General features: G+C 37.1%; 12 protein-coding genes and 1 pseudogene across 17 annotated transcripts; 4 read left to right on the forward strand and 9 right to left on the reverse strand.

Moving 5' to 3' along the window:
• Positions 1–234: 234 nt before the first annotated feature.
• On the reverse strand, positions 235–1,113 carry LOC120004573 (ubiquitin-40S ribosomal protein S27a). The gene has a single exon (XM_038853938.1). It carries the CDS (start codon positions 999–1,001, stop codon positions 531–533), a length of 471 nt encoding a protein of 156 aa, XP_038709866.1. The 5' UTR covers positions 1,002–1,113; the 3' UTR covers positions 235–530.
• A 212-nt stretch (positions 1,114–1,325) lies between these two features.
• Positions 1,326–2,726, reverse strand: LOC120004571 (peroxidase 5-like). The gene is made up of 2 exons (XM_038853936.1): positions 2,419–2,726; positions 1,326–2,320 (listed from the first exon to the last, which is right to left on the reverse strand). The coding sequence occupies exons 1-2, from the start codon at positions 2,665–2,667 to the stop codon at positions 1,547–1,549; spliced, it is 1,023 nt and encodes a 340-aa protein (XP_038709864.1). The 5' UTR covers positions 2,668–2,726; the 3' UTR covers positions 1,326–1,546.
• Positions 2,727–4,282: 1,556 nt separating this feature from the next.
• LOC120004572 (peroxidase 5-like) lies at positions 4,283–5,698 on the reverse strand. Its single transcript, XM_038853937.1, has 2 exons — positions 5,395–5,698; positions 4,283–5,284 (listed from the first exon to the last, which is right to left on the reverse strand). The coding sequence occupies exons 1-2, from the start codon at positions 5,632–5,634 to the stop codon at positions 4,511–4,513; spliced, it is 1,014 nt and encodes a 337-aa protein (XP_038709865.1). The 5' UTR covers positions 5,635–5,698; the 3' UTR covers positions 4,283–4,510.
• A 2,500-nt stretch (positions 5,699–8,198) lies between these two features.
• On the reverse strand, positions 8,199–11,132 carry LOC120003528 (peroxidase 5-like). Its single transcript, XM_038852547.1, has 4 exons — positions 11,123–11,132; positions 10,971–11,049; positions 9,078–9,258; positions 8,199–8,963 (listed from the first exon to the last, which is right to left on the reverse strand). Exons 1-4 carry the CDS (start codon positions 11,130–11,132, stop codon positions 8,199–8,201), a joined length of 1,035 nt encoding a protein of 344 aa, XP_038708475.1.
• Positions 10,910–13,701, reverse strand: LOC120004062 (autophagy-related protein 8i-like). The gene is made up of 5 exons (XM_038853287.1): positions 13,548–13,701; positions 13,404–13,459; positions 12,647–12,699; positions 11,406–11,524; positions 10,910–11,297 (listed from the first exon to the last, which is right to left on the reverse strand). Exons 1-5 carry the CDS (start codon positions 13,585–13,587, stop codon positions 11,209–11,211), a joined length of 357 nt encoding a protein of 118 aa, XP_038709215.1. The 5' UTR covers positions 13,588–13,701; the 3' UTR covers positions 10,910–11,208.
• A 1,345-nt stretch (positions 13,702–15,046) lies between these two features.
• LOC120004061 (chlorophyll a-b binding protein of LHCII type 1-like) lies at positions 15,047–16,421 on the reverse strand. Its single transcript, XM_038853285.1, has one exon. It carries the CDS (start codon positions 15,998–16,000, stop codon positions 15,197–15,199), a length of 804 nt encoding a protein of 267 aa, XP_038709213.1. The 5' UTR covers positions 16,001–16,421; the 3' UTR covers positions 15,047–15,196.
• Positions 16,422–19,341: 2,920 nt separating this feature from the next.
• LOC120004060 (S-adenosylmethionine synthase 1-like) lies at positions 19,342–21,853 on the forward strand. Its single transcript, XM_038853284.1, has 2 exons — positions 19,342–19,499; positions 20,512–21,853. Exon 2 carries the CDS (start codon positions 20,518–20,520, stop codon positions 21,697–21,699), a length of 1,182 nt encoding a protein of 393 aa, XP_038709212.1. The 5' UTR covers positions 19,342–19,499; positions 20,512–20,517; the 3' UTR covers positions 21,700–21,853.
• A 9-nt stretch (positions 21,854–21,862) lies between these two features.
• On the reverse strand, positions 21,863–26,191 carry LOC120003530 (annotated as a pseudogene).
• Positions 26,192–30,565: 4,374 nt separating this feature from the next.
• LOC120004184 (pto-interacting protein 1-like) lies at positions 30,566–37,346 on the forward strand. The gene is made up of 8 exons (XM_038853454.1): positions 30,566–30,841; positions 32,630–32,744; positions 33,048–33,298; positions 33,388–33,514; positions 34,179–34,452; positions 35,516–35,648; positions 35,765–35,851; positions 36,838–37,346. Exons 2-8 carry the CDS (start codon positions 32,660–32,662, stop codon positions 36,967–36,969), a joined length of 1,089 nt encoding a protein of 362 aa, XP_038709382.1. The 5' UTR covers positions 30,566–30,841; positions 32,630–32,659; the 3' UTR covers positions 36,970–37,346.
• Positions 37,347–39,077: 1,731 nt separating this feature from the next.
• LOC120004301 lies at positions 39,078–44,049 on the forward strand. Its single transcript, XM_038853611.1, has 3 exons — positions 39,078–39,458; positions 41,020–42,811; positions 42,902–44,049. Exons 1-3 carry the CDS (start codon positions 39,179–39,181, stop codon positions 43,065–43,067), a joined length of 2,238 nt encoding a protein of 745 aa, XP_038709539.1. The 5' UTR covers positions 39,078–39,178; the 3' UTR covers positions 43,068–44,049.
• A 267-nt stretch (positions 44,050–44,316) lies between these two features.
• LOC120004302 (dnaJ homolog subfamily B member 8) lies at positions 44,317–47,754 on the reverse strand. Of its 6 annotated transcripts, XR_005469495.1 has the most exons (7): positions 47,600–47,754; positions 47,233–47,325; positions 46,910–46,940; positions 45,944–46,061; positions 45,546–45,615; positions 44,815–44,841; positions 44,659–44,700 (listed from the first exon to the last, which is right to left on the reverse strand). XR_005469495.1 is itself a non-coding variant. In XM_038853612.1 (6 exons), exons 1-6 carry the CDS (start codon positions 47,663–47,665, stop codon positions 44,426–44,428), a joined length of 405 nt encoding a protein of 134 aa, XP_038709540.1. In that variant the 5' UTR covers positions 47,666–47,754; the 3' UTR covers positions 44,317–44,425. The 6 variants fall into 6 exon arrangements, 3 of the variants coding, with proteins under 3 accessions (XP_038709540.1, XP_038709541.1, XP_038709542.1); XM_038853612.1 differs by lacking the exons at positions 45,546–45,615; positions 45,944–46,061 and adding an exon at positions 44,317–44,480 and having other exon boundaries at positions 44,568–44,700; XR_005469494.1 differs by lacking the exon at positions 45,944–46,061.
• A 2,277-nt stretch (positions 47,755–50,031) lies between these two features.
• Positions 50,032–51,341, forward strand: LOC120004402 (protein RADIALIS-like 4). The gene is made up of 2 exons (XM_038853751.1): positions 50,032–50,634; positions 50,941–51,341. The coding sequence occupies exons 1-2, from the start codon at positions 50,357–50,359 to the stop codon at positions 50,963–50,965; spliced, it is 303 nt and encodes a 100-aa protein (XP_038709679.1). The 5' UTR covers positions 50,032–50,356; the 3' UTR covers positions 50,966–51,341.
• An 847-nt stretch (positions 51,342–52,188) lies between these two features.
• Positions 52,189–55,059, reverse strand: LOC120004401. Its single transcript, XM_038853750.1, has 4 exons — positions 54,621–55,059; positions 53,816–54,396; positions 52,472–52,987; positions 52,189–52,354 (listed from the first exon to the last, which is right to left on the reverse strand). Exons 1-4 carry the CDS (start codon positions 54,865–54,867, stop codon positions 52,229–52,231), a joined length of 1,470 nt encoding a protein of 489 aa, XP_038709678.1. The 5' UTR covers positions 54,868–55,059; the 3' UTR covers positions 52,189–52,228.
• Between the last annotated feature and the right edge of the window lie 13,333 nt (positions 55,060–68,392).

Genomic DNA, 68,392 nt, shown 5'->3' on the forward strand with positions numbered 1-68,392 from the left:
AAAGTATTTTGACAGTAAACAACAGATTGCTTACCTAAAACATCATTAATCCCCCATCAAAATATAGCAGTAATTGCCATTAGCAAAATCTTATGCCATATATATAGGCAAATAAAAATGAACAGAAAAAGATTCCAACTTTTCCTCCCCATCTATTTCCCTAAAAAAACCCAATGCAACTTAGTAGATGCGATGCTGTTAATGTGTATCCACATAAACATCAAGAAAACATAATGGAAAGAGTCTAATTAGCCAGCATCCTTCATTCAATGGAGTTCTTCTTTTCTAAAACACTAAACAAAACCTCCAAGGAACAAAAAACAACAAGGCCGCAGGAACAAATTGAGATAAATCCATAGCATAATCAGCTTACTAGTTGTAAGCTCAAACAAATCAAAAGAAACAAATGAACGAAAAATTTCCAAAATTATAAATCCTCCAAAAGAACCAGAAGATATATTTAGGTCCAACAATTATTTAAGCAAAACATTTAAGATAATCCTAATTGTAAAACCACCGACCACAATCAATCAGTCGCCACCGGCCTTCTGGTAAACATAGGTGAGACCGCACTTACCACAGTAGTGCCTATCAAAATGATTGGCCATGAAGGTTCCGGCGCCGCACTCACCATTGGGGCACTCCTTGCGTAGCCTCTGAACCTTACCAGAATCATCGACCTTGTAGAACTGAAGCACAGCGAGCTTCACCTTCTTCTTCTTGTGCTTGATCTTCTTAGGCTTGGTATAGGTCTTCTTCTTGCGCTTCTTAGCACCACCGCGGAGTCGAAGCACCAAGTGGAGGGTTGACTCCTTCTGGATGTTGTAGTCGGCGAGAGTACGCCCGTCCTCAAGCTGCTTCCCGGCGAAGATGAGTCGTTGCTGGTCCGGAGGGATGCCTTCCTTGTCCTGGATTTTGGCCTTCACGTTGTCAATGGTGTCGGAGGATTCCACCTCCAACGTGATGGTCTTCCCAGTCAAAGTTTTCACGAAGATCTGCATCTTTGCCTTGTTCCAGATGCAGATCGGAGAAAAACAAAAAGGGGTTCTTCTTCTCCGGGAAGGGATGAAGTAGGCGCGCAAGCCGCAATGTGTGACAGCCGGGGATTTTTAGGGGTTTTGAACGGTGGTGTATGTTAAAATGACTAAAATGGCCTTAACTGTCGCTTAATATACCTCCTAAAAGCCCGGCCCATGATAAGTCATGACCTTGTGGCCCATCTAGGTTGTCCACAAAATTTACCATGCTATTTTGCGTAGAATAAAATAGTGGAACTCGGACTAGGTAAAATTAAAAGTTGTCATTGGAGATACTATGCACACATGTCATATATAAGAAATTTGTTCATTGAATTCATACCAAGTTCATAAGAGCAAGTAGTTACAATTGGAGGATCAGTTACATGTTACAAAAGATTTACACACTTTAATGAACTTGGCAAGCAAACATAAATTGAAAAATTGTATAAACATTTGATTTGCCAAAACAGAATAAAAAAATCATGAAAAGTCAGAGAACAAATTCAAATCATTTGCGGCTGCAGGGGTTAATTCACAACACTGCAATACTTCCTGATTTCACCTTGTTTGCCTGTGAGAACTTCAATGGAACCCATATGCACCATTGCCTTGGCAAATTTGTTAGCCCAAGTTGAAGCATGCCTTGCATTGTTCACCACCATTCCTCTTGTGGAAGGGCTGCTCATCAGTGTCTGGTCCGAAGTCAATACTCCGCGATGGTGCTCCAACTCCATGTAGTACTTATTGTCAAGACGAGTAGGTGTAGGATCAAGCGGTGCCGTTAGATCTTTGTCAGCTCCTTCATTAGTTGATGGAGGGCACTTGTTTTTCAACATAGCTGCAAATTTTTTATCCAATGAAGGATCTTGTTTATGAGTCGCATTGAAGGAGTAGAGACGGTTAGAAAATGCAAAGCAGTGTGAGACACCGACAGAATGTGCTCCAGACAATGTAACCATCTCATCAACTGACATCCCTTTTCGCGCAAAATTTTGAATGATTTGCTCTGCATTCAAGAAGGGAGGAGGTAAATTTTTTGGAACTTCATCGGAAATGGAGACACGCCCGTCTCGACGTCCTGCTGGAACATCATAATTTAGTCCTCCAACTTTGTAAGTACTGTCTCTAGCAGCAAAAGCAAGAATGTCTGCACATGAAACAGTTCGTGGACATATTGCCTCAATTTGAGCTTTGGCCTCGTCAATTACCTCGAAACCTCTCAAGCTGGGATTGTTACCAGGATGGTCTCTTTCGGCTTGATTTCCTGGTGTGGACTTCAGTAGCACAGAACCGTCACAGCCCTGCAACAAAATTTAGCAAAGATTAGGTATAGAATAACCCATTGAAGTAAGTAGTTTATAATAAGACGAAGGAAATGGAGATATATATATGTACTTACCCTCACAAAGCAGTCATGGAAATGCATCCTTATAAGCCCAGGAGCAAAGCCTGGGTTGCTGGACACGGCTTTATTAACTGCTTTTCTTACAATTGATTCCGCGGACGGACAAGATGATTTATAGAAACCAACTCTAAGTGGTGATGAAGATGCAGAACCCAATGTGGAGAGCAAAAGCAAGAAAACCATGCAAGGTGGCAGCAGCATGGATTCAATGTTGGAGTACTTAAAGCTACTGCTTGAACTCATTTTGTGTTAATTAGAAGGCAAAGGGGGAGAGAGTTTGAAATGTATAAAAGAGCTGCAGATAGAAATGGTGGCGAGAGTAGGCAGTTCCGTGCTTGTATTTATAGGTAGTCAAGTAGTTGGATTTGGTATTAGTCGTTGAAAAATCAAAACATGTGTGTACTGGTCGTAAGCTGTAACCATGGCTGTTCTCCTTTTTTTTATGCAAAGTTTGAAGTTTCCTAACTTTGAACACTTCTACCTGCCCTGCATTTTAATGTGTTAATTTCGTGTTATATATCAATCTGCTCTGCATGCTCACTTGATTAGAATTTGTCCATTGTTTTATGCTTTGACTTTGCACAAAAAGAGATTACACAATTCCTTAAGAAAGTTTCAGACTTATTTTTTATTAACTTTGATAAGGCCGTCTTAGCTGTACACAATCCTTAATTAGTTTAATTTAAGAAGTGGTTGAAATTTTCACTTCCATTGATCATTTCTTCAGAAAAATGGGCTGTAAACGCGGAGTTAATCAACAACGGTGGCGAACGCATGGTTGTTTGATTTTGACGTTTACGTAAACAGTACTATTTCCCATCAACCCATGCAACTTGTGAGGAAGTACGCATTGTTCTCTAACATACTTTCCCCTTTTTTACCAATCACAATGTCAATGCATCCATATGAATACAACTAAATAGTCATCAACATATATAAGCTATGAAAATAAGTTTTTTTTTTTTTTTTTTGATGATCGAGAACGTACGACACCATACATGTTTTTCCTTTGGAAATTTGATATGGACATAAACTTGTGTCGCTAGGCCCATGCGCACAGAAAATTTTCACCTGACGACATGATAAGTTGGGTCAAAGTAGCATATGCTTTAGCTAGCCTAGGTGCTATCTCTGCTAGGGAACTTGTGTTTAGAGAGGAGGTCCCTCGCTCTATTCTTTCTTTGTATGCTTTGGAATGTCTTTCCCTTGATCAGTGAAGGTTTCTTTCAAAAAAGAAAGGTCAATGCGTAGTCACAAGGGTATTGCTCATAATGATAATCGAACTTAGAACCTTCCAAGTCCATACTGTTTAGCCTTAGAGAGATTCACTAACTAGGCTATATTCCAAGTGGTTGAAAATAAGTTAGCTTATAAGGTATGAACAATAAGCTAAATTAATGGATTCTTGATTCGGGTTGTATTTACCATATGTGTTCAAATAATTAATAGTTTTCTTCTTATAGAAGCATTGATGGTGCAACCGTGATAATGGAGAACAATCATGTTTGTAAAATGATTGGGATTGGTAGCATGAAAATCAAGATGTATGATGAAGTGGTCGGGACATTGACGCAGGTGTGGCATGTTCTAGATCTGCGGAACAACCTTATTTTTCTTACGGCTCTTGATTCGGGTCACAAATTTACCGGCCTTGATGGAGTTATCAGGATAGTCCATAACTCTTTGGTTGTTATGAAGCATGTCATGCAGGGTAACTAATCTTACTCGACCAACAAAATATAATACCTGAAGATGGCTTGACGACGCATAGATCTTGAAGCAGATCAGGGTCATTAGCCAGCGCACCGGAGATAGCAGTAATGAAGAGTATATATGCCAAGACTTTTGACAACCATTTTTACATTCATTGAATTAAATCGATTTCTGTTACAGGACATGTATACTGTAATAGTTACAATTGGAGAAGGGATTACATGATCGAAAAAATTTACACTTGTAGGATAACCAAACGTAATTTCAAAATAAGAAATTAGAATCAGACAAAGTCAAAAACTGTAAGGAAAAAAGAAAGAATGATAGAATGTTGAAATGGGAAGAATTTGAATCCATTTAAGCAGGCCACCCCTTAATTCACGAAACTGCAATACTTCCTGATTTCACCTTGTCTACCTGTGAGAACATCAATGGAACCCATATGCACCATTGCCTTGGCAAATTTGTTAGCCCAAGTTGAAGCATGTCTTGCATTGTCCACCACCATTCCTCTTGTGGAAGGGCTGCTCATCAGTGTCTGGTCCGAAGTCAATACTCCGCGACGGTGCTTCAACTCCATGTAGTACTTATTGTCAAGACGAGTAGGTGTAGGATCAAGCGGAACTGTTGGATCTCTGGCAGCTCCTCCATTACTAGATGGAGGGCATTTGTTTTTCAACATAGCTGCAAATCTATGATCCAACGAAGGATCTTGTTTATGAGTTGCATTGAAGGAGTAGAGACGGTTAGAAAATGAAGAGCAGTGTGAGACACCAAGAGAATGTGCTCCAGACAATGTCACCATCTCATCTACCGACATCCCTTTTCGCGCAAAATTTTGAATGATTTGCTCTGCATTGAAGATGGGAGGAGGTAAGTTTTGTTCAACTTCCTTGAAAATGGAGACACGCCCGTCTCGACGTCCCGCTGGAACAGCATAATTTAGTCCTCCAGCTTTGTAAGTACTGTCTCTAGCAGCAAAAGCAAGAATGTCCGCGCATGAAACAGTTTGTGGACATATTGCCTCAATCTGAGCTTTGGCCTCGTCAATTATCTCGAAACCTCTCAAGCTGGGATTGTTAGCAGGATGGTCTCTTTCAGCTTGATTTCCTGGTGTGGACTTTAGTAGCACAGAACCATCACAGCCCTGCAACACCAAATAGAACAATACAAATTATAAGCAAAAGATGGGTATAAAATAAGTAATTGAATACTAGTATTCTAAGACGAACGAAATGGAGATATATAGGTACTTACCCTGACAAAGCAGTCATGGAAATGCATCCTTATAAGGCCAGCAGCAAAGCCTGGGTTGCGGGACACGCCTTCATTTACTGCTTGTCTAACAATTGATTCCGCGGATGGGCAAGATGATTTATAAAAACCAACTCTAAGTGGTGATGAAGATGCAGAACTCAACGTGCAGACCAAAAGCAAGAAAACCATGCAAAAGGTCATTGTAAGAGTGTTCAACGTAAAGCTACAAAATGACTGCATTTTTATGGTAGTATGTGTAGCTTGATTGTTGCGGCTGATGCTAAGAGGGAATTGGGATGATATATGAAAGAGCTGTAGAGATGGATGAAGAGTGGAGGGAGTAGGCAGTTTTGTGCTTCTATTTATAGTTGGCTGGCTTGTAAGAAGTTATTGGATTTGATTTGGTATTAGTTTTGAATCCCAAGCAACTATTACTCTTTCTTTTCTTTGGGTTTTTTGGCCTTTGGGGTTGAAGTTTTCTAGTTTTGAAATTTTCCTCTACAGGACACTAGAATATGCGACTGCGGGCTGCAGTACATTAATTGTATTTGGTTTGACTAGCACAAAATGACAAGCGTCGGCAAAGAAAAGACGTAGATGATGTGGGTGCAATTTTCCCATCCAAGGATATTGTACACACTGGATACCTATACGGGTAATGGGTTCCTATATATGAAGAGACGGGATAATTTCTTGAATTAAAATCGTGTGGGGAGAGTACAACTGCTTGTAGAGGCAGGGGCAGACGCATTATTTTATCTTAAGGTGGGCAAGATTTTGCCCTGCTCCCCTTTTTTTTTAGCAATTTTTTTTATTATGCCTTCAAGAAGATGAAAAACAATGATAAAATTCAAAAGTTTATAGAATAGTGATAAGTAATAATTGAAAGTTGATTATCAATCCGTGTGCAAACACTATGTCTTCTAGTATTAATTATTTTTTGAGCAAGATCAATATGATGCCAAAACTTGCATACTAATAGTTGTGGCTGGAATGAGTTGCCTACATCCTTGAATTGATGTTACAGCCTGTTACAAATATAAGGTTGAAAAGAAATCTAGATAAAAATGTTGGAATGGGTGGTCGGAAGGTCCGAAACCTCAACTGTGAGAATAGTCTATGGGTTATGACAACTGCAAGAAAAGGAGAGTGTGTGCGGTGATGCGAACACCGAGTCATCGACTGAGCATCCCGTAGACCGAAACAAAGTAAAAACTTAACCAAAAGGCGACTTAGAGTGTAAAGACAAATCTAACCGCGACATTTAGGGTGGGCAAATTGCCCACTATTAACACCAAAAAAAAATATCATTAATATTAAAAAAAAATAATAAATAATATTTAAAAAACAAAAACAAAAAGTCAGGAAGGACAATTGTGCATCCTTGACTTAAGTTGGATCCGTGCCTGCATAGAGGTACCCAAAACGAACAATATCCGTGATGATAAATATTTCTTAATGAAGAAATTTTCAGAGAACACTATAATAGTTTGTGTACGGAACGGATGTACAGAACCCTAACGTTATCCTTTTCTATTAGCCAGCCCCAGGGACGACCTTGTCTAGTATTTTTTTGGTTTGACTTTTGACCAGGTCATGGCCCTACCCCTATGTATCCAAACTGACAATAAAATAAAAACAGTTGAGTTTGTTATTCACTTGCTCTCGTATTAATAAATAGTTTTCCCATCTCCGTGTGTATTTGTCTGTCAACTCAACCAAAAAAAAACAAGAGTAGAGAGAGATTTGGAGGGGCCGGCAATTATGGATGTTTCTTTTATTTTGACATTAGCTTAACCTCAAGTAGGAGACAGTCTTTCTCCTTATTTTACTAAAATCGATTGAGACAGAGAGTCAGAGACCCAGTCATCAAATTATTTGATTTGCAGATAGTGAGCTAATTAAGTTTAAACTAGGACTCTAAAAATTTGTCGACAAAATCGAATCGAACAATTAATCGAAAAAAACCCGACAATAACCAATTGACTGATCAATTAAATTTACATAAAATATGTTCACACACAATGAATGTATTTGTGGAGTTTACCAGATATAGGGTTTTGTGGGTTTAAACATTTTACATGGTAAAAAGTACCCCACAAATACATTCACACACAACAAATGTATTTGTGGAGTTTACCAGATATAGGGTTTTGTGGGTTTGAACATTTGGCATGGTAAAAACTAAATGTCCTTAATCACTAGATTTTTGTGTTAAAAAGATGACTCTATATCTTTGGCTCAACCTAAATTTCCAGATACTTAAATTAATGCCTTTCTTTTCAAAAAATTTAACAAGTTATAGCCTTATAGGTTGTCAATATGAAAAGTTGCACTTAGATCCTCTACATGTCACGTACTGAGTTTTGACCCAACTTATTATATCGTCAGGTGGGAAGTTTATGTGCGTGCGGGTCTGATGACTTGAGTTTAAGCTCATATTAGATGTACAAAGGGCAAACTTGTGTAATATCGTTCTCGATTATCAAAAAAATCATTCATTTTTATCTTACTGATGCGTTTTTTTTTTTTTTTTTTCATTCCTTTTGTTATCAAATATTGCTTATATTTAAATGCTACGAATGTTAAAAGAGCAATTGCACACGCATGTTTTCATCAAGATGTACTATATGTATACAGTTAAAAGTTGACATCTAATCACACCTTAAGTTACATGCAGAGGAGATATAATAAATGAAAGAACGCACTTGAACTGAGAAGCCAATACCAATTACCAAAGATTAAAAAAAATAATAATAATAAATGTAAATGAATAGAATGGAAACTTTCATGTAGAAAAATCCTTAGTTCACAGAACTGCAGTATGTCCTGATTTCACCTTCTTCATCAGTAAGAACTTCAATAGAACCCATGCGCACCATTGCCTTTGCAAATTTGTTGGCCCATGTTGAACCATACTTTGCATTGTTCAACACCATCCTTCTTGTAGAAGAGCTGCTCATCAATGTCTGGTCCGAACCCAGTAATCCGCGGTTATTCGTCAGCTCAAAGTAGTACTCATTATCCAGATAATTAGGTGTAGGATCAAGCGCCACTGTAGGATCTCTGACACCTTTTTTATCAGGACACTTTTTCTTCAACGTAGCTGCAAATTTAGGGTCCAATGAAGGATCTTGTTTGTGAGTCTGATTGAATGAGTATAGACGGTTAGAAAATGAAGAACAATGCGAGACACCGATAGAGTGTGCTCCTGATAGTGTCACCATCTCATCCGCTGACAACCCTTTTCGGGCAAACAGTTCGATTATTTGCTCTGCATTGAAAAAGGGAGGAGGCAAATTTTGAGCAACTTCGTTGAAACTCGAGACACTCCCGTCGCGACGTCCGGCTGGAACAGCATAATATACTCCTCCAAGCTTGTATGCACTGTCTCTAGCAGCAAAAGCAAGAATGTCTGCACAAGATACTGTTTTTGGACATACAGCCTCAATTTGGGCTTTGGCCTCGTCAATCACCTCAAAACCTCTCAAGCTAGGATTGTTAGCAGGATGTTCTCTTTCAGATTGACTACTTGATGTGGACTCTAGCAGCACAGAACCATCACAACCCTACAACACAATAGATATATATTTATGCAGAATAAAAGTTAGCAAACATCGGTACAGAACGTTGAATTATTGAAGTAGTAAAGTAGGAAGCATGAAATGGAGATGTGTAGTTACCCTGACAAAGCAGTCATGGAAATGCATCCTTACAAGACCAGCACCGATGACGGGATTGCGAGAAACAGCTTTATTTACTGCTGATCTAACAATTAATTCAGCAGATGGACAGTAATTTCTATAGAAACCCACTTTAAGGGATGATTCAGACACAGAAAACATTGTGGAAACCAAAATCAAGAAAACAATACAAAATGTTGAACCCATTTTATAGTACACACAATCTCAAGTCTCAGAGAGAGTGTTGAAATGTCTGTAAGAAAGTTGGAGGTGGAGAGAAATGGCAATGACCTGCTCGTATTTATAAGTGGAAAAAACATTGACGACGGAGCGGGATAGCTTGTAAAGAAGTAGGATTTGATATTAATTCTGAGAAGGCCAGGCAGCAGTAACCATCTGACAACCAGCTTAGCTTTGAACAATTCTACATAAACCTCTGATGACGGTGTATAATTTTATTGAGTTTTGCTCTGTTGACTTGTTAAAAGAACCAATAGGATATAGTGAAGAGACTAAAATGATTGGCTTTTTTTTGTATTAATTTGGCTGTTTTCACTTTGGCTGCTTTATAGATAGTGATGGACATGCCTTACTGTAACTTTTCATACATAAAATTACAACACTTCAGGTAAATTTTATAATTCAATGAAGACGGCCATGATCTTGTATGATGAAGTTTCTATTTACTTCAAGTACAGAAGACAGCTGGTTGTTTGGTCTCTAGTGAATGAACATAATCTACCTGTTCCTAGTATTTGTCTGTCAAGAGTTTGAGAAAGTTTGATTCTAACAGTACATGGAGAACAAATGATGAAAAATCCAGAATAAAGAACAAAAAACACACAAATGAAGTTGCCATATCAAATTCTAGACCCATGAAAAAACGCGGTTTGAATAAATAAATTTGTATCGCATTGTTTGTTTTCTCTCCGTGGGCTCAAACCCACCTTCAAATTTAGGGAAAAAAAAATTACCAAGTATACTACTAAATAGTATACAATCAACGTAATGTCGAACGAAGCCATCAACAACTGTAAAGATCATACAGAGAATCGACCGTGAAAGCTTGATTGTGTGGTATAGATCGGGGAAGTTTCGACGATCTAAGAGATTTTAGTGAAAGAAAGCATAATGTTTAGAGAGAGAAATAGATACCTCCAAAATAGGATCCTTTTAATGTGGCGGGATCTCTCAAGAACCACCCCTTACCCTATAGATCCGTTATAAACCCATGACTCATTTTTTATGATTCATTGGCTAGCATATATCCGTTACGCACACAACACAAAAGGGTGATTACTATCTTTTTATCAGCTTTACCCCTAGATGTCCAGTCAACTACTGCATCTCAACGCATTTCGGAAAGAACCAGCTAGCTCTAGGTTTGGGACCAACCATTGTCACATCGGCCCTAAGCTAATTGAGGCTATGGCCTGTGAGAGAGCTTCCTAGACCACGAACTTGTGTTGGTTGATGCTTGCCCAAGTCGCAGGCCTGTAGATCGATTGTGTAGGTTATGGGCCTATGCTGAGTTGATTGTTGCCTAGGCCATGGGCTTGTTGGACTTTCATAAAGGCAGTGAACTTGTTGGGCTTTCGTAGAAGCAGTGAGCCAGAAGATCAACTGTGTGGACCTGACCATAGGCGTACACAGAGTTGACTGTTGCCTGGGCCATGAGCCCATTGCTTTGTGCGTGGCTGGAACTGATTTTGGCACACACACAGATACACCAAGAATAAGATTTCAGGCCAGCAAAGAACATATAATATTCTTGATCAGCTTTTATAATATATTAATAATTTACTTATACCATCTAAAAGACACCATGCAAATGAGGTATTTGAAAACATGTAGGTAGGAACTAGATTGAAGTTGTTTGCACCATGAGGATGAGAAGATATCAGTATATACATCACTATCCATCTCACCTGATTTCTTCCCTCCCATTGTGAGAGTAACAGAATGAGGTAGACTAAAAGAATAAAAAGGACTAAAGATCATAAGCATATATACAATAATATGTCGCCTAACAATAGTAGGCAAACTTTTAACCATTGATTCGCTTCGGGGAGCAAGTGTTGCAGGATTGGATTCTTCAACTGTATTTCAGAGATCACAGATCCATACTGGTCTATCCAAAGGTCTTCTCACTGCTGTAGCACATGTACAGAAACCCATCCTCATTCTTAAAGGATTCATACAAGGAATCCATTAAAGTAGCTGTAGAAATTGAGTAGACACCAAATATTAACAATCTACCACGGGAAGAACTTTATGTAACATAAGGGTTAGAAAATTTAAAAACAATGGATATGACAATAATTTAACCTGTTTGAGGTAAAGTATCCTTCACAAACACAAAGAGAGCTTTTCCAGGGGGCAGACGAAGCCTGTTTCCTAAGATATGAATGAATTGCCCAACAGCCATGTCTCGGGGAACCAAATATCTATAATTAGCATAAATAAGCAAATCAGATAACTCTGATGTTCAAATATATCGCACAGCATAACAAGAAATAGAATAAAAAATTGAACAACAAAATTTAAGGACGCAGGGGATAAGGCATTCATAACAATTTTATTGACATTCAAAACCATAAATCTCAATACTCTAGCTGACAGTCTAGCCCTTCTGGGTCGTCCAGCCTCTAGTGAGATTAGAATTCTGAACAATGTTCTTAACCTCTATTTAGCCGAGGGTAATATTTCTTCTTCTTAATGAAAGTTTCCGTTTTAAAAGAAAAAAAAAAGTGCTGCCAAGGTGACACACACACAGATGCTTGCTCCATGGCACATAGTAATGCAGATAATAAAATGCAAAATAAAGACAAAACAAATTTAGTATTTAGTTTAAATTTGTTGGACTGCACTGTTGCCTGTTTTAAGGACCTATGGAGTCTATACTTCATCCTTTAGTGTTGTTTTTTACATATTGATAGATCAAGTAGCTACTCTCTAATCTATTTAGGTTTTCTTTAGTTTCAAGAATTTAAAATTTGACAGGTTCAGACAGTCTGCACTTTTGCTTCTTCTATTCTTTTGCCATTGATTGTTTTTAGTAGTCTTCGTATGTTTGCTGGTCAACATACTATGATACTAACTTTATTTTGGCTATCTGGAGTTCAAGTTGCTAAAGCAATGAGATTACTAAGAGTTCACAAATACTTGTAGAACCTATTATTTTTAAAAGGGCGAGTTACAAAGAAACTTCATCAACCCTTATCCAATATACAGAATAGCTGGGAATTTATCTTTCAGTTTTTTTACAAAGCCTTAATTTCAACTATTCGGGGTTAGCTACCCGAGTCTGTGTATATAAGAAGTCAGTTGGAATCCAATAAATTCATAATAGAACCTTTTTTTCCTTTCAACAAACTGTTTCATTGAAAAGGCCACAAATGTATGTTTCTTTCATCAGCATATCACAGGAAATATAAACTAAATTGTTGATCACTTGATTGTGACGAATTCAAGATTTCATATAGGTAAAATGTTTCAGATCATAATGATGAGTGTTGACATGTATTAATCATCAACATGTAAGGGAAAGTAACTAAAATCTAGCTTACTTTTTCTTTTCCATCTCAGGCAGGTCTGTTTTCTCATATCTTTCGACAATTACCTGCATAAATTAACAGCAATGAAGAACTCTCAACTCATACAGCAACAGAGAGGAAACTTTACTCCATTAACAAATTTCTTATACAACATTGAAAAAAGTACTAAGTCTATAACCTGAATTGTCTGAAATATAATCCTTTCTGATAACTTTGTGCACCTTTTTCCCAGATATAAATGCTACCCGAAGGTCCAGAACACTAAACTTTATCACAATAAAATAACATGCAGATCCATTGATTATTAAGCAAATTTTTGGAAGCTAGAATTTGGCAGATCAAACTGTCCTAACATTTGTTTCGACCAGGGAGATTCACCATCTTATGCAGATGCATCTTTCTGCAAAAAAAGTTACTCTTATGTATCTTAGCCTAGCAACTGCTCATTTGTAACCTAACTTTTATTGTCTCAAATAAGTGAGAGGGGCATCCAATTCCTTAGCCATGAGAAGGTCCGTCAGTATACAAATAAAACAATTCACATAGGAACAAAGAAATTGTAGTATCTGACTTTGACAGTACATTGAAAACTCGTTCTACACGTTTGTCCAAAATCATGAAGAACAGAATCTTTCAAATTGAATACATTCGAAGCAAACGAAAGACAGGAAGTTTCTTATTATGACGCGAGTCTATCACAAGTCTCCATACTAACACATAATAGAAATCAAATGCAAACAAGAAAGAAATTATGCGAATATCGACTTACGGGGACTCGATCGGGATATTTGGCGACAATATCACGCGATTCTTCGAGTCTTTGCTCTGCGGTTTACATGGATATATAAGACTCATTTCACAATTCATCAAGAAATCAAACTAGATGTATCGAAACGATCGGAGTAACACATACCGAAGCTGAACTCGTCCCTGAAAGCGGAGATCTTCCCCATGAAGTTTGCTCAGTTTTGACAGAGAGGAGAGAGAAGCAACGTGAAACCAGTACCACCGATCGCGTACGGAAGATGAGATGGAGCTAGCTGACGTTATTATGAGTTATACTTTGATATGGGCTCTGGCCTGATTCAAATCAAGGTCTTTATAATTTTACGCCTGGTCTTTTTATCTGGCCCAGTCCAGTTTCATTATTCCGGGCCACAGTTTAAATCTACCTACGGGCTACGGCCCATCAGTCGGAGTGGTGATCTTATTCTTCACTCTCTTGGCTTTCGTTTAGGGTTCTTCGCTGCGAGAGACAGTCCATGATTCTAAGACTACGATACCTGGTGATAGAGATTTACAGGCTGAATCTGCAAATAGAAGGAATTGTGTTGATTTCGATCCGATCCAGATACAGAATTACAGGATCAAACTTCAAGATCGCCTCAACTTACAGTTCTGCTATAACAGGTGAATCCTAAATTTCGATCTTGGTTGAAAGTGCTTTAGACATTCCTTGTGTAAATCCTTACAAGTGTTGATTTTTAATTGCCCACGTCAGTCCATGTTCTACACACCTTTAGTTACTAATCAGTAATCACTATATGCGTTCTGAGGGTTTCCAATTGTACCAATGCATGAGAATTGGAAAACCATATAAATTTACAACTCATTATACGTCTAGGCTAGCTTTGCAAATTCCTGAGCAGTTTCTTCCCTCTTAGCAAGGTCTCCGTTAAGAGGGATTCAGAAAGCAATCATGATACTGACAATTGAAATTGAGTTATACTTTATGAAGGTGTTTGGACAGATGGATCTTGGGTGTTTTATACTGGTCTTGATCAGCATGCTGAAGTCTGAGGGAGCGAGGAAAAGTTTCTGAGCATTCTTTGTAGTCATTAGTGTGCCCGAGCCAGAAGTGTTGGATGCTAGAGCTTATGACAGGTGAGTAAAACATCTTACGCCTCACATTTGCAGTGGTACCTGGTCTTGTTTGGCATTTCAGAAATATAAGTTTTTATTGATTTGATTCCCTGGTGTGACCCGCAATTGACATCAGATAGCAATGGCTGGAAGGGATGCAAATGGCTGACTTTTCAGCAACCTGCCATACAGAGGGGAGCCGGTGAAGCTGTTTTTGGAAATTCTCTGGTGTACATTTCAGATTTTGGCAGGGATGCCAATTGTGTCATCATCGCAGGAATAATATGATGAATGGTAAAACTTATATATAGCTACTACCTGCAGATTAAGATCGATAAGGTCTTGGAATGAAGAGATTTTCACTTTTTGTGGATAAGTTTTTGCTCCTGGGTTCATTGGTGATCGAACTGGGCCAACTCAGGTAAATTTTCACTATTCTTGTCATGTCCTTTCTCTGTTGGAGGGCGCAACATATCATATTGAACTGAAAAGACACACTATTCTGTGCTTTAACTGAAGTAGTTTTTGAAATTTGTGGCAACAGTATAATTAATAAAAGCTTATTCTGACTTTTTTGAAGTATTGGTGCCAAACTGCCAAATATTTCAGGTAGAAATGCTCAAGCTCTTTTTACATCACAAAGATATGGATTAACATATGTTTCTTCTTTTTCTTCTTCTTTTATTCTAAATTGCAATCTCACTTCCCTGGGACAAAGTTTGTTGCATAAGCCCAGGCATTATTGTTCACAGGATCTGCAAGGTGATCGGCAAGGTTCTCTAGAGGTCCCTTTCCTGTAACAATAGCTTGCACGAAGAAACCAAACATAGAAAACATGGCAAGGCGTCCATTTTTAAGCTCTTTCACCTTTAGCTCTGCAAATGCCTCAGGGTCATCAGCAAGCCCCAATGGGTCAAAGCTGCCACCTGGGTACAGAGGGTCAGTGACCTCTCCGAGAGGTCCTCCTGCAATGCGGTAACCCTCAACAGCACCCATGAGGATAACCTGAGTAGCCCAAATGGCTAAAATGCTTTGAGCATGGATTAGACCGGGGTTCCCCAGATAGTCCAGGCCACCCTCACTGAAGATTTGAGCACCAGCCTTGAACCATACTGCCTCACCAAACTTGACCCCATTCCTGGCAAGGAGTTCCGGGAAGACGCATCCCAGAGCCCCAAGCATTGCCCACCTACTATGAATAACCTCAAGCTCCCTGTTCTTGGCAAAGGTTTCTGGGTCAGCTGATAGACCTGCAGTGTCCCACCCATAATCGCCAGGGAACTCTCCCGTAAGGTAAGATGGAGACTCACCAGAGAAAGGTCCAAGGTACTTGACCCGGTCAGGGCCATACCAGGGGCTTCCCGAGGAGGCAGCTGCCTTTCCTGTAGTCTTCCTCATTGAGATTCTACCTTTGCTACTGGGGATTGCTGATAGAAATTCTTTCTGTGCATTCGAAGGAATGACTTTGCCTGTGAATGTAGATGAGAGAGTAACAGCTGCCATGTCTTGAGGTTATAGGAGCTGCTCTTCGGTGGAATGTGTTGTTTGATGAGTGAATGTGTTGTGAGGTTGGTGGTTTCTCTTATAAAGGGTCTGATGGGTCCACATTCCTATCCATGTGGATCTGCTCCTTTATCTTCATTGGTTCAAGAGGTGATGACAAGGACTCAAAAATCCTACTCACTTTCGCAGCCAATCGGTGAAAGCTTTGATGGATTGTCTTGAGATCATTAGGGGATTTCCTGATTCTTTGTTATCAATTTGATTCATGTGGTCCTATTTAGATCAGCCACATTTTTGTTCTTGTGGAGCCGCATTCAGTGTTGATAAAACTTATTTTTTATCCTCGTTGTGTTTGTGGTTGTTATCTTGGTTAACAGCAACGTTTAATGTGTAAAAGCCAAATGCAGGGTTAAGGAAGCATCATCATGTGCAGTAATCATGCACAGACCAATATTATTTTTCTTTTTGTCACAATCTGTACGTTTAGGCAAAGCAACAACAGCTACAAGTCTACAAGAAACCCAACCTAGGGTTGGTCGAATTGGTTCTTGATATCTTATGTAATTATGTAAACTAATGGATCTTAGATTTGAAACTTTTCGTCAACATTTTGGGACCAGACCCTTTAGTAAATGTTGGTGGCTTACAATGATTTCATGTAGGGAACTTTCGAATGTGCATTGCATGAGTATGAGAGTTTACCCCACCACATCGGAGTGGGTCAAAAAATCTGCCTTTGAGGGACTTCCACGATCTTTTTAAAAAAAAAAAAAAAAAAACCTACAAGAGAGTGTGTGTGAGCGATTGAGCGAACAATGCCCCATTACAATGATCAATATTTTGATGAAATCAATCAGGGTTGCTGTAAAAAACCCCTCTATGCCTCCACTCATCGGCAACTTAAAACCTATTGGGTCATGATATTGCCGCCAACCAGAATCCAGCATGATAATGGCGCTTGTGCTATTTGTGGGATGATAATCTGAACTCAGAGAAGATGTCAACCCTTTATATATGAAAAATGGAAGCCCAAAGATTGTACCGACAGAGCCAGTTGTACATTAGGGACAAAAACGACGAGGGACCCATGTTTGTAATTAACAAGACCCATATATGTTTATATAGGTCTTACGAGTGTCTGTCTAATGTCTATACACCTAGATCCAGACACATACCAAGATTCAACAGTCGACACGCATGGGTATGACTAAATACATACCATACCAGCATAGAGAGTCCATAATAAACAAGTCTTACTACTTCTGTTCATGATGTGGGGATGTGGTAACAGTTTGGTTTCTTACACAAGCTTCTTTTTGTACAAAATACTATTTTGGTCATTGTCATCTGACTAACTTCATTTTTAAAAGGTGGTCTGTGAATGAATAAGTGGAAACCTAATCTACTATATTTTAAGGTCTGGAGGGCAGCAACAAACATGCCATCCCCCAAAAATCCCATGGGACTCTTTAGTTCCACCAACCCTTTCTTGTCCTAGCATTTCAAAGTTTCTGTTTTATTTTCAACTTACATCAAGTTTTTGTTTCTTGGTACTGACGTCATTACACCAACCACGTACCAGTACCGGCACCTGCCAGTTCCCAAACTATTGGGAATTTCATGTAGTTTTTTTTTTTTCAAAAGGTGAAATCTGCGTTCATTATTCTTTGAGTTAGATAAAATATATTGAGTCTACGCGTTAGGCCACAAATTACACAGACCGAGCAAATACATGAAAAATTCATGTGTAGGATCATGTGTTATGGTGAGAATTAACGCTGATTCGGGACAAGGAGTACATAACTCCTCACCACTAAGCCACATCATTATTGGATCGGGGTCATTGGACGTGATGAGTCTAGTTCGGGGTACTTGCAGTGGAAATTCTTGTAATTTTTTTTACACCACCGTTTGATGTGTTCAATAGCATAGAATCCACTATATTTTTAAAATTTTAAAAATATATTCGCTGGTGAAATAGGAAACTGTCTGTCATCTTTCTTAATTGATGCTTTTTATCTGTCTTTGGGTGGGAAACGCACCTATTTTTTTTTAGTTCCTATCAAATCTCAACTGCCCCACTTAATTTATTTTTATTTTTTGTACTTCCTGATTTTTTTAAGTAGCTGCCACGTCGGTTGTAGGTATGAAGCTAGATGGCTCTGGCTCTTTGGCTTGGCTTGGCTCAGCTCAGCTGATGTTATGTATTGGAGTCAAGATTATTGGTACTTATTTGGTTGGTAACCAAACTTGTTTGACCACATGGCCGCCACTTAATCCTAATATACTTCTTCACTATGACAAAAGTTTCTTCTGTATATATATACGTGACTCGGACTTACCAACCCACTCTATGTTTTTGGTCAATTCTTAATAGCAAACCCAACTTGTGTTTATACTTAATATAAATAAATCCAAAGGAGCCCAAACAAAAAGGCTAAGAAACATTAGTAGGTAAAAAAAGTCTTAAACTATACCCTTTGAATTTGGCTTCCAACCTAATACATATGTAGTCCATTCTTATAATTGTTTACCATGTATCTAACTATCTAATTACTTTAAAAAAATGAACTTTTAGACGTATAAAAATCTAAGGATAACTGAGTTGGAGTTGGCCGGAGAAAAATTTAGAAAACTCAAATATAATTGTCAATGTTAATTTGATGATCGTCGTAAAAATATTTGAAAAGAGTGATGGGATTCAAGTACTCAACATTTATATAGCCCAAAAACAAAGATTCTTTTTATAGAAATAAAATAAATAATTATGCAAATAAATGAAATAAAAAATATATTTTTGCCTTAAAAATATTTCAAAAGGAAAATTAAAACTATTCATTTTATGGTATGGAATCAATTCAGCAATTTATTTATTGAAGGACTCTCTCTAATCTATATATAGCTCACACACTTCCTTTTTCATTTTCTAATATTTGAACATTACCTAATATTGTGACCACATACATTAGTTGGAGCTACATTAATTAATTATATAATTATTTTATTATAATTGTATGATTGTGTGGGACCATCAACACATAGAGATATAGCTCCACCTCCCAGTCCCAGCCACTTAAGTTAAGCCATCAAGTTGGTTACCGGTTAGGGTTGGTGAATGACCCGCAGTAGCCCGTAATTTCATTCTAAAAAAAGTTCTTTTTTAAAAGAGGTAGAGAAACCGAAAAAGTCGTAGGATGGTTCATGGTTAGTGGACAAATCAATCTTTCACTAAATTAAAATTTAAAATTAAATAAATAAATAAAGGTCTCTCTCATTCACCAACTCCAACCAATGCCATCTGCCAAAGTACAAGCCCCTTCTCATGTAGCTTCGCCAAAAAAAGAATCCTAACCGGCTAGCCCGGTAACCCGTGACAAGGGTCATTCCTCTATAAATAGAGCGAATTGGAGTCCAGTGTTCGCCGTGTCATTTGCTTGCCGCTTCGATTGTTTAGGGGTCTTGTTCGAGTACCAGATCTGCTCATAAATCTCTGTTCTAGGTACTTCTTGCTACACTTTCTCCTACTTGCAATTCTGATATTCCTGCGTTTCGTTCCAAGATTTGCGATGTCTTGTAAACATTACAATGATTTCAGAAAGTCGCGGGTTCCTTTTTCTGTTATGCCTTCTTTACTGCCTTTTGACGGTGGATCTTGCTTGAATAGCCTCTCGTTTGAGTTAGTTTGACTGAAATGCGGGCAGATCTGAGCTTTTAGTGTGTTTTTTGGTTTCTTACCGGGAAATGCGAAGATCTAAGCTTTTGAAGCTGAACTGTATTGTTGTCTACTGATTTTAGACACCCTTGGTTGAAGTTGAATTGGGTAATGTATTTGGTGATCTGGTTTCGCATGCTATTGTTTCAATTTTTGTTTCTTTTGAACCTCGAGGCAACAGCTAATTTACTTACTGTTTCGGTCATATCTAGTAGATCTGAAATACTCTTATCTGTTGTGAATTTGAAGATTTTGGTCTGCGAGGTCCCACTACCTCTCTTTATGATAAAGTGAATATCACGACAATCCTCTATATAGATTGTAATGATTCATGAATTTGTGGATCTGTCAAGTGAATTAAAGTTATTGCATCAAGTATTCGACCCGTGGGTTCTCCATTTAAATGAATGTTGGCCTGACTATAAAAATAATCGATCAAACCACCTGTGTGAGTCTGTTGATTTGGGTTTTCAAGTTGAAATGTGCAAATTGAGTCTATTATCTGCATATATTCCTTGGCGATAAATTCTTATTGACTTTTCCTTGTGGTGCTTATGGAATCTGTGAGTTCTCTGCCCACTCTCTTAGTGCTCTTTCTAGAATTGGATGTTTTTGATTAAGTGAGAAGGTATTGTTAGATTCTCCTCATTTTGTAATTATTTCTACCAGTTTGTAGATATTTTTTGTTTATCCTTTATACCATATTCTTATGTTATGTACATTAGAAGCTTTTACTTTCCATGGAGTTGCTACCGGTTGCTAATAATTGTATTTTCTTATATGCCTTTATTATGTGTAGCTCAAGATGGAGACCTTTCTATTCACCTCTGAATCCGTCAACGAGGGTCATCCCGACAAGCTGTGCGATCAGATCTCTGATGCGGTGCTCGATGCCTGCCTTGAACAAGACCCTGACAGCAAGGTTGCATGTGAGACATGCACCAAGACCAACATGGTCATGGTTTTTGGAGAGATTACCACCAAGGCCGAGGTAGATTATGAGAAGATTGTCCGTGACACATGCCGTGCCATTGGATTTGTTTCAGATGATGTTGGTCTTGATGCCGACAAGTGCAAGGTTCTGGTCAACATTGAGCAGCAGAGCCCTGATATTGCACAAGGTGTCCATGGCCACTTCACCAAGCGCCCAGAAGAGATTGGTGCTGGTGATCAGGGTCACATGTTTGGTTATGCCACTGATGAGACGCCTGAGTTCATGCCTCTGAGCCATGTCCTTGCCACCAAGCTCGGTGCTCGTCTCACCGAGGTTAGGAAGGATGGCACCTGCGCCTGGCTAAGGCCTGATGGTAAGACTCAGGTGACTGTTGAATACTACAACGAGAACGGTGCAATGGTTCCAATCCGTGTCCACACTGTCCTCATTTCCACCCAGCACGATGAGACTGTTACCAATGATGAGATTGCCAGCGACCTCAAGGAGCATGTCATCAAGCCTGTCATCCCTGCCAAGTACCTTGATGACAAAACCATCTTCCATCTCAATCCTTCAGGCCGCTTTGTTATTGGAGGCCCACATGGTGATGCAGGTCTCACTGGACGAAAGATCATCATTGACACCTATGGTGGCTGGGGAGCTCATGGTGGTGGTGCTTTCTCTGGGAAGGACCCAACCAAGGTGGACAGGAGTGGTGCATACATTGTCAGGCAGGCTGCCAAGAGTATCGTAGCCAATGGACTTGCTCGCAGGTGCATTGTGCAGGTCTCCTATGCTATTGGTGTTCCTGAGCCCTTGTCAGTCTTTGTGGACACATATGGCACTGGAAAGATTCCTGACAAGGAGATCCTCAAAATTGTGAAAGAGACCTTTGACTTCAGACCGGGAATGATGACCATTAACCTGGATCTTAAGAGGGGTGGTGGTGGCCGCTTCTTGAAGACAGCTGCTTATGGACACTTTGGAAGGGATGACCCAGACTTCACCTGGGAGGTTGTGAAGCCCCTCAAATGGGAGAAGCCTCAGGCTTGAAGATAGTTTCTGCTTTTCATTGCTTTCTTTATTATACTAGTTAAGATTGAATAATTCTCTTGTATTCTTCTTGTTGCTCTATAATCTTTGTGCCTAAAGCTATCGTGTTCACATATCATACAAGAAATGGCAGTCATTTTTCCTTTGTTTTTAACCACCACAGTTTTTTTTTTGTCTTCCACCAGTTTGGTGTGAAAGTACATGCCATTTGTTCCAAAAGTTGTTATTAGAAATTTAGAAGCTCTGGAATTTTGCTCAATAGTTGTTTCTCTGAAATTGTGGATTTCTTTGATGTTTTATACTACCTATTGTTTTGGTGGTTTGCTTCTGTTGCTGTGTTTTATTCAGCTGCTCTTGTTTTCGAGGGTTTACTTTGTGATGTTAGAATAATACTCGAACCCTCAAAATATAGTTCATATTTTCCCCTCAATCAATGTGAAGTATTGGATGTTAATTGGGTGTGTGTGTTTATAATCAATGATTATTCATGTACCACATAGACTTGAGGTAAAACGAGGGCCTCGTTGTCCGCTTATTTTCGTTAACAAAATAGAAAAGGAAAAAAAAAATAGTCCTATACTTCAATATCGGCCGTCTCCTTTTGTGTTAGCTTTGGAGGTTTTCAGTTTTTCACTTTCCCTAAACGTTTGTCGTCCGAATCACTCTACTTCTGTGCCAGGTCTTTTAGAGTAAACCAAAGAGAGAATGTATGAATGCTCTCTTACCTTTGTTCAGGGGAGATAACAATCTGTTTATATAGTTTTCTTGCATTTAAGATTAAATATATGGCCTCCACGTCAACCTTTGAACATTGTAAATTTACAGTCTTAAAAGCTCATACAGATAAATAACAAAAACCTACCAAATGCTAATAGCTTTTGAATTAGAAGTGCCACACAAACACAGACTGCAGCAACCGCCACCATCAAGAGCATTGCCGGCCTGTACACAAGAGATCTGCTGGCTATTCCATAAGCCCGCTTAGAATCACAGAGCTTGCCGTGCTGTCCAACAGGTCTCAATCCCGTCTGTCCAATTTCGAAGCTAGCAGCCGATACTACATTTTGCTTCTGGTTGTTTTTGCAATCCGAGATGGAGCCTGGAATGTCTACAACCACATGCCTAGCAGGAGGTCTCTTGTTTATTTTCCTCTGAACGAGGTGGATGTATGAGTAGTGGCCTCGCAAACGAGCATAATCCTCAGGAGTGAAGCCCGTGCTGTCATATGCGCTTTTCCATGCTTCGATTCCCACCTGGATCAGACAGATGTGATCAATCATCAAAGACAACTTCTTTTTTTTTCTGAAGAGTCCATTTTCTTGGATAATCATACTAGCTTTACAAATGAATCATTTGAAGATCATAGTAATGAACGTAGATGCACAATCAATGCACAAGCATCTGAAAATGTAAAAATTCATGCCAGATATTAACGAGTGTTGAATCCATTTCTCATTTAGCATGTTATGATATGAATCAGCGAGGGAAGCAATTACCATTCCTGGGTCATCAATTAAAGCATCTAGCGCAATCTCAGAACCATCTTTACCAGCTGCAACGTGAAGCGGCGTCAAACCTGCAGGACCGGAGACATCTGGTATCAATAAGTAGCTGTGAGGACTTCCGCCAACCAGCACCATGTGTTCTGATCCTGATTCATCTGAAACTTTTTCAAGAATATATCTAAGGAGAAGCACCACCAGTGACCTACTATTTCTCCTCACAGCTCTATGAAGGAGACCCATCTCTGACATAGCAGAGATCGGTGTTGGATCCTCCCCTGCCCCCACAGTGCCATCAAGTAATATGTTTAAAGAGTCTTTTAACTACTGCACACCATTCGTGATCCATTGAGAACTCTATCAGCCACATAAACCGTCTTAAAGCAAAGAGGTCAGCGTCTTGATTTTTGGTTTCAGATTTTCCAGTTACCTCAATATCTGCATCTGTTTCAGTAAACTCGATAGCACTCTCAAGCATGCGGATCTCCGTACATACGTCCTCTTCTGCAACTATAAATGGAAAGAAACTGCTGCCAAAACCATGATCTTCAATCTGAACAAAATCAAGATCACGCCTGAATACTACAATCAGGCCTGATGTAGCTCTCAATGTCAGTAGGACTGTAAGATAACCAGTCAAGAATCTGAAGTTCAAACAATCCACATTACTATACTTTCCAAGAGAAAAAAAGCACCATAAAGTTATACTCAATCAATTTATGGGCTTAAATACCTGTGCTCGCAGGACAAGAGGAAAATGATTTGGTTCCTTTCCTAATAGTTTAAAAACAATCCGATCAGTGCGGCTCTGCCTCTGAAACAATATGGAGGGGAAGGTAAGACTTAACTGTTAAAAAAACAAGCAGCTTCACCTTCAAAATGTTTCCAACTTTTAGTAACTATGAGACATAAGAAATTGGCATGGACCAGTTAGCATATTGATTAAAAGTGCCTAGACCAAGCACATTGGTTTCAGGAACAATGGTTCGCAACTTCTTCCCAAGAAATCTTTTGAGTGTTCCATCTTAACACCATGAATATTTCATAGTATCAGAAATTTAATTACAATGATGACAATATGGCTCTTAACAAAAAAAGATGACAATATGGTGCAATCTGTGAAACTGAATTCAAGTCCATTCCATTGTGAAGAATCTTATCTTCTTTTATATTCGATGCTGGTCTGGTTGTTTGGAGATTCTTCTTCATCTTTTGTGGCTCTGTGATTATGCAATAATTTAGTTCGGGGTGGGGTGTTAGAGTGCAAAGCATCGAATACTAAAAGCTCCTAGGTTCAAAATCCTGATGACAAACCTATCAGAATCCTTTGTGAATAAATGAACTTAAAGCAATCTATATTATTCCATCTACATGCCATATCTTGCGAGTTATAAAAGGGGAATAAAACACAGACTGCCATAATTTAAAAGGACATGACCAAAGAAAACAGGTATATTTTTCAGATGCACATTTCAGGGAGTTAATAGCAGTTAACCATGACATCATGATAAGGGAGCATTAGCCTTCAGAAATTTCCGCGAAAGTGCAATAACCTTTGGAATTCTACAAACCAACAAGTCCACAACCATGATTCACATTATTTTGCTAGGAAATTGGCAGCTCAAATGTGTTTCATGATACTATTACCAGCAAAAATCACTATGGTTCATTCCAAAAAAAGGCAATCTATATATCAAGAACACACGCATTTTGAAATGACTCAAAATTAACACAGACCTACTACACTGTTGGCAGAATCGCTGCATAAAATTCCCCACGAGTGCCTTGCTGGCCTTGGAATGCATCTCACAAACCTTATGCCGCCTATGGTAATCCTTGGCATTGCTCAGATCACCCCCACAGTCCTCCACCGCGGACAAACTGCGCGGCTGGTGGTATCCCAGCCAACTTAGTCTTCTTCCCACTCATTCCCTCCCAGTTCCCTCTATCCCTTTCGCTTATCGGATAATCTTGCCCACCAAGCTTCAAGCTAAGTGTACCCGCTCCATCCTTGTTCAAGTTCTCGTCTCCTCTTCTCCAATTCCCTCTTCCCTTTCTCAATTTGCAGATTCACTTCATCAGAGCATGATGATGGAGCTATTAGAAGAATTCCCCATCCCATGAGGCAAAACTTGCTGGGTAACTTGATTGGAAGACGACAGATTCAATGGAGTAGCAACGAAAAGATCCCCATCCCACTTCCAATTATACAAGTCCCATTCAAGGGTCCTTTTCCCCACCACCGGATAATCGTCATTACCCATACCATAAAGACGATAAGCTTCACTCTCAAATCTCGTTTCCATGACTTAACTTGGAGATTAAAAAAAAATATCTCAGCTTTCAAGAATGAGTAATCAATTCAGTGCACAGCCCACAAATGAAATCCAATCAAAGTTTCAGATCAGAGCTCGAAAAGGCCCCCAAAATTAGGATACGGCCTTAATCCTCTTTACTAATCAGCCTCACTCCTTCCCCAAAAGTCCAAAAACAGTACACTCACAAATCCATGGTTCCAGTTCAGAGCAACCCACATACCAAAAAAACCAGCTATTCAACCAAAAACTTCAAAATCAACTCATAAAAATCCCAAAAAGATAAACCCACTTCATATGCGGGCTTCTTCACATCAAAATCGACCATATTCGAATCCAAATTGACCACTGCAACTTACAAGAAAAAAAAAAAAAAGATAAGTATACGGCATTGCTTTTCTATTGCTGGTGCTGACAAAATTAACAATGTTGGAATAAAACCCAAGAATAAATACATCACACTAGTAACCGGAAAGTGCACGAAATCCGAACAAAACCCAAGAATAAATACATTCCACTAATCACCAAGAGGGCAAGAGGTAGTGGAAACTGAGAATGTTACTTCACCACCAACTACCCAAAGAGGTGGGGGGAGAGATACTTATTGAGAGGCAGTTGCAGCTAACAATTACTGGAGAAATAGTTGGGAGGTTACACATTTACACCACCACTCACTACCGTCAATGAGATGGTTACATCAGTAACTACTATAAATAATCAAAAGTCCACCACCCATGGTCACTAGTTGCGAAGGTAAGAAGTGGCGGGTCATATCACTCCACCGTTTATCATATTCATAATCAATAAAGGTGGTGGATAAAGACATTATACAAGAGAAATATAAAAAAGGCTAAAGAAGAAGAATGTGGATATTTGGTATATGATCTTAAACTTTGATTATTTCAATTCTTACTCAAAATACCCCCTTTGATTTAGGCATTGGGAGACAAATATTTCTCTTGTTGATGTGACGGTCAAAGCACAAAATCAAGAATACAAACATCCCACTAGTTATCAATAGGTAATGGGGAGGTTACTTCACCACCTGCCACTCTCATTAATATGTCAATTAGAAAGAGGTGGAGTGAGAGTTATGCCACTCCGACCACCATTACTTATTGAGAGGCAGATACTGCTAGCACTTACAGAAGAGATACTGGAGAGGTTATATCACCACCTACTATCGTCATTCAGTGAAAGGTGGTTAAATCACTACTTACTATCATTACTCAAAAGTGGTTACTCCACCACTCATGATCTCTAGTTGCCAAGGTAAGAAGTGGTGAGGCCATATCACTATACCATTTACCACATTCATTAATAAAGAAAGGTGGTGGATAAAGACATTATACAAGAGGAATATAAAAAAAGACCTCAATGCAGAAGAATGGAGACATCTAGTATGATCTGAACTCTTATTGTCTCAATTCCCCCTCTCACTTAGGCATTGTGAGACAAATATTTTTCTTGTTGATGTCGATTCTGTTAGAGAATAGAATACTAATTATCTACTGTATTATACTTTCCAATACTTGTACACGTGTTGTCATGTAATAGGTTATCAAATAGGGTTTGTATTGTACACAAGTATAAATACAGAATGTTCTCAGTGCAGCCGTAAGGACTACACAGCTGAGATTTGTCCAGCAACCATTCTTAATACTCAAAATCTTGATTTCTTTCAATATTTAACTTGGTATCGGAGCCAATGGCCAGTGTTGGCAAAGACGATCTTCACAACGACGATCTTAGCCTTACACCCAAGTCAGGAGCCACGGACCAGAAATCTCAGGGTTCGAATGTGGCCGGATCTTCCACCAGAGATGTGTCTACTGGCCTCTCTCTTAGCCTCAAAAGTATTGGGCAATCCAGTCATCCCCTTGGGTCTTACTGCGTTGTCAGACTCTCACATGAAAATTATTTGCTATGGAAGAATTTTGTGCTTCCTATTGTTCGTGGGAACCGGATGGAAGGGTTCCTGATTGGCGCTAAAAAGTGTTCGCTAGAGTTTATTGTTTCTCCAGACAATGAGGAGGAGATGGTCGAGAATCCTGCATATGGTGATTGGATGGCTCATGATCAAGCCCTATTATGGTGGTTATACAATTCTATGGAGATTGATGTTGCCTCTGAGGTTATGGAGTGTGCGACCTCTAAGGTGCTCTGGGAGTCGGTTTGAGATGTGTTTGGTATTAAAACCAAGTCAAATATCACGTATTACATGAGGGAATTTTAGAAATTGCAAAAGGGTGGCCTGTCAATGTCTGAGTATTTGAAGTAGGCCAAGAAGCTGGCTGATAACCTTGCACTGGCTGGTAAACCAGTGCCACTAGAGGATATGGTTCAACAAGTTTTGACTGGCCTCGATTCACTTGAATATAATCCTATTGTGTGTCAGATTCAGGAGAAGGATGTTGTTAGCTGGATTGAGTTATAGTCCAAGCTGCTGAGTTATGAGAAACGTTTAGAGCAGATCAATACTGGGATTGCTTCCATCAATTTGGGGCAACCTTCGGCTAATTTTGTTGGTGCTAGAAATTATGGGAATCATGTAGGAGCAGGTAAAGGCCGAGGTGGCTATCAGGGTCCTCAACACAGAAATTTTGGACAACATTATTCTTCTCAGCCTCATGGGCATTTTCAAGGCAGAGGCAGAGGGGGACGAACTCCCAGAGGCAGGGGAGGCAGAAGCACAAAACCCAATAATTAACACACCCCACTAGTTACCAAGAGGTAATAGGGAGGTTACTTCACCACCCATTACTCTCACTAACATGTCAGTTACGAAGAGGTGGTAGGAAAGTTATACCTCTCTGACTATCCTCGCTTATTGAGGGGCAGTTACAGCTAACAATTACAGAAATGGTAGTGGGGATGTTACACCACCACCCACTATCATCATTTAGAGTGTGTTTGGATTGAGGGATTTGGAGGGAAGGGAAAGGAAGGGAAATAGAGTTTCCTTCTAATTCCCTTGTTTGGATAGTTTATTAAAAATGAAGGGGAGGGATTTGAGGGGATTTGGGAGGAAGATTTCATTAAATTTTTGTTAAAATTCTCTCTCTCCAAAATGGAGTCATTTGGAGGGAAGAGATTACTAATTAAGTCATTTGTAAGTTAAATATCTATTTTACCCTTGTACATAATATTTTAACATAAAAATAAGGATAAATTAGTAAATTAAACAAATTTTTTTTCCTTCTTTTTTTTATCTATCCAAACATGGGAGAGGGAAAAATAGTCTCCCTTCCCCTCTCTTCCCTTCCCTCCCCCTCCCCTCCCTTCTCTTCCCTTCCCCCCAAATCCCTCAATCCAAACACACTCTTAGTGAGAGGTAATTACATCACTATCGAGTATCATTACTCAAAAGTGGTTACTCTACCACCCATGATCTTTAGTTGTCAAGATAAGTAGTGAGGGTCATATCACTCCACCACTTACCATATTCATTTATCAAGAAAGGTGGTGAATATAGACATTCCAAAAAAAGAACTCATAATATCATGGCTTTCATAAGCCTACTTTGCGATGAAGCTATTGAAAATCCATTAAAAAGACAACTGTTAGCTCAAAATATAAATTAAAAACAACATAACACTCGAGTCACTAGTTGGAGTGGTAATTATGAATCTTCCTCCCATTTCAAAAAAAATAAAAACAATATATCATCGATGCTTCTTCAACCAGACTACTAGAGAGCATCAACTAGCTTATTCAAAACTCAAGAAACAGCACAAGCTCTGTGCATAGATCCTCTTGGAGATTTTCAGCACACCAGAAGATACCAGTCATACTCACAACTCATCAAAACTTACATAAGTAGAACCCTAGTGATTTGAAAGCCTGAAGTATTCCAATACCTAAAAAGTTTAGGCAAATGTAGAGACATGTAATCAGAAATCATGTATATATCTAGATTTAGTTATATATACATATTATATATGACAATGCATTCATGGATTCCTTCCCTACCTAACATGCATGTTCCTTCAAAACCCTTTACAAAACATGATCATATGTTACGACAGGAAGTCAGTCGATCGAAGAATATTAATATTTGTCGTGATGTTTGGACGTACGGTGTAATTATATGACTCCAATAAATTCCTGGGCGTATTTCTTGTCAGCTTAATAGCTTATAAGCTGACTTGTTCGTGGTGTTTGGCTGGGTCTCTCTCTTCTTTTCTAAAACGACGCTGATATCAATTGGACTTTTGATAGTCGAGTTTACCACTCCAGATATTTTTGACAGCGTGGACCAGGCTAAACATGGACTCAGCCCCAAATAAGGGTCTGGAATTTGGACTCAACTTGGTCCAATTATCAATCCTACCTTTTTTCCCTCGAAAATGTTATTCCAAATACTGGAATGAATGTATATGATTCAAGTAAAATCGTGAGCTCCCACATAATTCATATGAAATTATGTGCGTCCATCTTAGTATTTGAGATAGTTGATACAAAAAAAAACCTTTAGATCCGTAATGCACTTGCTTTTTTTGCCCCCTTATAAGCCAACTCTATACATTTTTTTGGATTGTTGTACACTTTCATATACTAATTTCAAAACATAAACCTTTTTTTTTTTGAAACAGGGACGGAGAATCTTGATCAACAGGATAGTACACTCATCTTTATCACTCCAATTAATAGATAGGGTGTTTTACAAACTTGTTTTATAACCAATGAAAATCATAATAAATATAAAAAAAAGAGGCTCAAAACACAAACATGTTTTTATAAACAATGAAAATGATACTAAAAAAAGCAATTGTCCTTGTGGGAGTCGTTAAATTTTACAAGGTTCGAGTCTTTTTGTGTTAATTTTTTTATAAAGTTACAAGGTTCGAATCTGCTAATAATAATAATAATTAATGAAATTCATTATTTGCTTTAATCGAGCGGCTGAGCCGGCCTGTCAGGCTCAGACAAGATTAATTTAACCAATAATAGCGGAACACGCGTCTAATTCGCTAAACTCGAGCGCCTGGAATCAAAACAGCCATTGAAAAATCAAAGTAGGCGGTGCAGTGAAGCTGTCAAGTCTGGCTAGCTTGGCCGAACAATAAAGAATTAAGAAAAACAGTAACATTGCAATCGTAGAAGAAAAATCCTTTCCTTTGAGCCTTTCCTTTCCTGTAATAATTCCCCAACTGAGTCAAGCCTCTCAACAGTCTCTCGTATCTCACACGCTAAATCCCACGCAATCGTCAATCCTTCTCTGCCGCCTTCAGAGTATTGGATCCCTCGATCTCGAACACGCGCGAAGAGCACACTCTGAGTTTCTGCTTCTGCTGCGGTTCGAGTGTTGCGTCGTAGTTTCATGTACGGATCTATCTCTCGTGCTCTTCAATTTTGTCTAACCGTTCTTGAAACTTTGTTTTCGTTGTTAGTTTCGGTTTGATTCAATCAATATGCGGTTGATCTATCTGATTTCGCTACTTCAAGGCTCGTTTTCATTGAATTCTGAACTGAAACTTGTGGATTTTCGAATTCTATGATGAATCATAAGTTTTTTTCAGCTCTTTCCATTTGGAGTTCTTTAGGTTATTGATTATTGAATGCTCCTAGTTGGTGGAATTGGTTTGATCTTATTACCGGATGATGAGCTAGGCGTTTAGGTTTGAGCTAGAAAATAGTGCTTTCTTCATGCTACTTTTCGTTGCCTTTTTTGAATTTTAGTATTCTGTGTTTGCCTGCAGATTTTTTTTTTCTGTCTGTTATAAATTTGGTGTATGAGCATGTGTGCTCTGGAGCTTCCTGTGTGCACCCTTTTATGCTATCATGTGCTAGTTGTTACTTTTCCAATGCTGAATTGTACAAGGAATTTATTTGTATTTATATAAGAATGTCTTATTGTATTTTTTTGGTAACTTGAGATTGAGTGTATATCTATTTCAGGATGCAATTTGGGCGTCCATTGAAGAGCGTAGCCTTTTTGCCTTCTTAGTCACAATAAGTCAATAATTGATATTTGAGTTGGATAAATTTGTCTGCATTTTATGTTTTTGCTGGACTATTAATGGTGTATGAATGTGCTTAGAAAATAACAAACAATGGAACCCTGTGTTAAAGACTCCAGCAGTCAAAGCAAGTTCTAGGAAGAACAAATGTACATGGCATTACTCCCAAATTGTGGAGAAAGAACATATATAAGAATGTGCATATGTTTGGGAAAAAATGCAATCAAGTGTAACTACTTTGGAGTTGAGTGAGAGTAGTTTGCCGCAATGCGGTTCTGGCAAGGCATTATTCTTGGGTTATTTTTGATGTAGGAAAGCGGTAAACTAAAAACATTGTGGATAATTTCAGTGGTAGAAGTAAATGGTGCATTTCAACATTCATTAAAGGTAGAATTATTGTTTTAATTATTAATGATCGACTTATGTGCAAGAATGAGGCCCTTGAATACATTCCCTGACCCTGACTTGTATGCCTGATCGCACAAAAAAAGGAAAAAAATTGGTTAATTGAATTAATTGGCAAGTTCAGCATGTAAATGGTCCCACAAGACAGTACAATATATGTTTATATTTAGAGTAAGAAAATGGGATTATATGCATTCCAAAAAAACCTTCAAATCCTTTATGAATTTCAATCAATCCATTTGTTTGACTGGTACAACCAAACACCAACAGCAAATAGCTTAATTATGTCTTCTGTGGGTATAAATGCATTTAACTGAGCATACTAGACTATTGTAGATTTGTAGGGACTGCAAAAGTTTTTGCTTCTGGTAACAGACTTCATCTCAGGATTAAGAAGTTCCATGATTTTGATTACAAAGTTTGTAAATTTGATTCAATGCCTAGCCTCTTAATGTAAATTAGAGAGATTTGTATTTCATGGTTATAATTGATGTCATTTGGGCCAACTTTTAAGCGTACCCAATTTTCACTCATGTTTTATCTCTGAACATGCTGCTTGTATTGCATGTTGTTCGACTCATGGAAGTATTTTTTTTCTTCTAATATCGTTCTTTGAGTTCTGATGTGCTCTTACACTTGGGTGATTCTTTTCTGTTCAAGCTGTCTTCTTTTGTTTGCGCAATTTCTATTTGTGGAAGTTTCAAAGAACTTCTTTTGATAATTTTGAACTATATATTCTTAATAGTCAGAAAGGGGCATTTCTGAAGGGTGAATCATGAGCTGCTTCAGCTGTTGTGCGGACGATGATATGCACAAAACTGCCGACAATGGAGGGCAATACATGTACAAAAATTCAGCAGGTATTTCAGGTGTCTGGAGTAAATTAAAGCTGGATTTCATTGAATGGTCAAAGAACAATGTCATTTTTCATCTAATTAATATAGTGAGATAAGTTGAAATGTTGAATGGTGTTTATGTTCTAGGTCCAGCATACATGTAATCCATTTATTCCTTCATTTTAGGTTTTTACTTTTTGTTTCTTTCTTTTTTTCTGATCTGCAATTGAAAGCCATTATTAGTAATTTATTTATGGTTTCCTTTGTTTTGTCGTTCTTGCCTCGTTTAAATGATATCAATATAATTTGAGTGAACTATTCTTGAAGGAAATGATGGAGGTTATCATACTTCGGAAGCTGCATCAAAGGGTGTTCAAGCTGTGAAAATTCAGCCTATTGAAGTCCCAGCACTACTAGTGGATGAACTGAGGGAAATTACAGACAATTTCGGGACAAACGCTTTGATTGGAGAGGGCTCATATGGGAGAGTATATTATGGGGTTCTTAAAAGTGGGCAGAATGCAGCAATCAAAAAGCTAGATGCTAGCAAACAGCCTGATGATGAATTTTTGGCCCAGGTTTAGTTGTAATAGAAACTAACTTTCAGTTTAATGAATTTTACTTCGTTTCTTCTGTAGTATATATCGGCTGATGTAAAAATGTACAGGTATCCATGGTATCTAGGCTGAAGCATGAAAATTTTGTTCAATTGCTTGGATACTCTGTTGAAGGAGGTTCTCGTGTACTTGCCTATGAATTTGCGTCTAATGGATCTCTTCATGATATTCTTCATGGTATGTGCGATCAGGCTTAATTTTATGAGGTTTAAAGCTTAGTGATATATTTTTTTTGTTGCTATGAAATTGTAATTCTTGAAATGGCTAACTTCCTATGTTTGAATCAAGTAAACTTTGTTTTTAATCTGAAATATTTTCCAATCCAGTCATTATCAATGCTGTTTGATGTTTGAGGGAAAAATGTGAATTGCCTTTTTCACTGTATCCGTTTACGTGAGTAGTCTTTCTAATCCTGAATGGGATGCTTGATGCTATACCCAATTGAGGGTAAGCCGACTACACTTGAAATTCATTAGCTTGTTACTTGTGAAATACATATAAGCCGGATGACTTTTTTCCTTCTCAAAAAATGATGTATTTAAGAACACAATCTTTTGAAAATGGTTTGTTGCATAAAAAATTTATTGATGACTTTCCATGGAAAGGACACACACACACACAAAGATGTGTGTGTGTGTGTGTGTGTGTATATATATATATATATAATATCATGGATATTTTCAAGGCAAAGTGAGGTAATACTTTACAATGCCTGTGGAATATGGTGTCGGTATGTTTGCTTTGTGCTCTTAACATGCAGTTTTGCTATGATTTTATTTTCATGATTAATGCTTTAAAGTGATATCTGGTTATTTATATTGAATATGTATTGTATATGCAGGAAGGAAAGGCGTTAAAGGTGCACAACCTGGTCCTGTCTTGTCATGGGCGCAGCGAGTGAAAATTGCTGTAGGAGCTGCAAAAGGGCTGGAGTACTTGCATGAGAAGGCTGATCCTCACATTGTACATCGTGACATTAAGTCGAGCAATGTTTTGATTTTTGATGATGATGTTGCAAAGATCGCAGATTTTGATTTGTCAAACCAAGCACCTGATATGGCTGCGCGTCTTCATTCTACTCGTGTCTTGGGAACATTTGGTTATCATGCTCCTGAGTAAGTTCCTTATCTATCTTATTTCATTCTATTCCAATTATTATGTGTATTTGTTTCATCCAGAGTTTTTTTTAGGTTGTTAATGAATGTTAAAACTGTGGAAGCATAGAGATTCAATTACTTATGAGGATGCTGTTTAGGATTTCAGTTGATAAGTATTTACTACTCTATCTTATTTCATTCTATTCCAATTATTATGTGTATTTGTTTCATCCAGAGTTTTTTTTAGGTTGTTAATGAATGTTAAAACTGTGGAAGCATAGAGATTCAATTACTTATGAGGATGCTGTTTAGGATTTCAGTTGATAAGTATTTACTACTCCTGACCTAAAAACCATCAGTGCCAATTCAGTTTCCCATTATTATGTATATTTGATTCATCTGGAGCTGTTTTTAGATTGTTTAATGAATGTTGGAATATATATAACGGATGTGAAATGCCCCAACCCAACAAGTTAACTTATTGGGTTGAATGACAATGTAACTTATCGTAACTTATCTTAACATGGTATCAGAGCTGTAGGTCTAGGGTTCAAACCTTAATTTTCGCAATTTAAACCCCCATTTGTTGTCGCCCCCAAGTGTAGGCCTTTGTGTGTGTTTGTTGTCGCCCCAAGTGAGGGCCGTCGGATTGTCCAACCCACATGAAGGGGGGAGTGTTGGAGTATATAAATGATGTGAAATACCCCATCCCAACAAGTTAACTTATTGGGTTGAATGACAAAGTAATTAATCTTAACAATTATCATTAAATTGTTGAAGTCAACGGTTGAAACTTATGAGGATGCTATTTGGGATTTTAGTTAATAACTATATACTACTACTCCTGATCTAAAGGCCATTTCAGTTTCTTTGACATTTTCACATAGGAATTGAAAGTTTAAAAATATACTATAGTGTCAGAATGCCTGATTATAAGAATTGCTTTATTTGATTCGTTGTTCCTTGATCCTGGCTATCAAACTGACTAGTGACTTTTGAACTACTGTGATGTTCATGATTTAGAAAGCTTGCTGTTATAATGACTTGCTGATGTTGGCCTTTTGTCTTATGCACTGGGCAGATATGCGATGACTGGACAGCTGAATGCCAAGAGTGATGTATACAGCTTTGGTGTTGTCCTGCTCGAGCTTCTAACTGGGAGAAAACCTGTTGATCATACATTACCACGTGGTCAGCAGAGTTTAGTTACATGGGTACTAACTATGTTTTCTTTTATCTTTTATTGACTCTTTATTTACGAGCCTTCAATGCTTGGGAATTTGTTACTGTCTTCTTCCCCTTGCTTATTGAAACTCTTGGGATGTGTTAGGCCACGCCAAAGCTTAGTGAAGACAAGGTTAGACAGTGTGTCGATGCAAGACTAAATGGTGAATACCCTCCCAAGGCAGTTGCGAAGGTATTCAAAATGCTTTTCTTTTTATTTTCTAGAAGAGAAAGTGTCTTTATCATGGGATTGTGGATCCCTGCAATATACACCATAAAATACCAGTATACCACTAATGTGTGAACAAAGGTGGCGAGAGAGAAAGCAACAGAAACTCTCTCCGATCACTCCACCCATTCATCAGAGCTTTTACTTAGCAATATTTGCAGAGCAGCTGAATCCTTCTAGTTGTGAGTTTAGTATACATGGGGTGTTGTTGGGCTGAGCTGGTGGCGGCTTTTGCGGTTAGGCTCGATTTGTTTCTAGAAGTTCTGAGCTCGAATAAATTTGTTCAAGCTTTAAAGACTTAGACTGAAACTTGATTCATGGAAAAGTATATGGAATTGCATTGAAACTTGAGCTTGAATTTTTATTTAACCAAAAGTTTAAACTCGAATATGACCTGATTGAAACTTCTAGTTATATTTAGACATTTTGTTGAATATAAGTTATATAACATAAAGTAGATAACTGTTCTCAAGGCAAGCATTAATAAGCTTAGGTTGGCACCTAGCTCAAAGATTATGCCAAAGCTTAATTTATTATTGAACAAATAGAGCTTATGGCAACTTGCGAAGTTCTTCCAAGAATTTAGTGCAGTTGAGCGGATGGACCTGTTTGAGTGTTAGGGTTGATACAATTATAGCTCTGTGATAGCCACTCTTTAGGATTTTGAACAGATTGAAGGTTCACGTCCTCCCTCACACAGAAAACAACTTATAATAAAAATAATATTATTCATCGGGAAAATAGTTTTGTTGATAGAACAATCTTCTGCATTGGGGTTTTGATGAAGAGCACTTTATAGTGGTGATTGGCAAAAAAAATTTGGGTCGATACATATCACAATGGCATGGTTACTTAACATTGCTATCATACTTCTACCATCTCAAATTATTGGTGGTGATTAGCAGGTGACTACTACGAAACTTACATTTTAATCTTTTTGTTTGTGACAGATGGCTGCTGTTGCTGCTTTGTGTGTGCAATATGAAGCTGATTTCCGGCCAAACATGAGCATTGTAGTCAAAGCTCTCCAGCCCCTGTTACACGCTCGCCCTGGACCTACTGGCGAAACAGCAAGTTCATGATCCCCTACCCCTTCTTTCCCTTTCCACACCTTCCCTCTTCTGTCTGTGCAGATGGAAGTTCATAGGCGTTCAAAGTATACCAGAAGTACTGGTTTATATGGTGGTGGTAAATTGTTTGCTTGAGGCTCCTGTCATTTCTATTGTTTACTTCATTTGTTCATAATGCTTGAAGCTCTTTCGTTATCCCAAACTGTTTAATAGCATTTTATGTCAGCAGTCATTATTGTGATTCGTTTTCTTTGCTTACATTCATTTGGATTTGATGAATGTTATAATGTAAGTGGTGCACAGTAAAAGACGCCCTAGACGGTGAAAAAGAACAGGTATGGTTCTATTTTTGAGTTCTATAGAACAAATTATGACACTTCTGAAGGCAATACTGCTGTGGTTAGGCTGACATAGCCTTGAATCTCCTTCTACCTCATTGACGCACTCATTTGAGGACTTGCTGTTGAAATCCTCAGCCTAAACACTCCAATAATATTATCTTTTTTGGGTGTGAGCTCGCAAGTTTTTGTCTCTTGATCGTATCACTTAACGGTACTTGAGTCTAGAGGGAATGCACTTTGCTTGTAAGTCACTTAACTTGATGTGGGTGGTGCATTGGTGCAGAGGCCTAAACACTACAATAATATTGTCTTCTTTGGCCATGAGCCCGTAAGGTTTTGTTTATCTTAATCGTCTAAAGGGAATGCACTTTGTTTATAAGTCACACAGCTTGATATGGGACGTGGGATTATAGTTGTGATACCCTCTGAATCAATGCACTAGAAATCTTGTGAATCAAAGAAATTATATTGAAAGATTTTTTTTTTTAACGGAGAGGGGGAGTCAAACCCTGATCATCAAGGGTAACGCATTTCATTCTTATCACGTTAATTAGTGATTTGAGTGTGAGAGACTCCTCTAAGTACGTTAATACCTATGCTCTACAAAGTAATCAAATCAAATACGCGTAAAAAAAACGTATAAATTGAGTGACTACTAACTACAAAGCTTCTTCGACGGTGTCTCTGGAATTCCGCAGCAGGCAGCGATATTCCACAACCACGTCGAGTTGATAGCGAGCGCGAATCAATGAATCAAACGTGATGAACGGGGAGTCAACATCGAGACACATGAGTCAATGACTTCAACTACACAAGACCCCACGCTAGCGACTCCGAAGGCTAAAAATATTGAATGATGTGATGAGCAACTTTTTCGCCACCACCACATACAGTCATACACTGTGCCAAGACAAATTAATCAAATTGATTAACACTTAATTATAAACGATGCTCATGTAGTAGTTATTAACGTAGTATTTTAAGTAATTATTCTTGGACTTATTAAGGTATTTAAAAATAATGAAAATGATTCAAATACTCAACAAGTGAAAAACAACCGAGGCATGAGCTAACACAAATATAAAAGCTTTGTTGATTAAAAAAATCTCACCAAATAGCTTATCAGCTTATAAATTAATGTATTTTTGAGAGATTATAAACTAATTAATTTTTATTAAATATAAAATCTACTAAGTGGAATAGTACATCGACACGCACCATCTGTCGATACAATATAGGGATTTCAATTCCGGACTCTAATCCTCCCCAAAAAATATGTTAAATCATGAATTAAAGTGTCATATGAGTATTTTGATATTCATAATGTTATAATATAATTGATTTTGAAAAAAAAAATCTAAACTCTAAACCTTAATCTTAAACAGACTTTGTTTGGTGGGGCAAACCCGTTTCTCTAACCCACTCCACCAAACAAGTAAATAAGCTGGGCGGTACCACCCGCATAAGCTGACGGTACCGCTAAAAGAAATCTCTAGATAGGAGCTTGTTTTATAGCGTTAAAGCTTTTTAGATGTGGGACTCACGCCCAAAAAACTGTCTCACGTCTAAAAAGTTGTACTTTTTATTTTTTTAACCTTTTTGTGATAAGATCCACCCATTTAAAGTAATTAATTTTTTTAAAAATATTACTTAATGCAGTATTTTAACCTATTACTTAAGCATTAAGAATAGTTATCAGCTTTATCAAACGCTTGGGGGTAAAATAGTCAAACCACTCGTAGACTTTCGTTTAATACTGACTTCAGACTTCCTACAAATATAGGGATAAGAAGACGAAGACCCCAAAACACACTCAATCTATCATTCAGTCCAAATAATCAGAATGGTATCGTGCGCCGCCTGAGTAGTTATCGTGCGCCATGGGCGGGGATGCTAACGGGAGTAGCAGCGGAGGGACTATGACGGCGGAGCCTCAGTACGTGGCGGCCAAGACCTCTGTTTGGTGGGATATAGAGAATTGCCAGGTGCCCAAGGCTTGCGATACGCATGCGATTGCCCAGAACATAAGTTCGGCGTTGGCGAAGATGAACTACTGCGGGCCGGTCTCTATCTCCGCTTACGGCGACACCAACGGTATCCCTAATACAGTACAGAAAGCCCTATCCAGTACCGGCATCGCTCTCAATCATGTCCCGACTGGTCAGTTCCTTATTTTTCTTTCATAATTTTCTTTTAGTAGAAACGCAATTATGGATTATCTTGTTGATTTTATTTGATGGTAGTTGGATAGGTCATAGAATTCTGTGGGGGTAATTTCTCAAAATCAATGATTTGATGCTGTGGGCCACCGGTAATCCTGCAAAACCCATAAGAGATGTTAGTGGTTGCTCCACCAGAGAGATTCCGGCCAAGAAATCTTGGACTTTCAAGTCAGTCATGGGTTTTCTCTCAAATTGAAGTATATTATTTCGTGAGTCAAGTTCTCCCTCCCCTTACTTTGTGTCCAGGGACTCCTTTTATAAAGGAGGATGATTCATAATGCCCAAGATAAGGATCTTGGGGATTGATTGGGTTCATAGGATTTTAGGTGTGTCAAAGTAGATACTTTTGATTTGGTATTTTCCAAGAGTAAGGTTAGCTGTTCCAGGTCTCGTCATAAATGTGTGTGTCTCGAGAATATTAGGAGGTGGATTGTTTGGATGTAAGCTATAAAGGGTGTTGACCAAGTAAACTAATGACGCTGGATTGCGTCAGATGTGGACTGATTCAAGGTACAAGTGGAGGTAGAGGTGGTTGGATGATGATATTCGAGGAGCTAAGGATGTAGTCTGTCGATATAAGGGTTAACGTCACCAATGTGGGGGTGACATGTTGATGACATGTGACGTGGTGCGGAAATAAAAATCAATTGGTTAGTTTATGACTAAGCCAACATAACTTGGAATCCACCAAGAAAATTGAGGGAAACCTCAAAAATATTATTAGTTGATCAATCCTCTTTTTTACGGTTACAGCCCTATAAATATTAAAAAGAAACAAGAAAACCATAATGAAATAAAAAAGTATTACTCCCCCGTCACAATTTGCCTGTCACCCTTTGAAAATCCAAGTAACAAGGATAATTTTGGAACACAACAACAAAATTGTTAATTAATGAAAAAAAAAAGTGACACTAGTTTTGGGACAACCCAAAATAGAAAGAAGGACAACAAAAAAGGGATGGAGGGTGTAATTGACTAGAATTCTTATTAAGTACTAAAACTCCTAATAATTCTATGAGAAATGGACTCTAATAAGGAAAGTAAATAATTAAACTAACTCTTAGGAAACTATTAAATCTTGTCAATCTTGTCCAACGTGGGCTAACTAGTTGCTTTTAGCTGACTAATTTTGGCGTTGGTAGGACTTGGTCGTATGGACCATGTCGGGGGGTGTTTTAGATATTATGTTTGGTCATGATAATAAGAATGATAAATTAGTGGTAACTAGGCTTTGCTTTACTTGTCATTAGTTTGTGGTCAATATTGACTAAGTTGAATGACCATTTTTGGTCATTAAAAATTCCATGATAGTTGTATAAATCATAGAATTCTACGATCTTGTGGATTTTATTTGAAGAGTTTTCATGACCACCTTTATTTTCTATTTTTTGGACTGTTTCATTTTCTTTTCTGTTATTGGTACTCTTGATCGTTTTGCTTTCTGATCCCAATGTTTTGGGACACGTAGCATCTTTGTTGACACTGTAAGTCGTAAACAGGGGTAAAAGATGCTAGTGACAAGAAAATTCTTGTTGATATGCTCTTTTGGGCTGTGGACAATCCTGCTCCAGCAAATTATTTGCTGATTTCCGGTGATAGGGATTTTTCTAATGCTCTCCATCAATTGCGCATGCGGAGATATAATATTCTATTAGCCCAACCGCAGAAAGCATCTGCACCTCTTATTGCTGCGGCGAAGAACATATGGCTATGGACAAACCTAGTAATTGGAGGACCCCCTCTTACAAGTGGCGAATCCTCACAACTTCTTGTTAATGGCGATGATACTTGTAACCCTGTAACATCACAAAATTCATTGTCCGAACCTATTATACCAAGTAGACCAATATCTTTCAACTCCGAACGCCTTTCATCGGGGAACCAAAAGTCTTCTGTTATTGGAAGAATTGGTGACAACAAATTTACTTCGAAACATTTGCGCAAAACCTCTGATTTGCCAAGAATATCAAGAGCCTCTAGTGCGTCAGTTACAGTCGCAGTTCAAGAAGGCAAGGTCAAGGAGCAGCCCGAGCATTCACAGACAAAGCTGTTTAAAAATGCCCCACATGAATTTTTTGAGAAGAGTGATAATTCTGTTTTCACGAGTCCGCCTGCTCCCAATTTCCATCCCGGCCATTCTGACCAGTTGAGAAGTAACAGCAACAACTTTTTAGGCAATCCTCCTAATCACAGTCCTCTTCCCTTGAGGCCAAATAACCAACATGTATCTACTTTTGCACCTCCAAATTTTCAGAATAATTGTTTTCGTCCAGTGCCTTCAAGACCAGATGTTCCTAGATTCCCTTCAGCCCCATTAACAGGTGTGCCTGATGTTGGTAAGCTAAATATATCTGAATGCCCCAACTATGCTCAAAATCCTTCTAATTTCGATCATCAAATTGGAGAAGAGTTTATATTTAAAGCAGGATCTAATGAGTCGCCCAATCCAGCTAGCTTAAATATACCACAGAAAGGCAATATCACGCACAACTGCCAGGGAATTCACCAAGATATTAACAATTGGCAGTTTCATGGTGTTGAATTTTCACATCCTCCTTCCCCAGCAATGGTAACTGGCACTGCATCTAGTGATGGTGTTTGGGTGGCTAGCTTAAATATACCACAGAAAGGCAATATCACACACAACTGCCAGGGAATTCACCAAGATATGAACAATCGACGGCTTCATGGTGTTGAATTTTCCCGTCCTCCTTCCCCAACAATGGTAGCTGGCACTGCTTCTAGTAATGGTGCTTGGGTGGCTAGCTTAAATATACCACAGAAAGGCAATATCACGCAAAACCGCCAGGGAATTCACCAAGACATGAGCAATCAGCAGTTTCATGGTGTTGAACTTTCTCGTCCTCCTTCCCCAGCAATGGTAGCTGGCATTGTTTGTAGTAATGGTGTTTGGGGAGCTCAAGGACACCCCCCGCCATCTGAGTATGTGCAAGGTCTTATTGGAATTGTTCTACTTGCCTTAAACACCCTGAAAACTGAAAAAATAGTGCCTACTGAAGCAAACATAATGGAGTGCATTCGTTATGGAGATCCAAAACACCGAAATACAGATGTAAAGAAGGCTCTGGAGAGTGCGATCGAACAAAATATGGTGGTGAAGCAAAACTTAGGTTCACTGCAACTGTATATTGGTAAACACAAGAAATTATGGAAGTGCTTGAATCCCAAAGGTGGCAATCCTAATGTGTATCCAAAAGCAATATGGGACGTAATACAAGATTTTCTTACCTCCTCTGCTGGAAGATCCGCAATTCTGTCTTCTCAATGCAGGTATGACTTTTTCTCTGTGTGGATACGTGCATGAGTTTTGAAGGTCTTATGATAGTAACTATTATATCTGGTTGTCCATATGTTGTACAGATATGAAGCTGCTTTGGTTTTAAGGAAGGCATGCTTGGAGGAGCGAGCTTTAGGCGAGGTACTCATGATCTTGAATATGGTAATTGCGATCAAGAAATGGATTATACATAATCCATCAGGTTGGCAACCAATTGTGATTACTCTTTCAGAGACTGACACTGTGTAGTTACTTGAACTTGGTGCTTGATCTGCTGGAGATTAGTTTCACAGCGGCTAAGTATATTGCGGAACTATTATCATCATCATCATCATCAATCCTAAAACTATGTTGGATGGTCCTTTTGAAACATTGCTCAGTAAAGTAGGTGTCAGGTATTCTACCGCCCTCTTTGTTTTTCTTTTTTGGGGAGCTCTGTTTGGCTTTTGAAGGGAAAAAAGAAGATTTATACTACCGAGATGAAGCATTATGCACACTATCACGACAGTAATTCTCCAGCTGCAGAGTTGTATCCCGTCATTTTATGCAATGTAAGCTTACCTTGAATAAGATGTTCGTACGTAGCTAATGAGGCTTTTGTCTACTTCACACCACTACTGTTCATCAAGACATTTTGGTCCATGCTGGATGGACAAGAAGTTACTAAACCCTTGTTTTTTTACAGTTAAATTTGATGAGTAAGCCCCAGCTGTGAAAGAATGGCGTGATTATTTGTTTATTGCATGAAAGGAGAAGCCAACATGTAGTTCGGGTCTTTCACTGGTTCTGTCATTGGCAGTGTGCCGAGTATTAACTTTTGCTTACTTTTCATGCTAGACGACTCCTGGGTATTTTTATGTTGAGGCTGGGTGTATAATCCAAACTTAACTATACAGGCACACCGGTAAAGAGATTCTTACGAGGTCATTGTGTGAAGGTGAATTTGATAGTTTACATTCTGGATGGGAAGAACGTTTATGGCTGAATAATATCGCGACTATAAACAAGTTCAAGGTTTAAGTTTTCTCTGGGAGGTGAGTAACCTATTAGGCATTCATGGTTTCATGTATGTGACTATGTGGTAGCTGGGCTATGGTGGACTTGGCACTTGAAATGTGTACTGTAATTGGTTACTTGCTAGCAAAGACTGCTTCTTTTTTTCTATGTTTAGAACTTTTAAGATTTTCTTGTATATGAAATTTGGTTGTGGTAAACAAATTTATTTGGGTTGCTGACGAAACTATGAACATAGCCTGTTTAATATATATTCAACTTCGGTTTATGTTTTTGCGGTTGTTTGATCAATTTTGATCACCAAAGGTTGGAACCTGGGCTGGTAGAGTCACTGACCATGGTGAAAACTAAGGTTGCGTTTGGACTGGCTCATATTACACCCCTCTATTCACGCCAGATTTAGAAGTCCCCAATAAGTTATCATGTCTAGAAAGAATGTGGGACAGCAGCCACAATGAGAAAGCCAAGTCACAAACAAAAAAGTAATTCAACATCACTATACAATGGTAGTATAATAATGAAATGACACCAAATTTAACTTAAAATGCCACATTATTTCACAATGCAGAATTGTTCCAACTGCAAGTATCAGATCAAGGAAGAAAGGGATTGTGCGAAGGATATGCCTCCTTTTGCCTTTTATAAGCCCTGAGAAGAGAGATTGAAAGAAATGTGTGTAACTATTTACTCTCCCAACAAACTTCTACAACAAAGTACCACTAAATCACTAATCACCTGGTTGCATTTGAACCCCCGAGGCCAAGAGTTCCTAGTATAATGAAAAGGAAAGGGATCTTAATTAAGGCCTGATTCCTGCTTCCACCACTTGCCCTTGGCACTCCTGTTCTCACCACTCGTGAATATGTGGCTAATTAAGAGAGAGAGAGAGTGAGCAGGAAGCAACCATAATGAACATATGAAAAGAAAAGCAAAAAAGAAGCGCTTGGTTGTTTTAGATAGACAAGAATGACAAGAAAGGTACCTGAAGCCGAACCTTCTCTGCTTGCACCTGTTAATAATCATCACATTCAAAACCAAGCAAACTCTGTGTGAATATTCCACTTGTGCAAACTACTTTTTTTATCTGTAAATATATATATATCTTGACGTGTAGTTCTTAAGAGCTAAACATGGTTTGCAAACTCCAATCCGAATGGGCATCTTAATATGGTCTTCAAGGATTCCAATGCACAAGGCAGGTATCCCCGTTTGGGAAAGCATTTGAGGCAAGAAACCTCCAAACATCAACACAAAACCCAGCCATCGGGGATTGAGATTTAGAAAGAATGAAAGCAGTCAAATCAAAATGCAGCAACAAAATCATGACAATCATGCAAAGTCAGCATTTATGTGAAGGATGACGCTAGATCAAGAATAGTACAAAACAAAAAAGCCGCGGAAGATACAAGTGCAACACCCAAACAAATAAATCAGTTTATGTAGCGACCCAATGACTGGACCACTGTTGCACAAATCTTTGTACCACTGCAATGATATAATAACTATTAAAAGATAGAAATTCAAACAAACATATTTTCTTCACTCTCATTGTCGTCCATTTGGTCTAGATATATCTGTTCCATCTCAGTGTATCTATTCCCGGAGAGAAAAATCAGAAATTTAACACAAACCCTAACATCCGTAAGCAGAAAGTAAACCAACATTGAATATCGTACAATATTTTAGGAAAAAGAATACAAAGTTCAATAGTACCTCATCTTCAGGCACGGCTTGTTTATCGGACTCCACAAGCCAGTTATTCGTCATGCTTTCCAACATGACACTGAAAAGGAAATTACATCATCAAGCTTTTTTCGTAGTTAGCATCCCATCAGCCGAAAGTTGTACATATGTCATAAGCAAGTTAGTTCCGTTTCTTCTGAGGCAGACAACAACTATGCCTTTTGCTGTGAACATGATCATACACAATCAGGATATGTTCACATTCAAGAGATCAGCATGTCTAAGTACGCGTATAGAAAATTGTTGTAGCTCCAAGCAATTCATCTCATGTTGCCACCATGAAGACAGTTTGAATTTCCATCATCACAAGAATATTGAATTCATGGATAATTAGCTAGCATATATCAAGCAATATCGCCTGGATATACCTCTGTTCTTGTACTTATAGCGAAATCAATTCCAATCAGTTTTTGCGGATATAGACTCCAGGATCCAATAGCATCAAAGAGAAAATGATATTATCAATCCAAAACTACAACTGTGAGTCTGCAAAATCAGTAATATAAAATCTCATTGTGGAACATTTCCAAAACAAATGGTGTCATTTTTTTCTTCAGAAGATGCTAATGACATCTGTACTGCAAAAAAGAAAATGAAAGGAGAAAGTAGCAAAGCAGACATTACCTAGAAGATTAACAGCATCTAGTCAGCAGATTAATAGTATTGACCATGAAGAAGACCTCAAAGAACAAGAACAACCGATTATGGAACGAATTTACCTTTTTGACATGCTGAAACCTGATCAAATGCAATTTTCTTATTGCATGCTTAGTTAGTGGTAGAGTTACAGGGGTGCAACCTAAAGGTCAAATGTTCAATTATTAGAAACAGTCTCTCTACATATATTATGTAGGGTAAGGTCTGCGTATATCTTGATTGTCCCCAGCCCCGCCCACTACGGGAGTCATGCACGGGTGTTGTTTACCTACCTTTACCGTCCCCAAATACCCGACTGACTTTTTTTCCCTCTCAATAACATTCAATTAAACCCTTGGGCAACCGTATGCTAATTGCAGAAGCCATAGTTCGGAGATAAGCATTGAACTCAAAACAAGGGCAATTAGACAAAGGGAAAACATTTTGAAAAAGGAAAAAAGAATTTTCCAACAAAAAGCCAACAGGTTCAACAAATCAAGGTAAGATATTCAATTGGAGAGCTCATGGAATTTGTAATCACCCAGTATTTATCAAGTCTATAGGCTGGCTTCACTAGTGTATTAGTCATTTATGCTCATCCAATAATTTTACTTGCCCATTCAAGGAGTTTGCAAACCACGATCACTTAAGCCGCAATTTTAATCTATCTCGTAACACAAAAAGACAGGAGGGGTTACCAGATACCAGGCTGGTGTAAGCTTCTGAAATCTGCCATAGATGCACGAGCCAAGGTCAGACTAACTAAACAACTATGAAAAGTATAGAATAGTTAAAAACCATTTCTTATCCACAATCTCTAACTCCTATTCCTAGTTAAAAACCATTTCTTATTTCATTGGTATCTACAGGAAAATAGAATAGTAACATATGAGCTGAGTTGATATGCCGTACTAGAAACAAAGCATCCGAACTTGTCAAGAAGAAGACAGAAATAATTCCAGGACCAGAATGAGAATGCAGAGAAATCTAAGAATAGTACAGCAGGCCTCATTTTGCTTACCAATTTAAACTTGGACTCAGCTTTAGACTTCTCACCAACAGGGAAGAGATCAGGATGAGACTCCCATACTTTCTTTCTGTAAGCTGCTTTAACCTAACCAACACCATCACCAGCTTATTACACACGATTGAACTTTCCATTCCAAGTTCAAAAACTAAAAAAGAAACAAAAGAACATTGAAACAATATCAACCGCTTCAGCTAATCCATGGGATTCATGTCAGAAATGTGAAACACACGATCAAAGGAAGAATTCCCCAGTAAACAAAAAATTAAAGAAGGAGGATCGAACAAAAATTCAGGCAATCGAATAGAACAATCGTGATTCAAAACCCTAAAAGTGGTCTGATGTTGAGAATCGAAGTTACCTGAGAGGGGCTGGGGCGAGAATTGGCAGGGAAGCCGAGCAAGACCCTTGCCTCATCGCCCAGCATATCTGAATTTTCTCTTTTGAGGTATATTAATGGAAGTGTGTGTATATATATATATATAAAATATAATCCAGCTTCCTTTTTTTTAGGTGGAAAAATTGTACACTTATATGGGGTCGTACAAACTTGTACGACGTGTTAAAACTACAGTTGATAGGGGTTTTCTTTTAGTGTCCGTTTGGTTCCATTGATTTGCGATCGTAATAGGAATCCTAATACTAGAAATCAAGCTAAGGTAGTACAACTACAAAGTAAACACATTTTAGTGTTTGGTAAATGTAACTAAATTGCAATGCATTGTGAATAGATTTCTGAATTTGCCCTTCAATGTTTTGACAATGATTATCAATATGAAAAAGGATTATACGAACAACTAACAACCCATAATGACTACTAATTCTCTTAACCTCCTCCACATCATCACTTACAATAGTACTATTATTATGGTAAGATCTTGAGTTCTGAACAACGAGGCGATTTCTGCACAAATCAAGAAATCTAATTTAACTGTGCATATCGACACAATCAAGGGCGGATGCGAGGGTACTACAATAGATTGTAGTCTCCCAAATTTTTTGTAAAAAAAAAATACTTATACTTATCTATAACTGATATTATCTTAACTGGTTTTGAATTAGTTTAGGATTACAAAATGTCTAGTCAATTGGGCTCTTTCCTTTCAACTTGGTCTTGGACTTCATTGGGCTTAATATTCTATTGTGGGTCTTTTAACAATAGCTCAAAATGTATGAATATTTAAGTGAAACTTTATTAGAATTATAATGTTATTTTACAAGATCATACCTTTTTGACCACACTGCTAAGTTAAAAGTTTCTTCATGATGCTCTTCTTACTCTATAATTTTATAATATTGTAAATAATCTTTAAAAAAATTTCCAAGGGACTCATCAATTTTTAACAGTCTCCCTAACATCCACTCCTTGCTTCACCCTTAGACACAATCAATTCTTTTTCAGCATCTCCAACAAACCAACCTTTCAAAATTAGCAAAAGCAAAAATATTTTTTTTGGTTGTGATGTCATCTCAGATCTTGGTGCTGCTGTTTATTTCAATCGATATGCGAGGAACTGTGTTGTAATGATGTATTCGTCTTATGATTGATGGTGTCCTCAAGTATATCTGGCACTATGGGCTCCATCAATCATAATTTCAGTGATCACAACTTATTATTTTAGAAAAATATCGTTGTTCAATTAGGTTTCTTGAATTGTCAGATCCACAAACTCTAACCTATCTGATGATGGACTTCTCATTCAAGAAAGAAGTTGCCCCACATTGTTTTTTATGGTACTTATCCTTCAACTTATTGGCTGTCTGTGGAACCCATTTTGAGACTTTTTGGTGAGAGAGATAATTGATTGTTGTCTTTTAACTTTATTGACTATTTAGGATTTAACAGGGTATTTAATTCATAATTATGTGAAGTGAGCATGATATATAAAAGAGATGAGTGCGAGGTGAGTGTGAGATGAGTGTGAGGTGAGCGTGGTCATGTTTGGTATAAAATAAAGAGTAAGTATAAATGTGAAAATATTAATAGTATAGTTTCCATATTTTTTTTTTTTACCTTTTTAGAAAATAAAACAATACTTTATAACAAGTTTAAAGAGTATTTTACAAATCAAAACTCGTTCTCCTTTGTGGAGAATAGAGAGTGGAAATGAGTTTTGGGATTTCACCCTTTAACACTTAACCAAATAAGAGAATACATTAATCTCATCATCGTCTCATCCTTGTTTCCTTCAAAACACCACTCAAATGTCCCGTTAGTGTTTAGGGTTTGGGAAAAACTTCTTGACCTGGCAATTATGGAAGAGCTCCAAATCATTGTCATTGCGGTGATATTTCAATTGTCTTATGTGTCAATACACATGTTAAACGCGCACTAAGGCTCAAATAATATGTGATGAGGAATGTAAAGGCCAAGAGCAAATCCCCCAAAGTCCTAAAAACTGTCCGGACTGAAGGAGACATGCAAACATATCTTCTTAAAAGGCTACTTTACCCTATTAAAGTAATTCTACCCACATAAGTCTCTTTCCTTAGTTTATTGCAAGCCAGTTATTTGCCATTATTATTTAACCCTAATTTTGGGTTTTTACAGACAACTAATGAAATATTGGAATCCAATGCTATTATAATACTATTGGAAAGAGAAAAAAAAGATGACTCTTATTTGCACCCCATTTTTTGCTAAGTACACCCCAATCTAGTGTATTTTCAAAGGGTGAATGGGGTGTACTTAACAAAAAATGGGGTGCAAATAAGATTCATAAAAAAAAAGAGAGAAATCACAATCTGGGTCTTGCAGGAAATGGTTAATAAGGTATATTAGGTTTTGTACTTCTGTATTGGGTTGTTTGTTACTTTGTTGCTGGCACACACCCACCCTATTTTAAGAAACCAAAAAAAAAAACAATTTTAGAGTAGATTTGCAGTCACATGCACATATATCTGCATCTCCAATAAATCAGGGGTTGCCTCATGCTAGGATCTCGCCAGAGAGAATCAAACAAGGTATCACAGAAGATTCTTGATTCTTGTTATTCTGATGAACACACTACAAGTACAAGGTGAATGACCAACTGGGTCTTCTTTAAAAGGGACCAAATTAAGTGAGATTATTCAAAAGGTTGTGTGTGTGTGTGTGTGTGTGGTGTCTTGACTTTGTATGCAGAGTGAGATGGAGTTGTTTCCAAAGGTGCTTTGTGGGTGGAGTTGGGAAGAGAACAAGCTCTTTGAGCTGGCTTTGGCAGTGGTTGATGAACAAGACCCAGATCGATGGGAAGTGGTTGCATCCATGATTGGAGGGAAGAAGAGTGCTGAGGATGTGAAGAAACATTATGTGATTCTTCTTGAGGATTTGCAGTGTATAGAGTCTGGTCAATTTGATTATCAAATTGGAGAAGCTCAGTCTTGCACTCTTCATTGGACTGATGAAGATCACAAGTAAGAACTCTTTCTTGATTCCTCATAAACAGATTTGTTACTTTTCTATCTGAAACAAAGTTTTTGTTCTATTTGGTTCTAATACTGTACTCTGTTTCAAAATACTTTCTAGTGTTTTGCATATTTGGAATGGAATTGATTCAATTGGGAGGAAAACACTCTCTGCCTTACTGGGGAAAAAAATTTCCCAAAAAGTCTGCTCTTCTGGTCTTTCTTTGCAATTCAATGATTGAAAACCCTGTTGGTTTTGGTTCTTTCTGAAGTTCCCTCTCTGAAATTTCCAGAATTTTTCTTCTGTGTGTACAGTTTGCTGGGAGAGAACATAAATTGATTGTCAAGGCAATTGGCTATTCATCATTCAAGGCAGAAAAAAGTCCTATTTGGAAGCTTTGTGCCTTGTAAAAACATGGGTAGTTGAACCAAATCATCCCTTGTTTGATTCTTCGAAACCCACTTCAAGGAGAAAGTGAAACTATTTATAGAGTTCTGCTGCATATGGCTTTATGTTGAACTGACCATTGTTGAGATTGTATTGGACCTAATCTGGAAATTTGTATTCAATAAAATCAAAGGTTCAGATGTTACATTTTAGGGAATTCCTACAATAATTGCATATGATGTAATAATTATCAAACTTTCACTAACAGTATTACAGTTGTGCAATAGAAAACACTCACTTACCTAAAGCAGCCACGGAGAAAAAGAGATGAAAAACCAGAGAGGAGAAAAAGCAAGAGGAATATAATAGCCAGGGAAGAGGCAGTGCATGGATAGAGCCAAAAACAGATTCTCTATTAGTAGCTCCATCCATGCTCAGCCTGTTCCCCGTCTCTGTCTCCTCTTACTTATCCCTCTCTCTCACAATGTTACATTCTCAACTTACATTTCATTTCTTCCTAGCAAATCTGCAGACAATATATCATGGATTTTGGGGGTTGTGAATTAGGGTTTTCCAGTCTCTGGCTCCCTGCTGGTATTTATATGTATATATATAGTACACCGTACCAGCATGTACTATCAAGTTCTATCTGGACTAGCTCACAATGTGTACTACCCACACTGTAACTTTATCAGTTTAGTAATGGAAAATTGCAGATCTGCAAGACCATGAAATGTACTACACTTGCTAGTAGTACTCCCTCTCACACCCTCCAATTATGGTACTTTCTTCTTCTTATAACAAAGAGTAGTTGGAATGTTGATTACTTGTATAGCTTCCTCAAGTAACTAATTATTCTTTATTAAAGTAGCTTCAACTGACAGGTAATAGCAGTCATCAAGTGGACTTTTGGGACCATCATTTTCATGGGCTCCTAGTGACAAGAAGTCCAACACCATGGGCCCATGAAAATAACAGCAGAATGTGGAGGTCCTGTTGGGCTGGCCAACCCTATCTACCAATGCCAGACCAACCAGTCCTCTGAACTATTTAACTGCATTTTGGGTTTTCAATATGACAGCTTGATAAGAATTCCTCACTTTCCATTCAAGTCAACAATGGTTAAATCTTCTTGCTTTGTGTCTCTCTCTCAATTCTAAAACTAAATGAAATGCTGAATGAAAAGCTTGAAAAAATGAAATATTGATCAATGAATTATGTCAGAAGAACATCAAAGTCGCTTAAGGTCCACTCTGCTACTTCATCAATGTCACTGACAAAAATTTCAGTACCCGTATCAATGGATGTCCATATTCTTCTTGCAGGAGCAGTGCCAGGATCCTGCGGTAAAAGAAATGTGATCGTCCGTCATCATCGAATAAGCCCTAATCCCATTTACTTAAGGTCTAGAGAATTTAATATAATAGTTCCTCAGAGAGGGTTGTGAAATATACTGACCTGATAGAAGTAGAGTCTACTAGATAGCCCACCAACATCAAGCTCCCAGGTTCTTCCATCCCCTACCCAACCATCCCCTTGTTTGGTTGGATAGCCATACTCGGCCCATATTGGATGAGGCAGCAACTGAACTAGCTCTTGTGCCTGAGGATTGCTGTAAGGATCACAAGTGCTGACAGGTTTTTCCAGATGTTGAGCATTCCCTGGAGCGCAATAATAGTGATATGCACCATATGGGAAGTTGGCAGTATCATTCCTATAAATCTTTGTGTTGTTTGGAGTAATGTGATATGGTGGGCAGTTGCCAATGCTTGCGGAGTTGCACCAAGCTGGAGTTTCAGGATTGATAATCATCTCGCTATATCTGGTTACATCGGTTAGCACATCTCCATCACATGAAGCACCATTGTTTTTCCAGCAGCTGCCAATGTCTATCATATAGAACTGGCTCTTTGGTCCTCCACCTTTTTTGACATCCAAACTCAATCGGACCTTGAAATTAGGTGATTCTGGAAGCTGAACGGCAACAAAATGTTACTTACACAGAAATGTTGCAACATATAGATGCAGACAGCATGACCTGAATGTCTCTACAACATTAATCAAGAAACAATGTGGCTTCTGTAAAAAATTTCAGGTCCAACGGTCCAATGTCAACTCTGTTTTTTAGAAGCCCAAGTTAGTACAAGGTGATCGAATATTAAAGTGTAAGTTGATTCTACCATAATTAAGAATCAGGGCAAGTGGACTGTATTGAATATACATACATGCTTAGTCTGCTACTTTGGCATATAAGTTGTTTTATCTGCTGAAAGAAATGAAAATAATGATATACAGGCCGTCTAATTTGATAATGACTCACAGCCTATCGAGAAAGGAACAGTCCTTGAAGCCAACATCAAATCCAATCTCAATATCAGTTGAGTCCAATGCATTCAGAAGTTTAGGACACAAAACAATCAAAGAGTATATGCTTTAAATATAAGTTTTTTTACTCCAAAATGGCTGAAGAATTCATCAAAGCAGGGAAAAACTCAGCTTTAATTGCCATTGAAGAGATGCAAATTTATCTAATGACTGTATTCCATAACAAGCAAGTACAGCAACAAAGTGTCTGTGTGCCCTAATCACCACCGAAAAAGGAAGAAGAATATAAAGAAGACAACAATCTTTTTCCACTCCTTAGCTGTTATTGAAACAAATATCAACACATAGCACTGAAAGGAAGGAATAATTTTCAGCTGAGTTCACCTTCACACAACATCATGATAAGGAAATCTAAATGGGTTTGTAATTAACTAAGGAAAAAAAAAGGTAAAGATGCCATATTTTTTTTCAACTTACAATTTTGAGCATGCCTCTTGTGTCATAGTGATATCCTCCAGAGAATCCATTGGTGGCATCAGCTCTAAGATAGAGCATCAACCATGGGTATTTCTTTGAAGTCTTGAGCTTATGATTGAAAACCCAACTCCCAACACCAACTTTCTTCTCCCAAATCACCTCATAAAAGGAGATCCCATCAAGTCCATTCTCTATATCAGCACCCAAATTATATGTGCCATTGAATCCTCCCCTCATTGTACCATCATCGAAGAGCTTCGTCTGATGATGAAACAAAATGGGTTGATTCATACACCCCTCTCCAAAGCAGGGAAATCTACCTGGATTAAAAGGTGGTGCCTTTTTACCATTTTCAGGACACAACCCAGACCTAGTGTCATAGTTCCCATTTTTTAGCATAACCATCCAAAATTGCCATTGATTTGGTGTGTCTTCAACTTCACACAAAGAACCCAGATACAGCTCCTTCTGTACTGCATAATGGTCTGCATTGTTAGTGTCATTTGGGTTCAATCCAGTGAATGGTTTCCCCACCCCAAGTTTGTTATCAGCTTCTGTTACCTTGTGTTCCAGAAAAGATTCTGCCCCAATATCAGTAAAGAATTATAACAAAACATAAGTGTCCATATAAGAGCATCAAATTGGTTTCATTAGCAAAGCAGGAAAAGAAAAGGTCACAAAGTAATGCATAAACCCTGGACTCAGAACATTCTAATAGTAACCAATTAAGCATACCCATTTCAAAGTGTGATTAGGAACTGAGAAACTAACAGAGGAAAAAGAAAACCAAAGGAGAAAGACCCACTGTTTTTGGCTGCTTGATTTGTACTGTGTTGGAAATCAAAGCAATCAGCAGCTCTTGGGCTTCCCATTCCAGGAGCTTCTACTCCAACTTCATTGCAGAAGTTCCAAGCCTCAAACCCCACTCTCAATCCATCTCTTTTCATTCCCGGGTCCCCAACGGCAGAGATATACTGTTCTCCTCTTGCACCAGAAATCCCCAACACAAGCACACTTACCAAGAAAAATCTCACAAGCAGCTGCTTTGCCATTGCTCTGGAATCTGGACACGGCTCGCAGCTGTCTCACATAAAGATTTCTATGAAATAGGTTTGATGTTTTGCCCTCGTACAATTGTCGTCATTGACCAAGAAATAGTAACAGAGATATATAAACATCTTCAGAGTCCTTATTATCAAAGATATTATTGAACTAACCATCATATAATTATCCTTATCATCAAAGATATTATTGAACTAATCATCATATAATTATCCTTATTATCAAAGATATTATTGAATTAACCATCTCATGATAGAGGATTAGAAATAGATAAACAATACTATTGGAGTCCCACATCGGTTGGGAGTGGTTTTGTTGAAATTGACTACATTTTCATTTAAAAATCCTCTTAAATCATGATTTTGTACGTGTTTAACATTTAAAGTTTATGGTTTAAAATTTAGAATTTATGATTTGTTTTTTTTTCTTCAAAATCTATTATATTCTGACATTATGAACATTAAAATATTTAAAATTTTCTCTCAACAAAAATTTCTCTTGTAGTATAGATCTTCACAACATCGGTTTCGATGATGTGTTCCAATGACACATATTTGATGCATAATGATAGGGCTCTTAGATCTCGTAGAGATGGTCTTTCTTGATGAAGGGGAAGTCAAGAATCTTAATCCAATTCATGTGTGTTGTTTTTGTTTAGTCTGTCCGGGACAATGTTATTCGGGTACATCTAGATGTTGTCCAATGAAACCCTTTATAGAAAAAAAAAACATCAAAACACTCAATCACACGATTTTGGGGTAATTGTAGCACACTATCTCTCATTATAGGCATAAATTCCTGGATTAAGAAATGGACTTACCATTTCCCATTGTTTTATAAACAATATAGCTGGAGTTCACTTCAAATTGGGCCCAACGGTCGGCAAATAATCTTGGGCCTATTGTATTACTAAACGGGCTTCCTGAACCTTCAAACAAGCCCAGATTACATATTTTAAACCCATTGGTTGTGAGTGAGCTCTTTTCATGATCCACCAAGCCATTCAATTGTCCCTTTGGAAATCTTACAATCAATGACTAGATAACCCCACTTTACAGTTACGATAGAGATTTCAATAGTTAGTATCTTAATTATCCGAACAGTTGAGTTGTACGCACAGAATTTCATATTCATCATGCGAGACATGTAAAGCTTGTAAATTCACTTGGATATTTTACGTCCACCTTAGTAACTGGGATAACTACGATCTCAATTACCGATATGTTTATCATTTTTCGTCACACTTTATCAACTTATTGATGATGAATGAGCTTGACCTTCATATTAATACATGGGACCCTCAATTTCATTTAAGTTATTATTCATACATATGGGTTGCAAGCAATCAAGCATAGGTGTGTATGCATGTTTCCATAATAGTCAATGACTCTTGTATTGTTCCATTCACCTCCCCCAAGAAATACATTCCAACAATTTCAACAAACGACTAGAAAAATAGTACAACCAAATCCTTCCAGGAGAAATTGACATGTCCTTAATTAATGTTATTACGAGGTAAACTGCAGAAGAAAAAACAAAAAGAAGGACGATAAAAGAGAGAAGAATGTAGACAAGCATCATGGGCCATAATTTTCTTGTTGGTATTTTCATTATCCAAGTTGTAATGAACAGATTGCAGATTGAGATGTGATGTACAGATGTTAATGAGACTATGACAGATTGGGTACCCAATCAATCAATATGGGATTTGTCCTTTTCAAGAATTGTGTATGATTTAGAAAAAGGACCACTTCGGAATATCATATATTGGGTATATATAATATCAAGTCTAATATGTCTAGAAACCCTTCTTTCTTTCCTTTTTTTGTATTCTCATAGTCTAAGCAATCCCTTTGAAATGGCGTATCCTTTTATCTTTTTGCTTCATATTATAGAAGTGTTTGAAACTCATATATATTGTCGGGATATTTTCCGCCACACCTAAGGACTTGTTTCGATTGATGTTTTAGAGAATTAAGTGAGGAGAGTTAAGGAGGGTAGAGTAACTCCACATTGCTTGGACTGTGAGAGGAAGAATTAAGTGGGGGGAACTTTCCTCATTAAATTCTCCAAAATCATGGATAAATTTTTTTGATTCATTTCAATTTAGAATGCATATATAAAGCAATGTAAACTTTTGTGAAACTCTTGTTTGTTGACTGCCTCATTCCACATGTGGAAAGAGTTGTCAAATGAAATGAGTACCATATATACACACATACATATATAAAAGTCACGTTGCTTTATAAACTTTTTTTTGTGAAGCTGTTGTTTGTTGACTGTCTCATTCAACATGTGAAAAGAGTTGCCAAAAGAAATGACTTTTATATATACGTACATACACATAGACAAAGTTACATTGCTTTATATATGCTTCTTGTATTTCCCAACATATATACATACATATAACTTGGACATTCTGGTTGCTTTGAACATTTTGGGCTTTCTGCCAGGTTTGTTTGCACCATGATTTTTTCCCCTGAGCACGTACACATGGAAAAACACTGGATCAAACCGGTACACCATTTTGGTGCACTAAATTATTTTAAAAAAATTTGAAAAAAAATCATAAATGTGTTGTATTTAACATGACGAATCAAACGATAATAAAAACCAAATTAATCGCAATCGAAAATCAAATATTTTGTGTTTATATCATATGGTTTAGAATTGCGATTTTTTTTCATGTTGAATTTGATTTATTTTTTTATGTTCAGTATCTTATGTTAATAGATAAAAGTGGATTCCAAAGTGAGTCTACACAAATAAAAATAAAATTTTTTAATATACATATTTTACAAATATATTTATTTTGCAAGTCTGTTGCTTATTGTTAATATTAATTTTTATGTATTTTAAACATGCAATTAATTAATACTATAAAGATTACGATACACACTATGATCTTTTTTGTTTTTTGAAATATGAAAGACAATCATAGTTGTGGTTGAAATCGAATCTTAAACACACATATGTATATAGATTGTTAATCAAGTCAACTCTCGTGGATAGACATTATGATACAATTATTATTGAATATAGAGTGCTATATTCGAGAATGTAAATTGGAGAAGTATATCCACCGATTGCATGCTGCAAAAGTTGGTGCTTTAAATTCATAGTAATTAAAGTTGGTGCTTTAAATTCATAGCAATTAATGTGTTACATTCCCCATACATGATTGTCGCCCCTTTCGCATCAGGTTTTGGGTAACAATATACGGGTATACCCTACATATCTTACCTAAATTTAACAGTAGTCCAGTAGTCCAGTACTCGGTAGTCAAGATTTAAGTCTATTCATTGGGACTTCTGGAAACCCTGTGGGGGCCAAATCCTCTTAACGGTGTAGGTTTCACAAGTGGCTTCCATGAACCCCGTCTAGCGACCCGCCGACCCTGCAAAGTAAACACGCGTCAACGACTGTCGATTAGACTTGGCGGCCAACGGTGAATTTATGGTGGCTTGTTTAATTTTTGTTTTGTCTTCATTGTTTTTCTCTAGAGTAGGGTCCAAATGTTAATAGGAATATAGTATTCTCACCCCTTTTTTGTAATCTCACTCTCTAAATCATTTATTTATATTTTTATATTATTTTATGTTTGATTTGATATTTGATTTACATGTGATTTGATATTAAATTTACATTTTCATAATTGATTTTTCTACCCTCAATAATTAAATAAAGTAATTTATTATATCACATCAATACAGATTGACGAGTACATTTAATGTATGTTGTAAGTTGTTCATTGTATGGAGTGACCCATTCGTTTGCAGAATCGTACCTATATTTCAACATGCGAGGTCAGACTAGTAAAAAATTTTTGGTATTAATTAAAATAGAGGGAGGAATCGCCTCTAGCTTCCTATAAAATAGTAATCAAAACTTATTAATGAGCTAACTGCTTGCTACTTTTTAGGTGGAGATAATGGAGTTAGTTGAGAGTCTAATTAATCATTCTTATCTGTTGCTCTAAGATTACCCATTATCATTACCCTCATACAATATAGAAAACCCCTACAATGTTTGTGCGCTTAATCATATATATATATATTCACTTTTTGAGAGTGTCGAAGATTGAAATGACAAATAGAACCAACTGTTTTGCATTCCATTTGTTTGTTAAAACAACAAAGATTCTAGTGGTCTCATTTTAAGTTCTCAAAAGAGAATTCATACACATATATATACATACATATATACATACATAAATTCTCTTATGTGAATCAAAAGTGTGAACAAATTTTGTAAACTTTAAAGTCAATGATTGTAATAAAATAAAACAAAACTGGTACATTTGAAATTATATATATGTTTTTATAGGCACGTGGAAGATTCCTACATATTTGAATTTATATGATTTTATAGGGAAGTGGAAGATTCGTGTGCAACTCATACAGGTTTGACGTAACAGGCTAACAGCTAGGTGAGCCCAGAAGATAGAGTTAACGCCAGGGCAGGCAGGCATTGATTAGTTTGCTTTTCACACGAGGATTGAGTAATTGTCCAAATTCTTTCCAATTATTGCTTCATCATTCATACACTTTGTTCAATAAAAGAAACTCGATCTCGGCCTAAAAAAACATAAACAAAGAGATTTGGAAAGATTACCCACACCCACCCACGAGGGTCTTGCAATTTGTCATTACGTAACTGGCCATCTTCCCTAGCCTTATCAAGTAAGACACCACAATGACAATAATACATTGATATTTGTTTGATGAATATTATTTAATTTTCTAACATGTTTTTTTTTTAAGGAGGAGAAATTCGAATATTGATTATCAAAGTGATACACACAATTTTTATCACTCTAACTAGTGGATCGGGTGTTTCTAACATGTGTTTGCTATTGTTATGGTAAATGAATCTTCAAAGAATTTATGAGTTTTATATTGATCAATCTCCTAGCCCCACATTGCATACCTTACAATTTGCTGAATCACTATTTGAGATGCTAAAATAAAGTTTTGATCATGCAATACATTTGCATGGCCCCATGCATGCATGCTTCCACTTCCTCATTTAATTGGACAACATTTGAATTATTGTACGTGAAATGGGAAGTTTTAATTGGACCAAATTTGGAAATGACGATCGCCCGCCGTGACCCACTTGACTCTGTTTTTGTGTTTGTTGCACTTGCGAACTAGCTTCAAGTACTTAAATGCTGCTTTAGCCAGAGGGCTCCTTCCACAAGTGCGACTTTTTATGGCTTTTATTACTACTGGGACTGGCAGGCTCATAATTATGTCTGCCTTATATCAACAAGTCAACACCCCACCACCCACGGCCGTGGCTCGGTGGCTAGCTGTACTGAACTTAGCCAAGTTTGATTGGGTCATGTGTGATGCTGATCCACTTGTGCCCTACCAACTTCACCCAAAGAAGGGTTATCCATACCCCCGTAATGGGATGGTTGTGTGGTTGAGATGAAAAATATATGAGTATTGAAAGGATATTTGTGAGAATGGAGAGATTCAAATATCAAGAATTTATGTAGATTGAATTTTGTCGTTATATTTATAATACATTATTGTTGATACTATTTTCTACACGACTTGACACGTCGACACTTGATGCCAAGTAGCAATGTGAAGGGTGAACTTCGATACCTACAAAAACAAGAATGGGCGGCCTTTCATGATTCGGGTATACTTAAACGCTTAAGTCATAATTCTTCAAAGAGGAAATCAAAGAATACTAAGTAGTGAATTTTCAATGTCTACCTTGTATCATGTTTGATACTCTTTTTATAGTTGTTGTGAAGTATGTCTGTTGGGATTTTATTATACTAAATTTGATTTAATATCACTTTTGAAATTTGAATTGTGATATGACGATTCGTCTTGATATCTTATTTTGAATTTGAATCTTCCTAGATTGACGCATGGTAGTTTAATTTTCTGTGAGGTCTTCCCTCCTCCCTGTCTTTGCTAACTAGGCAGGTGATGATTTTTTATCCATCCACAGTTATTTATTTCCACTTTATTATATATCTTAATTTATTATGAAATAATGATCAATGTGATTAATCATTAATGTAATTTTAATTATAATTAATCCAAAAGCAACTAGGCGAATATGGGTTCACCTTCCAATATGGAATATTATATAAGAAGGAACCAATAATTGGTGGAGATGGAATTTTGGGCTAGCACACCGACAAAAAGTTACATAATTAGCATATTCGATTAGGTATACTTATTTATTTCCATTAAATAGCAATATATATACATAGATATATATATTTTGTGTGTGCATGTAAATGGCATTGCCTCATAACTTTGTAGCTATATTTGTTCTTTAAATGACAGTTTTCGTACTGAAAGGGGGGGCGGGGGAATATAATTAGGTGACTTTCACGTGGCCAATGCATAAGATGCAAATAAAACAAATGCATTTCAGTTTTAAGGAAATGTTTATTTCCAATATATGGAGATGGAGGTTGTGCTGTATCATTTTTATGGCCAGTTCATCATACATACATACATACACATATATATAGGGTAGTGTTAACAGATGTCTTAAGAACACTTACATCTGAGTCACTAGTTTGAATGATAAGAATGATGTATATTCGAATCCCCTTCCCCGTTTAAAAAAAAAAAGAGCATTATTTGAGGGGAAGATTTTATTACGAAAGAAAGGGGAAGAGAAGAAGAACAACCAAAACCAATCTCAAAAACAACTAGAGGTTGACAAAATATACTGCTATCATGAAATTTACTATGCAAGGTTGGCTCTCGAGGTAGATGACTAATGAATGAGCTATTCATAAATGTAAAAAAAAAAAAGATATTTTAAATCCTGTTTGATATCATTTTCAAAAATTATAAAAAAAAATAGAAACAAAAAATAGAAGATACTATTATAAAATGTACAATATATGGTCACAAGTTATAAAGTTTGTGAATGAAACTTTATCTATTACATAATAATGAAGTTGAGTCGCTGTAAACCTCCTTGCATGTGTGAATCAAATGTCACCGTGGTAAGAGCTTTCTTCAATTGTATGTTTTCTTAGAATATATAGCAACTGAATGATTCTTTTAAGGTTGAAGTGAAAATTATATAAGTCAGTTATATGACTCGTAATAATATATTGTTCGAAGTGTTAGGCTATTACAAATGTTTTGTTGGATCTCTAACCGTGCGAGGAAAGATAAGATAATAAATGATATTATTAGTTATAATGTACGGGTAGTACCAATTGAAGATAAGTTACGAGAAAATCATTAAGATGGTATGAGGACATACAACGTATAAACAACGGTGTGACGGTGAGTAGAATCGAAAAGATTGTATTGGAGAGAGTAGGAAACGAAGAGAAAGAGCTAAAAGGACATGAACATGAAATAATAAGATATTATATGAATTCAATATGAGTTGATAAAACTATGATGCTAGATAGAAATGAATGACGAAAACGAATACATATAGTGAAATTCTGTTGATTTTCTTGTTGGGGTTTTTTACGCCCACTGAAAATGATAATTTGAGTGTTCAAGCACTTTGGGTTGATTGATTATTATATACGTTGTGGTTGTGTTTTTCTATTTTTCTTTGTGCAGCAATGTATCGTGAGATAGCCTACTTTGCTGGACAGTTTCACGTAACTTGATGTAGGCTATGACAACAGTGCTCTAGATCTGAATAAATATGGGTCAAATATTCCAGCTCAGCAAACATGAATTAGAGTATTTATGGGCAATTGAGATTTTTATTAAATACTATAATAGAGTTATCTTTTATTAAGGAAATTCCTGTTAATTAGGTTGACTGATTGAAGTCAATTTAGGAAACTAGAATCTCAGAAGATTTGAAGTCTAGGGTAACTAGGGTTCTTGCGAAACTATTTATACTTGTCGTCCAAGACTTTCAAGATCACCGAATTTAGTGCACAAATATAAGGCAGTTTCTTTCAAGCTTCGGGTTTATTGTTGATTCCACAGCTCTCCAAATTCTACTGCCGTCAATACATACTACGGGTGCATCTGTTAATATGACCGCTGTATCCACTAGACCTGATTAGGTTCTTGTTGATCGAGCTCGTCTCTAGCAAACACAAGGACTTGCCTTGGACTTCTTCTATATGTCCGATTTCCACGCCAACTATAAAAACCAAACATTAAAACAGTTCAATATATATATAACAATAGTTGTAGTGTATATATATATATAGATTTATAATATATATTATATATACATATAATAATCAATATATGTAAGTATTTACATTACCTGGCACCAAGTGGACGGGGTGGCTAGTCCGTACCTCCTTCAAGTGGAGCCAAAGTCCGCATCTATGGTCGACATATGTGTAGCCTCTCCCACGACCATAGCTATGAAAATGTATGTAAATAAATAATAAAAATAAAATCTTTACCTTATATAATTGTCTTCAACTAATTTATTTTTATTAATGGTACCTGAAGTAATAGGCCACATCCACCTATCGTACGAGCATTGCTCATACATCCTCGCCCGTCCATTAACAACATCCTTATAATTTATATTGACAACCGACCCTGGATTAGAAATCTGTAATGCATGCAAAAAACCTAGGGAGCATATTGTATGAATCTTCAAATGTCCCAAATAATTTTTTCATAACCTTTTGTTTTGCCTTCCAAGCCTTCCCGTAAGACACCGGGTAATGCAATTGGGAGCTAGCAAAGGCCCAAATCGCTGCTATATTCATCCTCAAGTCTGCTTTGACAATAGATATCACTTCATCTGCAATATACTCTGAATCCAACTAGCGATGTCCCTGATGCAGTGACGCATTTGTGCATGTATGCTGATCTTTAATTACTACTATCATCCATAGATTCAATTTTTCTTTCTTTCACACATCTCAACTGTACAACTTTTGCATTTAAGCGTTGTGTCTTGTATTGGTAATTATTCTTAATATGCCACATTTTCAGTGCGCGAATAAGTTCTTTCTTATTTTCAAAGACTTCATTTACTGTCAACGTGTCAAATGTATCATGGTACTGAATATCCCAATTTCTACATACCGCGCAAGTTGCTTGGCTAACATCGCCAAATTCAGGCACCATCTCTGCTATATTGAGGTACTCATCTTTATTGTCGACAATGGAATCAATATTGACCCCAACATTTCCTTCATCCTCATCCTCATCATCACTATCGTCAGACTCAATTTCATGTTCTTCTTCAACCAACTCTGAGTCATTATTGGCAATTGCTTGCTCAAAGTGATTGTCGTCTTCATTACGATACATTTCAGGGATTAGATTCAGGTTAACGGATGACGATGCTCGTTGATATGAACTACCAACGTCTGTTTGAGAATAAGCAACCCATGGACTCAATGGATTATAGTTTTGCTCATTCTTAGCAATGTCATGAAATCCGCTTGTTAGATTTCGATTCCAAGATGACGTCATTGTCATCTCCAATCTACATAAATTGTGTAAATTATAATTAATAAATCAATATTTAATATAATATTAACCTAACATAGATGTACTGTCACCTAAATCAAACCTAAACTCAAGATAAATCAATAAAAAATACCATCAATTTCAACACACAACAACAATATCCTGCATGTTTTGACATTTCAACAAATCAAGAAACCAAAAATCAACCAAGATAACAACTACCTTGCTCTGGGTTGTAGAGTGCGGTTGGGTAATTACTCCGGCCTGCCTAAGTTGGCTCTCCTCACGCAAGAGATGAACGACGCTGCTGTTCTGGTGGAGGTTTGCTTCGGCAGAGGGTTTGCAGGGACGGTACGATTTGGTTTTAGGAGATGGGTTTTGGGCTGATGAGAGTGAGAGATGAGGTTTGGCGTGATTGTGTGGTTCAAATTGGTTTGGTAAAAAAAAATCGTTAACTTTTTATTAGTCATGCCGTTTCTAACGACGACATTGAATAGTCAAACGGTGTGACTAGTTCATTCAAAATTAGTCACTCTGTCCGTGACAAAGCGACTATTGTGTTCCTATTAGTTGGCGTGATTGGCCCAAAAACAATCACACCAGTTAAACTGGCATGATTGTAAAAAATTCCCCTAATCACGTCAGTATGACTGACGTGAAGAGCTATTCTGATAATGATTTTACAAAGAGAGTTATATAGGGATTTACTTTTATGCAGGGAGCTTTATCGGTAAAAAAAACTCTCGTAATTACAGGTGACGCAACAATGCACGCACGTGATGGTCTTCTAGCTAGAAGTTAGTAGCTACATGGTGGTCTTCTAGAAGTCGGATCATCCACCCGGATACTTCGCGAACATGGCCCACTCCGACTGATAGACCCAATAACGGAGCGCTTCTTTCTTGACCAACCAAATCTGTTTAATATTTTTTTTTTAACCTTTTTTTTACATAACACCCACTTGTGCGATACGCCCACACCCAATCCCCCGAAATAAACCCCAACCCTCTCCCTCTTATGAGATTTGAGCCCATAGTCTCAAATAGGAGTGGCAAAAACTCGATTCTAGATTGGACAACATCATATATTTATGAAATATTTATATTCGAACCCTAACCTAGAGCATGTCCAACCCCGTAATTTATTTTTGGGTACACAATTTTCCCTATTTTAAGTTAAAAATAATTTTAAGTTATCAGTTTTCTAATAGCCTTCCAACCATATACCCCATTTTAACATCACACCAAATATTTTAATATTTTTCAATATAATTACTTTTAACTACTTTCAACTTTAAATTATTATAATTATAACAAATACAACTAATTTTTTTTAATTTAATAATATCATCATTATACATTGATATAAATTAATAAATTTTATATTTATATTATAAATGAATTAAAATTTTTATAATAAAATTTTGTATTATTATAACTTATTATAATATATTTTAGTATTATTATTTCGAAATTATTAATTTAAAAAATATTTCAATATTTTCCTCACGAACTCCGGCTATCCCTCGTGAACGCCGGTTTTCGATTGATAAGAGAGAGAAAATAATTAAAAAAATATGAAAATTGATATAGAGAAGATTGAGCCATGTCAATATTTGACTTATCAGAAAATAAAAAACAAGTTTTTTACTTGTTTAAGGTAACCCATTTAGAGGATTTACCTAAAAAAAATCAATAGTGCTAGGTATCCTATGAGAGTTCAAATCTCTTAAACGAAATTTTAAAATATTTTTACTCTCAAAATATATCAAAATATATGTTAGATTTTTTTAAAAAAATACATATTCAGAATCAGAACATAAAACTCTTTCTAACAAGATTCATTGTCGATGAGTTTTATCGGGTAAATCTTAATTTCATTGTTTTTTTCAATGGAATTTCAAAAACAAATGAATTCGAAACTAAAACAGTGCATTCTATACTGTGCCTTAAAAAACAATACAATCTATATTAAAACAATAAATTTTGGACAATGAATTATGGGATAAAAGAGTCGAAATAAAATTTTAATCAATGGAATAAACATGTTGGACTCCCATGAGCTATCAAACTGATAGATTACACGTCATTTTCTAAAAAAAAAAAGAAAAAATTGTCAGCATCTAACTGAAAGTTGTTGGGAGTTGGGACGATGAACTCTCAATCCACCCAAATTAATGAACAACGTTGACATAGGGAAAAAAAACAATGAACTTCTGTTAGTTGTCTTGGACATACCATTTCCGAGAAAGGAAAAGGAAAAAAGATTGTTGATGATCTAATAAATTTTGCAAATGTAATTTGCTTATAAATTATAATCTTTATGTGTATTGTACACTCTGTAGTCTGTGCTAACAGTTGATCTGTCAATTCCTTATATTTTTCTGTGTTGTAGATCTTTCCATTGAAGGAAGACGATGATGTTAAGGTTTTTGAAAGTGCTATTTGTACAAGCAAATACAATTAATAGATGTGACAAACTAGTCCAACAATTTTTATTTTTTTACAAAAAAAAAGAAGGATTAAAAGCCCTTATTTTTGGTTATTTAATTATGTTACAGGTCATTCTTTTGTATCATGACGTGTGAGTTGACTATTAAGTATTGTATATGTTTGATAGTGCGTTTACACTGCTGCGTTCAGTTACACCTCACCTCACAGCACCACAATTTTTTATGACACGCCAAACGTTTTTACAACAGAACTCACCTCACAGCACCACAACTTTTTACCTCACAGCACTTCACCTCACTGTACAACACTTTCAAGCACTTACAATATATGTTGAATTGTCCCACATAATCAAATTAGGTCAATTATTTTATTTTAGATTAATGTACAATATAAACGTTAAGTGATTTTATGTTAATATTATTAGTTACTAATATAACTGTAATTTATATACGTCAAACGCACCTCACAGCACCGCATCACAGTTTTAAAAATGATGCAACAAACAGCTTTTACGTTCCAACTCACCTCACAGCACCACAGTTTTATAACTCACAGCAGTTGACAACACTCCCAAACAACACTATTGTGAGCATGGGCGTAGAGTGGGGATTTACACTACCCTAGTATCCCCAAATTTTTATAAGAAAAAATATATTACTACGTGTGTGTGTATATATATATATTTGTATATATTTTTATGTGTAATTTTTTTGGTAAGTGTATATATATATATATATATATATATATATATATACACACACATATATGTTTGTATATTTTTAAATTATGATGTTTGAAAAGTTTCCTTTTACTTATTACCTAATAGTAACAACAATACTTTATGTGTTCTAGTTATACACTTATATATTATTTTATCTGATATGATTTTTAATTAATTTTCATCAATTTTAATATGTATTTACGTTTACCTTTTCTTTTCTTAAGAACTTAACGCATACAGGATTCATTCGAATCGACATGAGAGTCCATCTACATTGCATTGCTAGAATCCATATCGTATATTTGAAAGAGATTGACCTCCCTGCTTCTCTTATAGTACAATCCTCTTCTCATTGAGCTCCCTTTCTCCTCGGTCCACAGAGACAAAATTAGGACTGATACCAATGGTTCATCACGGAAGAACGGATTCACTAATCCGTGATGACTGACAAAGACAGTTCTAATACTAACTAATAGAATAGCAAATACTTATAGAATAGAAAATATTGATAGAATATGGTTACTTTATGAGACCAAATATCAAGATAAATATTCATCGATAATATCATTTCGATAAATTGTATTATTGTAAAATAATCATAAAAAAAAAAAATCGAGGACAGCCTTGTAAATTTTTTTTGAGCAAATCAATGTAATAACCCACCACCCATTATCATTTCCTGGTATCACCCCTAATTGAGGGGTACATGGTAACGTATTGATGGTGAAAGATTATTACTTTCAATGAAATGACTAATTGAGTAAATAATTGATTAATTGAAGACAAATTTTAATTAATTAAATAATTAATTAGTGACTCGCTGGCAAGACAAACAAAGTACGTAAGTTTATTAAAGAATTGTGCGTTCACAACGTGAAGCTCAAACATTTTGACCAAGTTTAGCTGGACCCTCGTGTTCATA

The sequence above is a fragment of the Tripterygium wilfordii genome, chromosome 8 (assembly GCF_013401445.1).
Source record: "Tripterygium wilfordii isolate XIE 37 chromosome 8, ASM1340144v1, whole genome shotgun sequence".
NCBI lineage: Eukaryota > Viridiplantae > Streptophyta > Magnoliopsida > Celastrales > Celastraceae > Tripterygium > Tripterygium wilfordii.

Bases quoted from the DNA above. Each gene is read 5' to 3' on its own strand.
- LOC120004573 (XM_038853938.1), bottom strand. From the start codon at position 1,001: ATGCAGATCTTCGTGAAAACTTTGACTGGGAAGACCATCACGTTGGAG.
- LOC120004571 (XM_038853936.1), bottom strand. From the start codon at position 2,667: ATGAGTTCAAGCAGTAGCTTTAAGTACTCCAACATTGAATCCATGCTG. The intron at 2,321-2,418 runs GTAAGTACATAT...ATTTTGTTGCAG, and splicing joins TCCATGACTGCTTTGTGAGG to GGCTGTGACGGTTCTGTGCT.
- LOC120004572 (XM_038853937.1), bottom strand. From the start codon at position 5,634: ATGCAGTCATTTTGTAGCTTTACGTTGAACACTCTTACAATGACCTTT. The intron at 5,285-5,394 runs GTAAGTACCTAT...TTGGTGTTGCAG, and splicing joins TCCATGACTGCTTTGTCAGG to GGCTGTGATGGTTCTGTGCT.
- LOC120003528 (XM_038852547.1), bottom strand. The intron at 9,259-10,970 runs TCATCCTCATGG...TTGTATTGTTTT, and splicing joins ATGTATATACTGATATCTTC to CTTGATTTTGGTTTCCACAA. The intron at 8,964-9,077 runs GTAACTACACAT...ATTGTGTTGTAG, and splicing joins TCCATGACTGCTTTGTCAGG to GGTTGTGATGGTTCTGTGCT.
- LOC120004062 (XM_038853287.1), bottom strand. From the start codon at position 13,587: ATGGGGAAGATCTCCGCTTTCAGGGACGAGTTCAGCTTCG. The intron at 11,525-12,646 runs GTAAGCTAGATT...TGCTAATTATAG, and splicing joins CCTGAGATGGAAAAGAAAAA to ATATTTGGTTCCCCGAGACA. The intron at 11,298-11,405 runs GTTAAATTATTG...CAATTTCTACAG, and splicing joins GGATACTTTACCTCAAACAG to CTACTTTAATGGATTCCTTG.
- LOC120004061 (XM_038853285.1), bottom strand. From the start codon at position 16,000: ATGGCAGCTGTTACTCTCTCATCTACATTCACAGGCAAAGTCATTCCT.
- LOC120004060 (XM_038853284.1), top strand. From the start codon at position 20,518: ATGGAGACCTTTCTATTCACCTCTGAATCCGTCAACGAGGGTCATCCC.
- LOC120004184 (XM_038853454.1), top strand. From the start codon at position 32,660: ATGAGCTGCTTCAGCTGTTGTGCGGACGATGATATGCACAAAACTGCC. The intron at 33,299-33,387 runs GTTTAGTTGTAA...AAAAATGTACAG, and splicing joins ATGATGAATTTTTGGCCCAG to GTATCCATGGTATCTAGGCT. The intron at 34,453-35,515 runs GTAAGTTCCTTA...TGCACTGGGCAG, and splicing joins TTTGGTTATCATGCTCCTGA to ATATGCGATGACTGGACAGC.
- LOC120004301 (XM_038853611.1), top strand. From the start codon at position 39,179: ATGGGCGGGGATGCTAACGGGAGTAGCAGCGGAGGGACTATGACGGCG. The intron at 39,459-41,019 runs GTCAGTTCCTTA...AGTCGTAAACAG, and splicing joins TCTCAATCATGTCCCGACTG to GGGTAAAAGATGCTAGTGAC. The intron at 42,812-42,901 runs GTATGACTTTTT...TATGTTGTACAG, and splicing joins ATTCTGTCTTCTCAATGCAG to ATATGAAGCTGCTTTGGTTT.
- LOC120004302 (XM_038853612.1), bottom strand. From the start codon at position 47,665: ATGCTGGGCGATGAGGCAAGGGTCTTGCTCGGCTTCCCTGCCAATTCT. The intron at 46,941-47,232 runs GTAAGCAAAATG...CATCTATGGCAG, and splicing joins CTGAGTCCAAGTTTAAATTG to ATTTCAGAAGCTTACACCAG. The intron at 44,481-44,567 runs GTGATTAGTGAT...CTCTCTTCTCAG, and splicing joins GGGGGTTCAAATGCAACCAG to GGCTTATAAAAGGCAAAAGG.
- LOC120004402 (XM_038853751.1), top strand. From the start codon at position 50,357: ATGCAGAGTGAGATGGAGTTGTTTCCAAAGGTGCTTTGTGGGTGGAGT. The intron at 50,635-50,940 runs GTAAGAACTCTT...CTGTGTGTACAG, and splicing joins TGGACTGATGAAGATCACAA to TTTGCTGGGAGAGAACATAA.
- LOC120004401 (XM_038853750.1), bottom strand. From the start codon at position 54,867: ATGGCAAAGCAGCTGCTTGTGAGATTTTTCTTGGTAAGTGTGCTTGTG. The intron at 54,397-54,620 runs GTGGGTCTTTCT...ATATTGGGGCAG, and splicing joins AAATCAAGCAGCCAAAAACA to AATCTTTTCTGGAACACAAG. The intron at 52,355-52,471 runs GTCAGTATATTT...CTTTTACCGCAG, and splicing joins GTAGACTCTACTTCTATCAG to GATCCTGGCACTGCTCCTGC.